Genomic DNA, 57,877 nt, shown 5'->3' with positions numbered 1-57,877 from the left:
TATATGGGTGTATTAAAACACACGAAGAAACGGTAGCACACACTTAACGGAGTCCTTGTTGTGAAATGTGGCCACGTGTTGTTTTAAAATATTTTTACCTAGAATGAGCTTTTAAATGAAAGAAATCGTTTCGATCCATTCAAATATATTTGGTACCAAACTCCCTTAATGAGCAGGTCTGTAATGACAATAAAAAAAACTGGGGAGTGGTTTTGAAGTTGCGTTCAAGTACAAGATTAAAGAAGGGAGACATTTTATTAAAGACAGATACGATTAATAAATGTATCTCGTTTACTAAAGCAGCCTAAAGAAAAAGGAAAACTATAGAGTAGATTAATTTAAAACCAGTTATTTCTTTGAGTAGGCCTACATTTGTGGTAGCCAAGTGTGAAAAATTACGTCGTATAACTGTTTTGAACTGATTTGTTCAATTTACCTGAAAGCATGCAGCATCACGTCGTTTGTGGTCACCAATCCGGAAAGGATTTTCTTTCGCGTCTCGACCAATGGGAAGCGGTGTTGGGAAGCTGTCATTTATGGCTGCCGTTCACAGGTGATCCACGGCCAACAAACAAAACGTCGAGTAGACAAAATTTATGAATAGGTGCTGAAAACACGAAAAATATAAGAGTGTTATGAGTAAAGGTAAAATAGTAATAATAAATAGTTGACGGAAGTGCAACTACTTTTGAATAGTATTGATGTGTTCATATACAATGTTGAAAAGTAGGATAAATCGTGGATTAAGATCGATACAGTTGATAAAACTATAATTTATTAAAATGTAGTTGAGCCATAGGCTATGTTTGCAAAATAAAAAGTAAAAATGTAGCCTAATATAGAGCGGAATAACTGAAAACATATATTTGATATAAAACGTGTGGTAGCTAACTGAGTATCCTGAAAGCAGCGTGACGTTGTTGACGGCCGCCAATCCGGAAGTGGTTTGCCCTCGGCTCTCGACCAATGGGGAGGTGGCGCTGGGAGGCTGTCAGTCACAGGTAAGCCATGGCAACAAAAAAAAGAAAAAAAGTTGTCTGAAAAGGGCCGGAGTTCGGAGACAGCCCGCGCTGATGGCTCAGCTATGCGGAGGGACAGCATCGCGCCCGCGGATTTAGCAGCGACTTGTTCCCGCGGGGATGCGAGCGAGAACGCGGCACTCAAGCGGAGCTCAAAGTTCATCCACGGATGATCTAACCCACACTTTCCCCAACCGACCCGCCTAATCTCACGCCACTTTTGTTGAAACTTTCGCAATCTGAACATGGCCGTCCGTGGCAACGCGCTCATGCCCTTCTCCATCCAGGCCATCCTGAACAAGAAGGACGACGGCAGACACTTGCCCGATTTGGACGTGTGCTTCTCCAAGACGACGTGCTGGAAAATATTCGGGGACGTGCGCGCAGCCTCCGGGGAGCCGCCCGAGAAAAGCTACGACTCGGACTCTGGGCTCAGCGAGGACAACGACGCCAAGGCGCCGGGGGTCGCGCAGGGTCTGCAGACGGAGAAGGACGCCGGGAACGCGTCGGATGTGCGGGAGGAAAGTCCCCAGGAGGAGACGGACCACGAATCGGCAGCCGTGGACAACACCAAGAGTGACAGTGAGCTCAATAACGCCGCGGGTAAGAGCGCGAATCCTTCAAGTGCACCGAAGCGAACTTCATCATTTTTTTTTTAAGTCTAGACTTATCTTATTAATAAAACCTAAATAGGTGTTGAAGCTGCACAATGACAACCATGACGAGACTACTAGTGTTGCTTAGGCTATGGTTACATTTTTGTTTTTCATTAAAAAAAAAAAAATAGTAACGTTAGTTACGTATAGGTCTACAGATTTTACGCATGGCATTATTACATTAAGGTCCTGCTTAAACTCCTCCAAATTTATAGCCTATACATTATTGGCCTATACAATAAATAAATAAATGCCGTTAAAAATGTACTATATGACTATTTGGATGTCCAGCAAATAGACTCCAGCCTATGCATTAATAACGTTCTGATCGACGTCGTGCGTATTTATTTACAAAAACGTGTCCACCTTTAAGGTCTACGTAAAGAATAGCTATACTACGTGAAGTTATCTTTACACCGATGGCAAATGTAAGTGTTGCGGCAGTACAGAGTAAAACGCTTACTGGCTGGCTGCTCCCCAAAAGTGTTATTTTCAACGACTTTTTGATAATAATAAAAAAAAAAAGAGAGAGAGAGGAAGGTGACAGTGTGACGAAGAATTTTCGTACAGAGTCTATATGGATGTAAGGGTTATGTTAAGAGATTCAGGGACACCTATATGCATTCAAAACGCCCCCAACTATATATACATTCAAACCACCCCTATCATTACCCAAAAAAAAAAGATTAATGGATATTGGTTATATGTGTGTACTACTACGTCAGGTTTTACGCATGAAGCCTGTATTGAAGAGGTTCAGAGTTCCCTATGGGCTACATCCAAAACAATCAGATGCGTTTTTGTGTATAAATCACTCAAACCCATTTATTGTTTTTTTCTCTCTTTCAAATTTTGGTGGATTATTTGGTAAACCTTACATCGTGTGTCCTACAGGCGTCAGGAGTTTTAATAGTCCTGCTATGTTATGCTACGTATGTTAATCAAGTTAACAATTTGATTTGAAAGTTAATTGAATAACAATTACGTCCGTTAACTCATTTCAAGATGTAAACTTATAGCGTGTATGTCAGTGCCACGTTTGGAGTAGCCTAGCCTATATGACCATTTATCTGATTTAAATATAAAACAACAACAAAACCCTTATATTTTTTTGGGAGGTATTCTATTATTTAAGACCACAAGAATATTATTTAAAATTCAGTTCAGCGTATGAGGGATTTCTCCCAACCAGTGGGCTAATCCAAAATATAATAACAGTAGATTAATCATAGAAAATACACTTCTCGTAAAATGATTCATGTTTCTTTAACTCATTCACTGCCATTGACAGCTATAGACGTCAAAAATTCATTTGAACTATTTCTATTAGTTTGACTTTTTTTTTCCACTTTTGTTAACAAGAGTATGAAAACCTAGAAAAAAATGTATTGAACATTTAGAACAGATATAAAATTTGTGATTAATCATGACTATTAAAGTCATGTGATCAATTACAATTACAAAATTTAATCGTCTGACGCCCCTATTTTTTTTTATAATATTTTCTTTTTTGTTTAATTACTTAATTATTTAAACTCAAGGTTAATCACAAATTTTATATCTGTTCTATATGTACAAAACATTTTTTTCTAGGTTTTCATACTCTTGTTAACAGAAGTGTGGAAAAAAATGTGAAACTAATAGAAATAGTTCAAATGAATTTTTGACGTCTATAGCCGTCAATGGCAGTGAATGAGTTAAGTATGAAACAAATTCTGATGTATACAAGTAGCCTATTCTTGTAGCCATGGATATACATCATACATTTTTTAGAATAGCCTGATTGTAAAAATGTTATTGATCATCACTATTGGCAAATGACTTTCAGATGTATTTTCTTTTACATGTAGCTACTTTCAGCTGATTTATTTATTTTTTGGGGGGAAACCCTGAAAAACGTGAGACACTAAATAGAATAGAATAGAATTTGTGCCTTTAAGGTTGGGATTCCCAAACTGCAACACTCGCGTTAACTAGACCAAATAAAGTACTTAAATGCTAGAGAATAAAAAATGCACATGGAAATTAGCATAAATAAGTAATCGCATTGAGCTTCAGGGTCATAGAGGAAAGGTAGCATGCACTTCTCAAAAGTGCATTGGTTTTCACCTATACAAAAAAAAAGTGGGTAGTGTTGAAATATATTTCAATGACATATTACAAATTCTTTTGTCTACCACTCGAGCACAGCCTGGTGTCACTTTTTGTGTCTCACTAAAGTAAATAAGGCGTGTCTTCTTCCTGTTTCTTGAATGCATTTTAGTTTGCACTGCATTTTGTCAGAAAATCCACAGAAATTGGAGTTTATGTCACATTTAATACCCCCCCCCCCATACACCACATGCCTTCTTAACAGTTAGCTTTATCCTTAAATACGACGGTGCCTTGAGTTGAGTTACCTGACGTTAGTTTTTCAAGATTCAAGCTGCTGTTCTGCTGATTCTTTTGCTTTGACTTGGGAGCAAAATTTTTAAACACAAGCGCCGTTGTGGTCTTGAACTCAACTTTTTTAATGCCACTACCTGCAGGTGAAGTTTTGTGTCAAACTAAACATAAACAAAAAGCAACCGCATACTGTAGCTTTGCATTATTTAAGTCTTTGGCTTAATCCTAAAAACAATGCAAAAATGCCATAAACTGGTTTGAAGCCTCCAAGCAACATTTATTTGACAAAAAACAATAAAGCAACATATAGACAGGTAACATATATTCTTTACCCTCTGTGAAGAACGACTAATATCACTGCTTACTGAGGAGATGTGATCGTGCACTCGGTCTCCAGATTCTAAAAAACAGTATATACATAATTTGGGTAATTTTTTTGTCATTTTGTATAAAACAACCCGAAAAATTGGGTTATGTCCCAAAAAAAAAAGAGAGGCCAGATTGACCTAAATAATTGGATTATTTTTGTCCCAATTTTTTGGGGAGTGATTCTCATGTTCACACATATGGACGATTTTAAGTCGTCAAATAAACTACACTCCAAAACAATTGGGTCAAAAATAACCCAATTTCAGGTCAAAAGGGGACCACCCCCCAATTTGACTCAACTTTTTGGGTTATTGGGTTATTCATTTCACTCAAAAAGTTGGGTGAAGTGAAAAACCCATAAAACAACTAAAAGTTTATTAATTTTTGGTACACAATAACCCCCAAAATTGCATTGTTTCAGGTTATTAATTTGAAGCAATTTTATTGGGTCAAGTGAATAACCCAAAAAGTTGTGTCAAATTGACCCAAGTGGAAGTTGGTCCTTTATTTTATTTCTTTTTTTTACTTATAGGTTGTTTTGGACCCAAGTGTTTTTACAGTGCATGTACATCTGTACACTGGGCTGGACTGGCATAAAAGCAAAAACCGACCCTGGCATTTTGACTTAGGCCTACTTAGTTCTGCCACTGATGTTTATGATGATGTTTCAGTTTGCCGTCGATATTTGAAATAGATGAATGGACTGGACTAAATTGTGGGCCAGTCTCTTGGGGTAAAATGTAGGAAAAAAGCACTGCATCAACCCCAAAAGAGATTGGCCCACCGGGCATCTGCCCCATCACACCAGATGACTAGTCCAGCCCTGTCTGTACAGCATGTTTGTATCATACTGCCCCCTTGTGGCTATGGGGCGCACACCAGAAGGCGAAGCACAACGTCTATTGAGTTACAAAAAGGCGGGCAAAAAAAACGGATTGAAGTCTTATTTCAGCTGGAATGGAATGTCATTTTCATTTAATTCAAATGGGAAATATTTTTTCGCGGATGTGTTTTCAACGAAACCTTCCCTAAAGTATGACATCCGTGTGACATCTCGCAGACTGCGGCTGCACGGTGGACGAGAAGAGCGCCGAGCAGCAGCCCAAGGCAAGGAAGAAGCGCTCCCGGGCGGCCTTCTCGCACGCGCAGGTCTTCGAGCTGGAGCGCCGCTTCAACCACCAGCGGTACCTCTCCGGACCCGAGCGCGCCGACCTGGCCGCCTCCCTCAAGCTGACAGAGACTCAAGTCAAGATCTGGTTCCAGAACCGGCGCTACAAGACCAAGCGTCGCCAGATGGCCGCCGATCTGATGGCGTCCACGCCGGCCGCCAAGAAGGTGGCGGTGAAGGTTCTGGTGCGAGACGATCAGAGACAGTACGGCCCCGGGGAGGTGCTGCGGCCTCCGCTGCTCTCCCTGCAGCCTTCCTACTACTACCCGTACGCGTACTGCCTCCCCGCGTGGACACTGTCATGTACGGGGAACCCGTGAAAACACAGAGGACTCTATTTATTTGCGGACATTTTTTGGTGGGGGGGACATAAGGAACTGAACAGCCCCTTTTTTTTTTCTCCAAACCGAAGTGGAAGGTAATTACGGGACCTAATTGGACATTTGTTGGTTTATATTTACATCCTACCTCTGCAGTGATTGACAGTTTAAAAAAATATATTTTCATTAAGTTTACCCCCTACTCCTATTTCTGTCTTAATTTCTCGCTGTCTTTATTAAGGTAAGATATTTCAGCACTTTTTTGGGGGGAAGCATTTACATGGAGGACAAAAAAAATACGCAGCGAAAAGAAACGCCTCTTTAAAATGTAACGTGTGCTTTTTCTTGTGTTTTGAAAAAAATATTAAAACATATCAGTTTATTATCATTTGGGTGCATTTTCGTTTTGAGGCTTTATTTGGTGCCTGTTGGAATCGAATCTGAAGGAAATAAAAAAAAAAAAGTCAAAACAGGCATTGTATTACAATCTGGCATCCCGAAAATGAGAAAATGAGCACTGAATGAAAACAAAATACATACATAAAAAAAAAAAATTGACATTGCGAAGTGGCTGCCATTTTATTTTTAGATTAGGTTCACAAATTACTGGTAGTTAAAAAGTGAATCTTGATCTGGATGCAAAAACAATCACTAAAATGTTGCCATGCAGTGCTTATTATAGGATTATTGAATAATAGTCACAATTTAGTTTAAAATCGAGTTGGAATAAAAAACTAAAAAAACTAATGATGTTTCATGCTACTTTATTTTAAGTGTTGTGTTGTCCTGTTGTGAGGTTTAAGATATCCCATATTATTGCTAATAAAAATCCAATGCCAACGTCATTGTAATGTTTTGCGTATACAAGTTTATGCGTAACGTTCTCCAACAAGTCCTCCAAAATTTCTCTCAATTATTAAATGTAACTCTTAAAAATACGTTTTTGCTATAACTATTTGGTCACTATTCACAATGGCGGTCTTTATAGCCTCGTTTTTAACTTTTCTTTGACAATTTCGGCAGGACCAGTTACATTTGTTCATCGCTCACGCAGCATAGAAATAAACAAAGGTTGTATTTCTGGAGGAAAATGTTGTTTAAAAGAATTCTCTTCAATTTGAAAGGCAGAAATCATGACCAAAGAAATTGTTCTTCTTCTTCCGCTTCTTCATCTTTTTCATCATCTTCTTCTTCTTTCTTCCTCTTCTTTTTCTTCTTGATCTTCATCTTCTTCATCTTCTCCATCTCTTCTCCATCTCATCTTCATCTTCTTCATCATCATCTTCTTCTTCTTCAATAAAAATGCACCCAATTCTCCAAATTAAAAACAGCATTTGTTCTTTTGCGAACCATCTGATTTTCTGTCATACAAAGTTCAACTCTATAAACACCGACAAGATGGACGTGTGTTGTGAGGATTAATGCAAGTGTTTGCTGTGGGATGTTGTGGTTTTGATTCGTCAAATATGACACAGCATCTAAAAATAAACCTCCATTTTGAACATTCAAACGAGTGACACTTACAATCAAAACAAACCTGGTCTGAAAATGATCTATTTCGACCCATTTCCTGATGATATTTAACAAGATTCGACTTTTTGTCATCTTGCTGAATCTTGTCATCAAGCACTTGTCATAAAGCAAATATAGGACAACAACACAGGCCTCATATTTGTCAGGTTAATTCATCCGTTTTGGGCCACAGAATGACAGTTATGCATGTTCTGTATTGAATATATACCCTATACTTTTTTTTAAATTTATTTTTTTTAAATACCTCATGGTTTTAAAAGGTTTGAATAACACCTATTATGCTCCACACATTCCACATATTCTCAATCTGTCAACTTTTATCCTTTTGAGATTTTGTAGAAAATCATTCTACAACCCGAGAGATGCAAGTTGCAGAATCATCCTCAAACTTCATCCTGATTGGAGAAGAAAAGTGCAGACACACACTCTTTTTTTTAATTTATGAATGGCCGCCAGCCAATCACAATGCACATATAGACAAAACAAACAAACATTCAAACTCAATTTTACACTTACAATTTAGAAGACAGTATTTGACTAACCTAACACACATTTTTGCAATGTAGGAGAGAAACCAACTCCAACCAACAAGGCTAGAGCGGTCGAGCCTATTGAACCCTGAACCGCAGAACTGTGAGGCAGATGTGTTGCCCTGTACAGTATATGATACAATAAAATCACGGTTGATGTAGATTGTTAAATGTTCATACACTTGTCTATTCTTGTAATTAGTAAGAGGTAGGTAAAAAGTTAACCATAAAATGAAAATACAACATAGAGCTCTACTGGACAGCAAGAAAAAGAGGCAGAGAAGGTCTCCAACGTTTGTTGACGACAGAGAGCCGAGAGAATTTATGCCTGTAAGTATTGTATGCTCTATTTATATGTGTTGCTGCTCCATATGTTCTAAACTAGAAGTTAAAAAAAAAGGGTTTTAATTAACGCAACATCTATGCTAATTTCCCTTTGTCTGTCTATTTTATATGATGCTAGCATAAATCCATAACACTTTTTCTTTTTTAGATTAAATGATATGGGTTGGTTGAACATTCTGGTATTTCAATATGCCATGTTTAATTTTCTTTTGCATTATGTGTCAGTTTTCTTCAACTGGGAGTGATAAATATCATTTCTTAGTAGCGAGCGACAACAGCGGCTAGGAAATACTCTAGAAAGTGTACTTTAATTAGTTTAAAAGTGTGTTTTAAGAAAGTGGAAAGCATTACTAATAAAAAAAAAACGTGATGGGTAACATTATTAACAGCTCTTATGGGCTCTCTATATCACGGAATTAAACCTATTACAGGTGGGTTTGGAACGTCACATCGCGATAAACTGGGTGCAGGAGCGTTTTACATAAAACAGCCAAAACGCTCAAAAACGTCGAAGGATACATCACAGTATATATTTGGCGTTCACAATAATATATAAAACGCGAAGAACGTCAGAAAATACTCTTCTTTTTCTATTTTCATGCAGCTTTTTTCGATTCAGGTTGGTCTTTGTTACCATAGTAACGTAGCACCGCGTCACACTGCGGACGCTACCATTCTGTAGAGTCGCTGCTGTGATTACGCTTCTCAAGCGCTTCCACGCGGTTCTGACGATAGCCATAGACACAACTCTCTATCTGAGCGCTCTTGTGTGCGTTTTAATACTCGGTGTTTGTATTTTTTGAATGGAAAAAATGTTTTTCATCAGTTTATGTGTTTGAGTGGACCGAGCCGAGCCTGGCGTCCAAGTTGGTACAGTCAAAATGGCGCCTGCTTGCTTATTCGACGCTGTGCTAATCCGTCAGTGATTATTAGCCGGCTAGTGTGGATTTTAATTCTCGTTTCGTGGTATCTCTTCGCTCGGAGGGGGGGTCTCGCTATCAGACACTGGCCGAGCACACGGCGGCGTCATGTCGGACTCGGAGGAGGACAGCCAGGACCGACAGCTTAAAATTGTGGTCATCGGCGACGGCGCTTGCGGGAAGGTGAGCGTCACTACACGAACACTTCACTGCACTTGACAATAATAACGTCAAATTTGTCTACACGCCATGGACGTGTTAATGTTGCCACGTAAGTGCACGAGTCTAATGTGTATCGCGCTCCTCGGGGCTCTGCGCCCGACTCTGCAGTGGCTCTTTTGGTCACCATGACGACAGACGCTAAATGAGCTGTTAGCTTGACAAGTAGAATGGGACGTGACGCAACGCAACGTTATTAACGAGGAAGCTGTTATTTACAGAGGACCCTTGAACTGTAACGCACTGTTTGTTAGGTTCGCACGTGCTATTCGGTGAAACTCCAATACTAGATGTTTACACAAATCTGCCTTTACAGCTGCAAGTTCCCCCATTCTGGGACTAATTAACGTTATCTCTTACTATTAAATTTCCACAAACGGTGTATAATGTATCGCTTTTGCCTGTGACTAGCATACAAACCAAGCAGACTGTTAGTCAAACGACATTTCATCACATTTTGAAATCAAAATAACCCTCACAAACAAAATTTCAACGATCCAAAGGCTAATGCTTTTCAATGAGGAAGACCGCCATTTTAACTCAATGTGATTTTATTTACAAAACATGTAAAGGCGACATACAACATTTAAAGGAATACTCCTATAAGATATACAGAAAACAGAATTTAAGACATTTAAAAGCATAGTGGAGAAATAAAAAGTTGTTTACTAATATTACTAATATAACATTCAGTGCAAGAATATGATTTTGGAAACATTGATTATAGAAATGCTCTAAAAGACCCAAATCATAGGTACAGTATGAAAAATGCTGGGTTTAAAACCATGTACGCTTCCGCCTAACTTGAGTTCTATTGGCAACTTATTCCATTTGCGTGCAGCATAGCAGCTAAATGCTGATGCACCATGTTTGCTTTGAACTCTGGGTTCCATTAATTGCCCTGAGCTTTACGTCCATGTCCTAGTATACTCTTTGTCTTCACTAGTGTTACTAGTGACGCAAAACTATGCAGCAGTTGACATCTGCGTGCTACTAGTACTATTAGTAAAGCGCTAGACGTTAACTAGTAGAATTTTATGTCACTACTAGTACTAGCTGAATAATAGGTCATGTACAGAAGGCTATTGCGCAAAAGTGTATGCAAATATCACTCTTAGGTTTGTTTTAGGACTGCCGTAATGATCATATATATTTAGGCACTAAGTTGAACAAAGGTTGCAACGATTAACCTAATATTCTTTTCTAATAATATATCTAATAATCATTTCATATTGATCAAAGACGATACATTTCATTGTGTACTATAACCATGTGTACTACTGATGTTAGCTAATTTTATGTAGCCTAGCATCACTAGTTAGAATTTATTGTAATGCAATCACTTTGTTAAACAAAAAAAGTAAGAAAACAAGCATAATAAGAACATACACAAGCCATACACATTTAAAGTTACAGGTATCAATACTAGTCTAGTGAGGATGCCCACCCCAAAGTGGAGAAAAATTATTCCTGTACCTACGTGTGGACGTTAATGCAGAAAAATAAATCATTATCGAATAGTGAATGAAGATCAGACTTGGTGACAATATGATTATGGGAGTTGGACATGGTTAAAAAATTAATTAAAAAAAGCATACTTTATCCAGATCATCGCCGAAATGGATTGATATATATATTCAATTACTTTTTGAAACATAATTGGTAGTTCCTTCATGTTTCATTCCTCTCTGAAGCTTTGTACTTGCTGTGTCATGTTAGTTAAAACAACTGCTGTGAAAAAAAGAAAGACGTTTTTATTTTATTTTATTTACAGTACTGTAAATGGGATTAATATCAATACTGGACAATTATACTTAAGTTCCAGCTCATTTTAGCAGAAGTGTCGTTTACATTGAGCTACTTCAGGCTGGCACGGCAACGTTGCATTTCATTGCTTTAGCGTGTCATCGACTCTTAAGTTACACTATATAAGCTCTTTTTCCTTGACGATAAATTACTGGTTATTGCAGAGTTTTAAACTCACCACATGTTGGGAAGCTAACATCACTATTAGCAACTTCATGCACAAGTCTGCCAATTACGGACGACCGCAAGCACGAGCTGCCCGTAACTCTTCCGTGTTGTATAATTATATCGTTTTTAATCTAATACGGGTTTCCCAAAGCCTTTGACCAACTTTATAGCATGCGACTTCGACTTTAAATCTATTTTATTTGCCCTGAATAATGTTCTCCGTTTCCAAAATATTGGACCACAGAGGTGTTTAAATTTGGAGGCTTTGCCCAAAACAAAAGAATGTTAACGTTCGACTCGAATGGTCGCAATTGTGGAAGAAAATGAATGGTCATCATTCTAAAAAGCCTCCATTTTTCTTGTTTTTCTTTTCGGGAGGGTACTGGAAGGGTGCGGTGTTAAGAACACACCGGCGTCAGTTCCCAGCAGATACGCTACATTAAGACCCCCACCCCCGCTGCCAGGTGTCAGCTCATCACTGACTTACCTGCTTGTGTGTCGGGCTCAGAAAACACCAACCCCGTTTGGATTCGGGACCGCTGACTGACATCTTGAACGCCCCCCCGCACCCCCCCTCCTCTTATTAATGTCAATTTTACCCTGCAAATTGCAATCGGATCGGTTTATTTTGGACGCCATTCTCCGGCGGTATTTTGCCTTGCGGTCGGATCGTCCATTCAGAAAACGAGCGAGATGTGGGAAGGCTTGTCCATCTAAGCGGGATGTTTTTGAACATTTGTGGACTCTCGCGTGGAGCCAGAGCCTTAATACGTCGGGCTTAACTTACACACAAGTCTATTTTTCCACCTGAGTGCTCAGGTTTTCTTCAATATTTGCTGTTCCCTTTAGAAAGGAGCCAGCTGTGGATGCGGGGTTAAACATGAGGGGTTCAAGTATTTAGAGTGGAACCTCCAGAGTCGCATGTCTCAAAGCTGGTCAAATATGGACTCAAATTTGGGGGAATTTTTTTTTGAAATACTACAAGAACAGTCATAATGTTGGTATTGATTATTTATTGATGAATCGGATCAAACTGTGTTTTCATTTTTTTCCCTTTATTAAGAAAACAGGACATTATTTCAAATTGGCAGTGAAGAAAATGCACAAATGTAAATGAATTAGGATTCAGTTCCGGGAAATTCTACGCTCGCATTCACCGACTCCCACATCACTCACCAGACCAGATCCCACCTTTTAAACATATTTATGCTCAAAAGTCACACATAATACAGCGTGGTCGTAAGGATTTACATTGTTGAGTAATGCAAAATCAATTTTGATCAGATTATTTGGTTAATCGATGGCGTGATCTGTAACATCGCAATGCAATTTTAAAATTGCAGTTTTTAGTCAGCTGGTGGACTTTTTTTTGAATTTATATATCTGTACTATATATGTATATTTATTAATATAGTGTCTAGATAAGTTCAGTGCAATACACATGGTTACAAATCAATGTTTCATGAAACATGGAAAGTTTGTTTGCAGCATAACAGCTAAATGCCGTCTCGCCTTGTTTGCTTTGAAACCTGCAATATTGTTGCAATCTGATTTATGATTTACTAAGTTATGTTTTACCGCCACACATGTTAAGTAGAATTTTGAGAAGTTGTTATAATTGAACGCTTAAAAGACTGCAAGTACTCTCATTTAAGTAGATGAACTCATTTTCATTTGCCTTTATTTTAGCTTTATTAAGTTTAACCAAAACATTTTTTACAAATCAGATTTTATTGTAAAATGCATTTATTGCTTATGTTTGAAGAGGAACTTGAAAAAAAATGGCAATTCAAACCTAATTCCCATTCCCTTCGCCCTTCCAGAACTCTCAGCCCGATCCAGCATTGACTTTTCAGAACAAATAAAACACATTTATTAACCACATTTGACGCCAATTTGTTTGCTGTTGTGTTCGACCTTTGCGGTATTCACAAAATATTCACACTTTTGCGTCTTCACAGTTGAGAGAGCATGAAGAGTTGCATCGCATGATTGTCTTTGCTGCGTTGTTTTTCTTTGCTCTGCAAGTTTCTTATTACAGTGGAACCTCCCCCCCATTTCCCGGCATTGGGATCACTGGTGACCCTGTGCTGGAGTGTCAGGATTACGCCAGCGTTCAAATTCTCTCTTCCAATTGTACGCTAGGAAAAAAAAAAAACAAACTACAAAGGGTCTCCGTTTAAAGGAGGAAAGCCAAGCTACTGGGACGCCAAGACAAATGTCCGAGCAGGCCAGCGCGAGCATGAGGGATTCATTTTTGCTGTCCGGGCTCGTTATTCCGGTGTTGCGGCTGATTGTTTGGGCTACCTAAATGAGCCGGAGTCTCTTTGTTGCTGTCATTATTCAGTCACTCTTGAGGCCGCGACAAGCTGAGAATGAAACAATCTGGAGGTCAATAAACGTCCGGAGGAATTAAGTTGGCGGCACGGTGGATGAGTGGTTAGCCCGTCAGCCTCACGGCTTTGAGGGTGGTGGTTCAAATCCGTGCTCCGGATTTCCTGTGTGGAGTTTTTCGCTGGATTATTCCAACATAAAAAAATATATATGCATAGTAGGTTCATTAACTCATTCACTGCCATTGATGGCTATAGATGTCAAAAATTCATTTAAACTATTTCTAGTACTTTAACATTTTTCCACTTTTGTTAACAAGAGTATGAAAATCTAGAAAAAAATATTGTACATTTAGAACAGATATACGATTTGTGATTAATTGTTAGTTAACTATTGTTAAGTCATGCGATTAATTACAATTAAAAATTTTAACCTCTTTTCGCGATTAAAAAAAGATTAAAAAAAAGATTTTAAAAATTTAGAGGCGTTAGGCGATTAACAGTTTTTTTCCCATTTAACACAGTTTTTTTTATACATAAAAACATTACAAAACTAGACTAAGTGCAATTTCATCAGAAATTGTGTGGGAATGCTGAAAACTGAAAGCTAAATGCTAATTGACGAATGCTAAGCTGAATGCTGAGATGCTAAGATAAATTATGGGAAAATTACGAAGTATTAATTGTAGTTGAAAGATAAATGAATAAAAAGAACACTTGAAGGGAGGCGTGAATTTTTTTAAGCAAGCTGAAATGTGAATGGTGTAAATCGGAAGTATTATGTGGGAGTTTTTTTTTCCGGAAAAAAAGTGAGGAGAATAAAAATCACAATAATATATGTGGGAATGCTTCCAGCACGATAAGATAAAGATAATAACATATTACTCTCACCCTCCCAAAAATATCAGCCAATTTTTTTTATTTTTGCAGATTTTTCTTTGCTGTAGTTAACCAAATACTATTGGACAAAATATAGAACATGAAATTGTTTTAATGTTTTACAACGGTCAAGTGTTCTCCTGTAATTTATATCTTTACTGTAAGCATTAAGGGACTAAAAATAATAAGTTAATTAATTCATTATACTTGTCTTTCAGCTAATTAATCGGTTATCAGATTTTTATTCTGCTAGATATCGGAACTCAATTATCCAGTATATTTAACATTGTTTATTGATTTTTTTTAAATTCAAGTTGACAGCTGACTGCATGTGCAACAACAAAAACACAGCAGAAGAAGGCATTTTTAATTTATTTTATTATTTTTTTTAATTATTATTAATTTTGGTATTATAGCATGGGCGTTTGCCAGAAGAATGGTTTCGGAGTTGTCGTCCTTTTACTTTATCACTGAGAATTTTGAGTGACAGTTTCTGAGAGGTATTGATTGAACAATATGTTATGACTGTGGTTGTAAAAGTGCACTGCATCCTACTGAGCGCGGCTTGTAATATTTTGAGTGTCACGTAGCTCAAATTCAATCTAGTCGCCAGAATATTAGAAACCCCCTCCCACGGCGCAGTTGAATTCCTTGAAAATGTATTTGCTGCCACATGAGTGCTCAGGTGCTGCGCTGACATTGAAGCAAGCTAATAGACATCCAATGCTTCCTGTTTTCATCCCGCCACACATCCATCAAGATGAATTCAAGTTGGCCGCGTCAACGCCGAGCCGTCTCCCCGGCCCGCAGACGTTCTATTTTCTTCCTCCCCCAACGGTGACAGTGATGGAGGTTTCCTAATTTGTGGCAATTATTTGGTTTGCCGTCCGGGGACATGACACACACGCACATATATAATATGCTTCGTACCCACACCTGTTTTTGTCGTTCCCACTTGACGGTTTCATCCGCTCGGCGTCCCCTCACTTGACGGCTTTTTAACAAGTCTGCGAAAAGGATTTAAAAATAAAGCGGACGTCACGCTTTGTTGCACTTTCTTAAGGCTTACGGCCGCATGGCAGATGCACGGAGGAAAATGACTTGATATGATGAATTTCATTAGACTAGTGGTTTATAAGGAAAATCAGAGGGGAATGCAAACATGGTTTTCCAATTTCAGGGTCAGGACCCAAAATTGGTTGCAAAGCAGGATTACACAAAAACGAGTTTTAGCAAACTTTTGGGATATTTGGACATGTTTTAATGGAAGAATACTTTAAATTCGACATATTTTTTTGATCTCACCTCTTTTGTTTACTTGTGCCAATGTTTCAATTACATTTGTGTGCAGCATAACAGCTAAATGTTGCTTCACCATGTTTGCTTTGAAACCTTGGCTCAACTAATTGACCCATATTGTTGTTGTTTTTTCTGTTAAAGGTGATAAGGTAGTTTGGGATTTTTTTGGGTCATGATTTTTGAGTGGGCCCACACCCCTCTATCCCACTAGAATAGATCTTCCCCTGCCCCTAAGCAGACCACATTTAAAACCAAAGCAAAAGTAATCGGGAATAACATGACAATTTTGAAAACAGTGTTGCTGTTTATTTGAGGATCTTCGTTAATCAATAATGTGATATGTTCACAAATCACACCTGGACATAGACAGCAGAAATGGAGGATTATTATTTTTTGCTTCTTAGACTAAAATATCTTAATTAATAAAACATTAAAAAGAGAAGCGTTGTTCCTGTTTTAGTTAATAATAATAATAATAATAATAATAATAATGATCCTGAACATTATTATTATTATTATTATTATTATTATTATTATTATTATTATTACAATAATAATAGTAAAATTGAAAAAAATTAAATAATAATAATAATTATTATTATTATTTTTATCCCAAACATTATTAGTTATTATTATTATTATTATTAGTAGTAGTAGTAGTAGTAGTATTTGTAAGTAGTTTGTTTGCGTATCAAGAAAAGCTCTATAAATCAAATTTAGTATTTGTCAGTTGTGTCACCCCCATGGGTGATGTGGTTGTCCCATTACCCCGACTTTTTTAACACCCAATAGGGTTGCAGGTCGGGTCAAAAGTTATTATCTATGATGAGGGCCACTAGAAAGTGGCCATAGTTTGATTTCAGTAAAATGTTTTTGTTTTGACTTACAATAATATTGCATGTAATATTACTATTATATATATTAACAGACCTCTTATATTACATTATATAAATTTTTTTGAGGTGGTGTAAAAAGTGTGCCAACCACTGAGATAAACCATTGAAAAATTTATCCCCATCAAGATGCTTTGAGTTGGCCTCACAGACCGTCGCCATGTGCTACTCTGTTTCCAATTTTGCCGTCTTCTTAATGAGAACATTACGTTACTTTGGGGGGGGATTCATTACTTTCCGACGCAATTGACGCATGGAAGTATCATGGCAGCGACGTTTACACCGTTTCAAAAACCCAAAAATCAATTTTCATTCATATCAGGAGCATAACGGATTTTTAATGTTTTTTGCGCAAGCAATGAGAGTTTCTCCGAATTCGAAAAAGAAACGTGATGTCTTCCAGTGACATGTTGTTGCTCCCTGCTGACTGCGGCGTGTCTCCTTTTTGCCGCTGTGTTCCAGACTTCACTCGCCACCAGATTTGCTCAGGAGGCCTTTGGGAAGCAGTACAAACAAACCATCGGCCTGGATTTCTTTCTGAAGAGAATAAGCCTTCCAGGTGAGACACCTAACAACAATCATCTGGGAGTGCTCGGAGTCGCACCCTCGCTCGGGGACCGAGTGGGCACATGTGTTGCGCACACGTTGGGTACATTTATCACTGTGATAATTTTTAAGCTGGTGCTAAAAAAAACAAACTCCCAAGTTGCAGCCAAAGAATTACTATCACCAGAGGTGCTAAATCCAAGTCTAGACAGTAAAAACCCTGCCACAGTTTAGCTTTAGCCCCACGTCCTAGCTAGCTAGGTCCCTAGCTAGCTCCCATGGTGCTCAATTACCTGCTAGCGAGCTAGCTAGCTAGGTAGCATCAGGGGTTAAAGCCAAACCGTGGCAGGGTTTTTACTTTCAGGTGCTAGCTAGCTCCTTAGCTAACACCTATGGTGCTCGTTTACCTGCTAGGGAACTAGCTAGCTAGCACCTGAAAGTAAAAACCCTGCAACAGTTTGACTTTAACCCCTGATGCTATCTAGCTAGCTAGCTAGCTCCCTAGCAGGTAAACGAGCACCAGTATGAGTCAACTCTTGAGTAGTCAACGATACCAAGTACCGATACTACAATTACTTTTAATACATTTAATTCCAAACCCCCCCAAAAAAGACAAATCATTTTAAAGAGAAACCTATATATCCCAATATAATTCAATAATATAGGATTTTTCCTTAAAATTGAATAAAATTAATGGAAATGTTCTATTCTTCGAATTTTGAACTTCAAGTTCCTGATCGTAAATTGGCCACGAGGGGATATCAGTATTGGACGTTGTCGTGAGGCCTGATATTGTCCCGATATGATACCTGATATTGGTACTAATACTTACCCATCCATAATCAAAAGTATCAGTATTATCGGTACTTTGTATCGGTGACTACTCAAGAGATGAGTACTCGTACTGGTATCAGTCTGAAAAAAAAGTGGTATTGAACATTCCTATCAGAAAGAAAGGTTTTGGTTCACAGTTTTTTTTGTCATTGTGTTAAAGGAAATTTTATATATCAAAAGCGCTCCAGGTATCGGTATTTGGTATCGGTGCATAGTCAAAGAGTTGAGCACTTGTGCTGGTATCGGTCTGATAAAAAAGTGGTTTAGAAAATCATTATCGAAAAAAAAAATGTAAAAAGAGAGACAGAAACTGGGGGTTAAGTGAGGATCTTTTTTTTAAACCTGACTGATTGTCACCAGACAGAAGATATTATGCTGTAATTGTTGATCCTTGGAGTATTTTGACCAAAGTCACATTTTAGTAAGATACCTGGAAACTGTTTTCATTTGTGGATAAATTGCGCAGTGTCTCCTTTAAAAAAAAAAAAAAAAAAAAAAATCGAGCAAATCAAGAGGAAGACCAGCACCCTGGAACGGATTGCGTTTGACCTTAGAGGTTCCACTGTATTTCATATTTATATTTCCCATCATTTCTTTGGACCGCTCCGTATTTTCGTGTCCCAGCGTTTCTGGCCAGAACTTGGGCTTAATTCTTCCCATCAAGCCATCCCGAGCTGAATGTGTCTTTTCTGGTGGCGCCTCATTGTAGCGCGTCTGCCACTTCTCAGACTTATTCGCTGTGAAAGCTCTTCCCTCCAGAGCAAACAGTCCACAAGGCCGGCGGACAGCTCACATCCCGGCCCGGGCCAGCCTCACTCATAATCCTGCGGGCACGGCGCAGAGTAAATACGCCAACAGTTTTATGTTCCTATCGTGGATCCCCAAGTTCAACCGATCTTCGCGCCGTGCCATGTAAAACAGTCGCGTTCCTATTTGTTTATGCCGAGCCTGCTGAATACAACTGCGCTCTGTGGGCTCATTAGATCTTTAAAGTAAAACCTTTATTGACCCGTTCTATATTTAGACATTTTAACATGACTTGCAGCCATGTGAAAGCGCTTTTTTTTTTTTTGCGTCTAAAATGTCACTTTTTAGCCAAGCCTGCAAAGTGTCTGTATTCTTTCATTACTAATAAAACATGAAGTAAAGTCGTGCGCACAAAAGTAGAGTTTTATGCTGATTTGCGAGTTGGACGAAGGATTGTGTTTTGATTGTGTGTCAGTTTCGGCTTATGAGACTTTGGAGAACCGAACCCCCAAAAATGCTGCGGTAGAACCCGAATGAAAAGAGCCGACTAAACACCATTTTGGCTCAGCTGGACTTAATATGAACTCCGACGTAATCCCCCCGGCAACCCTTGTTGTGCGCGTCTTATTGAACCGGCAACTTCATGTCAACGCCGCGCACATTTATCCGTATCAATGGAGCAGCAACAACACTGGCTCAACACTCGAGTCGTTAAAGGGCCCATTTTCTGGGGAATTGGGTGTTGATGAGCTGAGGAAGAGGAGGAGGGCGGCTCGGCGAGCTGGGTGGTCCCGGACTTCGTTAGGACCATCGGCCGGCCTTTTGGTTGGAGCGCTCGTCCGGGTCTCGGCGGAGCCGTAACCATCTTTTTGCCGCAGTGTTTGTGTGCGTGCGTGCGGGTGGGAGGGTCGAGGGTTAGCCTTTAAGCCCCCTCGCCATGAAGGCCCAGCTTGTCAAATTTAATGTACATTTTCCGAGGCAAGGGAAGGTGAGGTGAGTCGAGGCCGACTGGCACATAACAGTCTCCCCTGTGAGGGGATTTTAGAACAATACTTTCAAGACCAGATGTGAAAGAAGGGGAATGAGGCTGGAATTTTAAAAGCCTCTTTTACATGCTAATCTGGTGAAAAAGGACATTACAGTAGATACAGCCATTATCCGTATCCGGGACTTTTTATATCGAACCAAGTTGAGTATTGCTGTAAAGGTATGACATCATGCAATCAGTTAATTAGATGACGCTACGTGTGACGTACTCGTCGGACATCAACGCAACATGACGAAAAACTTTGCTTTTGAGCAAACATTTGGAAACAAGTCTCAAAGTGGACCTTTTTTGAAATGGCTTTAAATTTTTGCCCTAATCATACTCGAAATCTCTCAAATGTGTGAGACTTAAAAAAAAAAAGAAAAAGTTTTATGATTGATTGAAATGTTTGCTAAAAACAATGGCTGATCGATTCGAGAAAGTAATCTAATTGCGATTTCTTTCCCCTCCTCCTAGTTTATTTTATTTTATTTATTTACATTATCTATCTATCTATCTATCTATCTATCTATCTATCTATCTATCTATCTATCTATCTATCTATCTATCTATCTATCTATCTATCTATCTATCTATCTATCTATCTATCTATCTATCTATCTATCTATCTATCTTATAGCTAGCTAGCTAGCTATCTTTTAATCTGCATTTGGTGCACATTTGTTTAGTAAGTTCTATCACCGGGTTCGAGTGCTTTCAGTGTTTATTCAGGATCGTCCGTAAAGAATCCTTTCTGTTTTTACTGGATTTGTTGTCTCGAAAACCTCCAAAAAGTGGTGACGATTTCCTCATCCGTGCGCATTTTTCTACGACCTTTTTGGAGGTTTATCTGCGGGCCCTGCGAGGTTTCATAAGCAGAAAAAAATGCCAGCGGCGTTGAGTCAGTGTGAACCTTTTGGAAGACAAATAAAGCGAGTGTCCGAGCGCGGGCGGCGGATTGGGCGGGGATGGTGCGCGCCCCGCCGCCAAAGAGCAGTTATTCATCGCCCTCCTCAATGTAGCTTTACATTGACACTGTATAGTCTAGATGTAGTGACTGTGAACCTCAACGTTTCCTCTCTTCGCCTTCAAAATAAGGAGGGGGGTGGGAGGGGGGAGTCGCCCAGCCGTGTCCGCAGCTCCACTCGGACCCGGCACCCAGGCCCCTTAACACCAGTATAAACTCTTCGCTGTCTGGTCCTCTCATCCGCCTTCTTCTGACCACCCCTTTCATTTTCCAGAGGAAGAAAATATTTATTTGGTTTTTGGCTTTTTTGTGCCCGTCCTTCTCTCTTTCATTCAGCCTGTCTTTCCCTTTCCACTGACATGAGGACAAGAGTCCTCTTTTCCTTCTATTTTCTGTTTAATTATTGCCATTTTCCTTAACAGCACATAATTCTCTTCACCTTCCTGACTTGGCAGCAGCGGAATATGACACACATGGCACAATGCAAACAGCTCTTTTTACAGCTGAAGAATTCTGGGATGTCTTTGCAAGAGCTCTCCGCTTAAATGACAAACCCTTGGTTTATTTCCCCCCGTCATTTCTGTCAAGAAAATGAACTTTCAGCACTCATCCAAACCCAGCAGCCATCTATTTTGAGCTTTCTTACACCAGTACACCTCCACACCACTAGCTGTCAAAAGTAATCGATTAATCGACAAGTAATCGATTATCAAATTCAACGGCAACTATTTTAATAATCGCGCAAACGTTTGGAGCCAATAAGAAATTGTCCTTATCCTCTGATTACAGCATATCAACAGTAATTGTTCACTGATTTCTGAAGTCCTTCATGAAAGAAGACTAATTATGTTTTATAATTAATCAAAATAAGACATTTGCACAAATCTGTTTTTACTTTGGAAAACACTGACCGAACAACCGATCGCTATTTTTTAATCACTATAACAAATATGGAGTACGAATTAAACACTAATCACTGGTTGATAAACAGTAATCACGGGAAAAATGCATTTGTATTTTGTAATACAATTTAATGCAAAATTAACTCATTCACTCCCAGCCAGTTTCACTGAAGCAACCACCTTCGCTCCCGGCTGTTTTACTGGATAATGACTGATTTTGCAATGACCACAGAATATTGTGTTCTATTGCTCTAAAACATGAAACCTACCAAAATAAAGATTATAGTCTCTTCTTTCATTAGGAAAAAAAGTACATTTGTATATTTTCCGTTTCACAGCAATTAGCATTAGAATATAGCCAATTTTCATCATTATTTACAAACTTGTTGAAAACACTGGCAAAAAGAGCTTGTTGCAACATGGCCCTGGGTGATCTCTTATACTCTGCTGCCACCTGTTGGCCGTTTTTTGTAATAACTACCGTTGCTTTACGCAACCTCTTCAGGTCAGTTTTTGGGAGTGAAGGACAAAGTATTAAAAAACGTATTTATGCGTTTTTGGGTTTGAATGAGTTCATATGAATCAGATCAGTCGATTAATCGAATGAATAATTGATAATCGGTTCTAAAAATATTTGATATAATATACTGTATGTTATGTCATGCTATATTTCTCTTCTAGGCAATCTGAATGTGACCCTGCAGGTGTGGGACATCGGAGGTCAGACGTTAGGAGGGAAAATGCTGGATAAATACGTGTACGGAGCTCACGTAAGTCACCCTACCACACACGTGCAACTATGCCAACACTTTTTATACCGCTAAGTCGGGATGGGCGAGTACAGATACCAGGTATCGTATCAAGCCAATCGAATCCATAATCGAATCCAATCGGCCACATCTTCTGGTTTAAAGGCTGCATCGTCTTTCCCCAATGTAATAGCCAATTTCGGGGAATAAGCTAAGCACTCGTCACTGCGGTGGGACAGTAATAGGAAGAACAGGAAGGATTAGTTTTGATCCGCGTCGGTGACTCCGCTGGCGCTTATTATTACAGTCTCGTCAGACCTCCTGGCTGGAGCCATATGATAATAAACTCAAGCCATCCACTGACATATGAACTGATGGTGAATGCAGCCGGCCGCTAGAAGCTCACAATTTGTGTCAAAGTGATGAGGCCATGGAGGAATTGGGGCTCTTCTGGTTGCAATTCTCAACTAATATTTCAGGTTTTTTTGTTCTGTTGAAGAATTAAACAGATAATGACACATGTGCTTGACGTCGCTAAGGGGCATGCTCCTTGTCAGTTATTCCACTGGGCCGACAATTTTCAACTGATACTTCCCCTCAATTACAAATATAACAACTCAATTGTTTTTTATTTCAATCAAATTCAATAAATTTGAGGTATCTTACATCCATGATTTACATCATCACGTGTACTGGAGAACAATTTGAAAAAAAATCTGTTGGGTAAAAATATTATGCTGATTAAACCAAAATTGGCATGCTGATTTCAAAATTGCATTTTTTTCCCCCCAGCACATCTTTTTTTCTTCTTCAGATAAGCAAAATTCCACTGATTAGCTGTAGTAAGACTGTAGTAAGAGGAGTAGATTACGATTAGACTCACTCATCTACAGCTGAGTGCTCCGGCAACGACCAATCACAGATCACCTGTTTTCTGAAGCCGCGTTGTGATTGGTTGTTACCTGAGCGACATCGATGTCATCTTCAGTCAACAGCAAGTAGCAAAATGGCCGCCCCCGGAGATGGATGAAAACGGCTACTAACACAATATCAACCAAAATACTATATTTAGACGAGTGGGGCTGCATAGAATATATTGCCACAATTTTTTTTTTGGGGGGTGGGGGGGGGTTGTCTTTCCTTTTAAGACCCTAAAAAATAAAAAGCGCTCCACTGGTGTGTACATTATATACTTGTTGTGCATTAGTGCATCATCACAAGTTGTCATGCTGGTTTAATGCCAGCGCTGCGTGGAACTTTCCCTCCTATTGTTCCGCCCTGCGCATCCTGTAATCAATCATGTTGCGTCTGGAAGGACGTCGTGAGCTGTCGACAGCGACCACGCAGATTGCGACAGTGCGTGTCTGCCGAACAATCGCCCCTTCAGTCACGCTGCACAGTACGGTAATAGTAGAAACATTCGCCTTGCTCTGATGTGGAGATAACGTAACCTGCATTTCACCGGCCCCCTAATCAGCTTGCGAACGTCACATGACCAAACTCAGAAAACAGGTGATTGGTCATTACCTGAGCACTGAGCAACTGTGATGTTATTTCCAGTTGACAGCAAAGTGACAAAATGGCCGCCCTATTTTGCTGCTTAGTTCATATTCTGCAAAAGTAGAATTAATCGGGATGACGTGTTTAGACTAATGAGGCCGCATAGAACTTGTAAAAAAATATAAATTTTTTTAGGTTTGACTGCATACCACTTTTTCAATATATTTTGAGTGTATTTCACATGTTTCAAACCCAAAACATATACATGTATTTTTTAATACTTGGTCCTGCACTCCCCAAAACGTATTTTTTTCGTAGAATTAATCGGAATGCCATGTTTAGACTAGTGAGACAGCATAGAACTTGTAAAAAAATTTTTTTTTTAGGTTTGACTGCATACCACTTTTTCAATATATTTATAGTAGTAAATAGTTTAACTCATTCAAACCCAAAACATATAAATCGTTTTTTTTAATACTTTGTCCTGCACTCCCCAAAACATATATATATATATATTTTTTGGTGTTTTTTTTAATGCTAGAGCATACAGAAGGTTTTGATACAGCTTCTGACATGAAGAGGTCACTTACAGCAATGGTAGTTATTACAAAAAAAGGCCAGCAGGTAGCAGCAGAGTATAAGAGATCAGCCAAGGCCATGTTGCAACAAGCTCTTTTTTTCCAGTGGTTTCAACAGGTATGTGAATAATGATGAAACTTAGCTATATTTCATAGAATGAATGAAAACAATTATTTGATTCATTGGCAAATAAAAAATTCAACATGGTCAAAAAATTTTTTTTCCAGAAGCAAAAGCTTTTCTATTCGAATGCTAATTGCTGCAAAACAGAAACAGATACAAACGTACTTTTTTTTCCTGATGAGAGAAGAGACTCTAATCTTTCCTTTGGTAGGTTCCATGTTTTTATGGCAATAGAACGGAATATTACAAAATCAGTCAAAATCCAGTAAAACAGCCAAGCGAGCGATGGGGGTTGCTTCAGTGAAACTGGCTGGGAGTAATGAATATATATATATATATATATATATATATATATATATATATATATATATATATGTATATGTGTATATGTATATGTGTATATGTATATGTATGTATGTATATGTATATGTATGTATATATATATATATATATATATATATATATATATATATATATATATATATACTATACAATATATGTATATATATATATATATATATATATATATATATATATATATATACATTTAATTCAGTGATTCTTATGTGCACCGCTAGTAAGAGCCCATATACAACTAGTGGTACTCGACAGACCACACTTGTATGAGTTTGTATTCTGTTCTGCTCTTCTCCATCCAGGGGGTTCTCCTCGTGTATGACATCACTAATTACCAGAGCTTTGAGAATCTGGAGGATTGGTTCGGCATGGTGAAAAAGGCCAACGAGGAGTCCGACGTCCAGCCTGTTGTCTCTCTGGTTGGAAACAAAAGTGAGTGTCACGCATGCAGAATCACGCAAAAAAAATTCGGATGAGGGAGTGTTTGATGCTAGCAGACAGATCTCGCGTGATATGTCTGTCGATAAGAAGGTAGCTCGGGTTCGGAGCTATGGGAGTGTTGATATTTGTGAACTCTGGGGAGTCACCGACGATGATTTAGCATCCGCGGACCATCAGGACCATCTTGAGCGCTTATCTCTGTCACCCCCGTCTAACGGTCAGATGCCTCTTCACCAACCTTCCTCCCTCCCCGAGCCGTCCTGTTCTCGAATCCTCGATTCAGGCACGGTTGACGTTAACCAGACGGCCGGGCTGCTATCTCCGAAATAATGAGTAATAATGATGACATCCCATTGGACGGATGCGTTGCCTTGGGTAGCGCCTGTGTTATTGTCAAGTGTCAGCGTGTGCGTGAGCGTCCACCTTGTTGGAGCGTGATGAACAGTTAGCAGGCTAGCGTCTGCGCACCGGGAGCTCTCTAATGTTAACGTATGGAGGTCGCAGGTCACATTTTAAGTCTCCTCCACAGAACACATTCTCGTCTTCACTTGACTTTCCTAAAAGCGGCTTTGGAAGCGGGCGCCGCTTGTATTTAGACTGTAATATTGAAGTACGTACACGCCCCCCTTCTAATGGCTCTCTTGCTTGGAATACCCCCTTGTGTGTTTTCTGACCAAAAAAAGAAAACTGCAATCCCACACAGATTGCCCCACTAGGAGCCATCAATCACCTTGTGGATCTCCCAGCACTTTTTCCAGATTCATTTTTAAGACAAGAATTCCTCTCACACGTTTCTCGTTCAATTTCTCCACTTCGCTTGCACATCGGTCATATTTTGTGTTTTTCCAAGTCGGATTTTTGGTTTGCAACAACAATGAACATGTGATTACGTAGCATTCTTTTCGGAGTTGAGACGTCTTTGAGAGCGGTTCCCATGATGTCGGACGAGTTGGGCAACATGTTTGCAACAAACCGAAATAGACGAGCAGACATAACAAGGAGCTTGTGAAAACATGACATTTTTGTGTCTGTGAGGACCCGACTTGCGGGAGATCTTTGTTTTGACACCCCGGGACTTTTCCACTTGAGGGGAATGCGTAGCAATAGTGACCTTCCCTTTAATAAACATCATGCCCCAATTAGTCACTCATGTCCACTTATAACAAATAAATGCCTTCCTTTTCCTAGCAGAAAGAAAATAATTAAATTAGGGCCATTATTTGGCTTTTTTTTTCTTTGACTTGTGAGTAAAAATTTGAGATACGAGGGCTCTTTGAGACTTATTTCTTCTACTCATTCTATCTTGGTTCTTACCAAGATAGGTCTGCATTTTATTTTTTTTGCAAGAATCATTTTTATTTTGCTTGTTGAGAAAAGTTTTTACTACTTAAAGGGATATTTGACTCATTGAGCCATCTTAGAGCAGTAAAAAGTTAATATTTTGTCCGGAATTAATTTGATAACTTCATTATTTTTCATGTACAATTAATGGCTTTAAAAACTAATTTTTACACTCGCTGTCGACTGAAGATGACATCACCTGTGCTGAGGAAGTAGGTAACGACCAATCATGACTCAACTGTTGTCTGGCTTTGGTCAGCAAACTGAGCCATGATTGGTCGTTACCAACATTCCTTAGCACAGGTGATGTCATCTTTAGTGGACAACAAAGTACCAAAAATATATTTTTTAAAGGTGTTAATTGTACATGAAAAATAATGAAGTTATCAAATTAATTCTGGACAAAATATTACGTTTTTTCTTGCTGAAAATGACTCAATGAGTCAAGAAGTATCCCTTTAGGTCATCTTCCTAAACTCTATTTCAAAGTGTAGTAAAGTAAGCAAAAAATTATTAGCATGCAAACTTAGATTTGTGGTTGACGTGCTTCCTTCATCAACTAAGCATTCCATAAAAATATAGATTTTTAACAAAATAGGTCAACTAAAATATTTCTTACTAAAAAGACTTTCAGTCTTGAGGAGACATAACGCTGCAAGACTCCCACGGAGTCAGGTGGAGTTATACTATACTTTATACCAGGGTTCACTAATTCCGGTCCTCGAGATCCAGAGTCCTGCAGGTTTGAAATGTTTCCGCCCACTAGCACACCTGATTCATATAATCAGCTCATCTGCATGCCTGATAACGATGTTGGTAGGCGGAAACATCTAAAACCTGCACTACTCCGGACCTTGAGGACCGGAATTGGTGAACTCTGCTTTATACTATATTTTTATACTATACTATACTTCCCAGACTAGAAGTTTCTAAGGTGTTACTAGATTTGAGAACTTTTTTGACACTTTGGTTGATAATTTGTAAAAATGACAGACCACGAGGGGACTGACCATTAGTATGGATTTTATGGAAAAATAAAAATTAATTAAAAAAAAAATATATATTTAAAAAAAAAGAGCAATGATGATGACATGTGAAATTGGTAAAATTACCGAATTGAACAATACTGAGCTCTCCAGAAAAAAAAGTATGGATTTGTGGAAAAAATATGAAATTGATTATTTCTCTATTATAGCATGACCTTTAAATTCATTAAAATGTGTTAAAATTAAGGTGCAACTTGGCCAAAACTTTCATTTATTTTTAAATGACCAGTAATTTGATCCATACAGTTCATATAGCCTACAGTATCGACAAACATTCCCTTTCGGCTGGTTGGCTTATTCACTCTCATTTCTTCTCAAGGCAATTTATAATAATCAAGCACATGGGAGCAAACAGATTTCTCCATGACGTTAGCCCTTTTCTTCTTACTTTGGCCCGACTGCCCTCTTGTGCCATGTCAGTCCTGTGGAACAACCTTGCCATTCTTTTTCAACTAAAGCATGGATGCGTGCCGTGTGCTTTTGGAGACACCGGCATGCGTCACGCTCCTGGCCCAGATCCTCGTGGTGAAGAACGCCACCACTTGAAACAATTCAGAGAGGAAGCCAGTGTAGTATTTTGATGAGGCTTCCCAGGCATACAACCATTTCTTCCTAAATGTAACTGTTTGTTAAGAGTGTAGTGTCATACAAGAAGCTAGTTGCTAACTTTAGCAGCCCTTCTACTGCATTGATATCACCACCTCATCAGCTGTCTTCACTCTCTGCTCCTGTGTGGCTTTTCGTTCACTCTTCTTTTAACACACCTTGTTGAGGCTGATCTCACTTTTGTAAGTCACAAAACAACCACCAAATCTATCAAATAAGTAACACGTGATCAGAGATAATGCTTTGCTACCGAGTGAGATCTGCTCAATGGAGGCCGTGGTTCTCAAACTTTATTGGGTCCAGGGAGATTTTTTTAACGACCCATGATAATCCTTAATGCCAGTTATAACATAACTCTCAACTGTAAAACATGTTGCAACATGCTATCATTAATGGGACCTAATATAAATGTCCTTTCTGCTTATGTTAGTACTTCTGTAGACATTCAGTCTGCGTCATTTATCAAACCAATTTGTTTTTATGAAGTAGGGTTTGCAGGGCCGTGTTCGCTCTCTACCCGTCCGTCGCCCTTCCCATCGCCAGTGCTCTCTCCCCCAGGAACTCCAGGACCATCCATCACCGGCTCGCACAGCCCTTATTTGGGGTGACTTAAATGGGTTCAGTTCTCTTAACCCCTCCTCATCACTCACGGGGTTTCTTCACGGTCGATCCGCTCAGGCCCGCCATGGGAAACTCTGTCATCTCAGTAAAGTCTTACCTGCTCTCGTTCTTTTTTTTTTTTTTGTTGCCTTGTTGCGTTACGTTACTTTTTCCAAGAAAGTAATCCGACTACAGTCACTCTTCAAATCCCACTGCTACTTGCTGTAGAATGCATTTTCTACAACTACAAGCAGTAGCAATTGGCCGCCTGCGGGTTGCAGCAGTGAGCAAGAATTATCAAGACTTAAATAAACACAAACTTCTCATGCGCGTATTTTATTGAAAACTAATGACTAATGACAAATAAGATACTGGAAGACACCTGATTTCTAACAATATAGTACTCACTAAAGTCACTAAACAACTATATAGCATAGAATATGTAAGAAAGGGATACTCTGGTATTGTGAGTATTCAAATTAATATTGATGTCTGAGGGAGTGACATCATTGTTTTCAGTGCAATGAGACTCGCGTACACGCGGTCGTGTTATCTAAGCAGCTTCAATAACACTGTAAAAAAAAAAAAAAAAAAAAACGGATCGCAGGGGAGTGTCCCCAAATTTAACCGTTATATTTATAAACAATGTGCATTATAAATGTTGAGTTTTTCCATTGCAACATTAATAGTTAAACACTTCAAGTAAAGACTGCTTTTATTTTAGAAATTATTTTCATTAGTTTTTTTATGTGAAGTATATAAAGTAGCACATTTGTGGAATCCTGAAAAGACACATGATTAAAAAATTTTTTTTATATTAAAATTAAATTTAAATTAAATTATAATAATTAAGTTAAAAAGGTTGTTGTCTTTATTTTATTTTTAATAAAAACAAATGTTAAGGTTAAAAATACATTTCCAAGTAAATAGCAAAACCCGTGTAATTTTTATGTTAAGCAAGGTTGTCTGTTTCTGCTAAATGTAACTACTAAAGTAATTTGTAATCTAACTTAATTTTTAAAAGTATCAGAATCAGTAACATAACTACGATTTTAAAGAAAGTAATCAGCAAAGTAACTAAGATTTTAAAGCAAGTAATCAGTAAAGTAACTAATTTACTTTTTAAAGCAAGTTATCAGTAAAGTCACAAAATTATCTTTTAAACAAGTAATTAGTAAAGTAACTAGTTACTTTTTCAAGGTAACTGTGGCAACACTTGTCCTATCTTGCGCCATCACATTCCTACTCAAACACAAACTCGTTCACTGACACACTTTTAGGCTTATCTCACTCTCTTATGTGTGGACTTTCGCCGTAGCCAACCTTACTCACAGTAATGTCTTTTCATTGGCTCGGTCTCGCTGTTGTGTCAAACAACACGCACGTGTTTGCCTTGCGCACGCCGCGGCGGATCTCTCCGCATGTCGTTACCCATCACACTTCTCCCTCCGTAGTTTTCCACCCAGCCATGTGAGAGTCTCGAGTCAAAACATGGATCTCCTCATGAAGCGTGTCCTCGCCACCAACATTGTCGGGCTTCATTTGTTTGTACGTTTCGCGACGCCTCAGGTGAAGTCAAAGCCGACGCCCGTGAACCCTTCCTCTCCCCCGCCCGTCACCTTCATGCCCCCGTAAAGCTGCTACAGTTCCTGTCTGTTCAGGGTCGGCCTGCATATTTCTCAATAGAGAGATGCTCAGAAGTCCAGGGGTGCAGAGGCGCTCAATGCGCTTCTGTTTTTGGTTTAGCTGAAAAATGTTTTTCCTGGCTCAACCCACTCCTACTTAGGTCCTCTTACAACAAACTAAAAGGTCCTAATTGCCCCCGAGGGAAAGGTTTAGCCACAATAGACATGTGGCGGGACAAAAGCCCAGTACTCTTGTGCCCTCGCCCCTCCCCAGATTGAAGGGATGAACACGCCAGCAGTGTCTGTGTCGCACGGTAGGTTGCGCAACCGCAGCTTTGACGCTGTATATACAGTATATAGATCTAGTTAAGGCCTGGTTTACGGATGGATAAAAACCTGGAATGTCTGCCGTTTGCAGCAAATCCAGCGTTTCCTTTTTCTCTTCACTTTTTATTCGCACTAAAAGGGTCAGCGCAGACGTATCGTGTTGTCGGGGTTACTGCGCCCCGGCTGTTTCGGAACGTCTGGTAGTGATGGAAAATGTAGAATCGCGTTACAAGTGGACTCAACTGGGATGAATGAAGAAGTCCAGCTGCATTACATTGCGACAGATAAGTGGTGTGTAACGATCCCCGCCGCCAACTCTGAGCTGTGTGACCAGCGCTGATTAAGAAATACTTGCCGGGGTTTGTTTAAGCTGATTTGTGGCACTTCCAACGCAGAGCGCCGCTGCTAGAACCCATCCAGCAACTTTAAGCAAATTGAACTAAGCACTATGATTTAATTGTGACAACTCAATGACTCTGCTATGGTCCCCCCGACCCACCCCCAAACACACACAGCACTCCTCTCCCCATCTCTTTTGACTCTGGTGCCTGTTAAAACATGGAAAGTCCTCATTCATTCTAGCCATCCATAAAGCAAATATTGTTGCACATGCAGCTGATGATCAGTCTTCCAATACCGTCTTGTGTGGTCAGTCACGGGCCATTTGAGTTGCACAGCACAGCTTAGCCACCTGACCTGAATGCATCCTGGAACCCTCATTCCTTCTCAGGCTCGACTTTATTTCCTCACTTCTCCACAACATTGATATGGAGGAATTTGTGGACGGGGCTGCGTTGACGCATCTTTTCATCTGTAATTTCCAAAGCCCGCTTTGAACCTTGACATCGCTGGCTCTTTTTACTGCATTTTTTACTCTTTTCTGTTGAAACACCACCAGCAAGGAATGACCCAGCAGTTTTTCCCGTGTTCTGAGGTAGTTGCTAAGCCAATTCAGAGGCACCTGAAACTGGCTTCTCCTGCCCTATTGTGTTGAAAGCAATAGTACGTCACACTAGATGCTTAAGCACAGGCAAATAAATTCTTCATCTTCTGTTATTGCTTGCTTAAAAGTAGTCTGTATCTCTGTGTAAGAAATGATACTGATGCACTGGCAGATTAATAGATTAAATCATTTTTTTTTTCCTCAGAGAACTCAGTATTTTTCATTCGGTAATTTTACCGATTCGACGTCATCATCTTTGCCCTTTCTCTCTCTTTTTTTTTTGTTTTGCGTGTGTGTGGGCATGTGTGCGTGTGTACTCATTAATTCACCTAAAACCTATTAAAAATCCCATACCGTTCACCTAAACCGAATACTTCAGAATCCAGCTAGAGTCGTGAGGTTGTCAGGGGACCCGAGGAAGGATCAAAGAAAAGAAAGGAAAGTGAAATCCAGCACCGACCAGACGTCACCTACTACCCACCGGGTTACCAACCAGAGTCTTTCACCAACCCCAGAAACATCTAAATTCCAACAAATTAGGGAGACCTCAAGAGACCGAAGCTTCCACCGATTCAACGACCAGAGGAAGAAGCAGATTGTGTTTGAATTTCGATAGATGCTGGTGTGGTGGATCTGGCATGCATGAAAACCTCCACCAAAGAGGGGAGCCGTCGATTAAATCATTCATTCAAATGATTCGTGTCATTAAAAAAAAAAACCACAATGAAACCAAACCCAAGCAGAACTTGTGTTCCATGTTCAGGGTTAAGATTGTAGGCGGTAATGTTTCACTTGCTGTACGTGACATCAAAAGCCCCCGTGAACGTAATAATTATGAATAGACTCAACGGGATGTGACGCGTCCAATCATGAAGGCTTCCCTGTGCTCAGCAGAAAGATTATAGCGCATAGCTGCGTGCTGCAGGCTCACCGAGACACGCATTACTGCTTGGCCATAAAAGTCCACTTAGTTTAACAGCAGCAGGAGAGCTCGGAGGACACTGCCAGCGAAAACCCGGGCAGCGTCTTGTGCGGTCAGCTCAGCACTGGGCCTTTTGTTCACATTTCATGAGTCCTGAGGGCTCGCTAACACAGCCTGCAAGGCCCTTGGACCCGTGTTTTACTGGAGCTCCGACGGCCACGCACCGCGGCTACCGCCAGACTTTACATTCCCCGACTCGGGCGGGAGGAAGACCACATTGTAGCGAGGCCACCCTCGAGGAGCGTGCGATTGCGAACCCGCGAGGTGTGAAAGCAACGTGTGCGCGACACGCACGTGTGCGTCCGTGCGGGCTTTCATGAAAAACGATCGAATGACAAGATGAGCTGTGATCAATGAGCTGTCGACAGAACACTTCTGACCTGGTGGAAAGCAAGTCCCCCGACGTTCCCGGCCGGTTTCAGGCCACCGGGGCGGGGGGCGCCGCCGCACAAAGAACGCTCTGTCTCTGTCAGGATTCCCTGGAGGAGGCTCGCGCGGGCCTCGCTCACCTTCCGCAACACCAGCCTACTAACAGCACTTCATCTGTCTGTATTCGCTTGAACCCGTCGTGATTATGTTATTACCCGAGCTTTAATATGCTGCTGATTGCTTCTCATTATTCTGTCACCAGTTATATTCGCGTCGATCCACTGGTACAAGGATTTAATTGATAGCGCAGAATTGCGACCTTGTTGTGGACTACACCGCTCTGGCTGAACGAACACAACAGTTAGGTTATAATCCAAGCACTTGCGTATTAAATTGATATCATTAAAATAATATTTTTTTAGTCTGGAGAAAATAAAAAGTGCTGACTCAATGTAAACAATACTGCCACTGTTACAAGTTGAGAATAACACTTGACAAAATAACACTTTTTTTTCTCAAACCCGTCGGTGGCATTGTAGTTTCCCGCATGCAAGTATTCACAGAATGATTTATTATACACTAGAGAGACTTTTGTAGGTTGTAAAGTATAACTGGCCAGCTTGTACTACAAAACGCAAGTGTAAATTGAATGTCAATTACTTTTATAGATTTTCCCACCACTCTATGTAAAAATGGCGTTAGTTTAGCTTCGTCGCAATGTCTAAATGTATCCTGATGTTTAGCTTTTTAGTTTAATTAAGACATTTCCTAGATACTTCACATTATTTATTATGGGAAAAATTTGGATGTCAACCTACGTTACTGACAGGGTTTCCCGGGCGGGATTAATGCACACCGAATCATATTTGTCAACTCTTGAAATTCAAGAAGGCCAACCTTCGGTCGGCAGCCCACCATGTTTTTGTAACAAAAAAACCTTAAAAGTTGACAGTAATGTTGGAAATTATGTAGTCATGTTATGTTATTAGAACCCATTTCTTAACAATGCGTAAAAACGTAGAGTCTTATAAAAATGCAAAATCTTGAAATACTTGAAATACAATTCAAATAAAAATGATGAACTGTTTTCCCAGTAGTAAAGAACGCAATTCTGTTCAGTTTTATTAGTCAGATCTGAAACGTCAAAATTAAGAATCCGCACTGAAAATACCAAATAACGTTTTGATTTTTGAATTGGGTAGTTAATGCACTGACAATACAGTGTTCCCTGGTTTTCTGCTGGGTTTGGGTTCCCAAAAATACCTGCAATAAATGAAATCCGCGAAGTAGTTAGCTTTATGATTTACATTTATTCTAAATGTTTTAAGGCTCTAAAAGCCCCCACCACACAATTTATCAATTCATCGAGGTATTTACATTTTCTCACATTTCTTTCTTGTTTAAACATTGTCATTGTTCAAACATTCAATTTTTTCATAAAATAGGTACATTACTGTAAAAAAACAAACAATGCATGCAAAATTGCACCAAAAAAGTGAACCACGTTCTAGCAAGGGAACACTGTAAACAAGTTTCTATTTTATTTAAATCACTTCTTGTACATTGTTCTTATTGATGCATGATATGAACATTTTCAACCGATACAGATAACCAGTAATTTCCTGCTTTGTATGGCCAATATGCTAAACGATAAGTTCATATTTTTATATTTAGTAGGGTGTTTTATATATATATTTAATATTGATTTTTCAAAGAATAAATCACTCACAAAGCACCATATTACCTCCCATGTCATGCAATGAAGGCTTGTACTTTTAAAGTGACAGTAACCAAACCAATGTTAGTGTCATGTAAAAGTGTTGTAAACAAGGGACCCTGGAGGGAGGGGTGGGGTTAGGAAAAGCCTGGCAGCCCGCCATGTTTACAAAGCACTTGGGGAAACCCTGACTACAGAACGGATTACGTTCCACATTGGAGGTTTTTGTGTATTATAACGCAACAAAACTGCCACAAACTTCAATATTTATCTCCTGAGCCCATTTCCCCCCCGACTGGCTGTTGGTATTTCATCACAATGCAAGTGAACAAGACAACTTTTAATAGCCATTTAATCTAAAAAGGCTTGCCAGATCATGTAGTCGATGAAAGCCCGCGTGGAACCCATCCAACCACCACACGGCTGATTTACTTTGTGCAGACGTTTTCTTGAGCGGTTTGTTTGATAACCTTCATGTCGCCATATGCATTCTGCATTGGCTCACTTTTGTCAATGAGTGGGAAACTGAAGAAAACCCAAAGGGGTCTTAAAGGCCTGCTGTTAGGTAATGTTGGAAGTGATAGGTTCTCCCTTGGGGTTGATTAGTCTCGACCGTGTAACTTTCTTTTAATAGGATATGACCCCTTAGCGCCCCCTGACAACAAGCGGCCCACCATTTCTATCACATTCCACCCTCAGTCCGCAGACTCGGCCGAGCTGCTGTTTAGTTTAAAATGCCAGCAATTAACTGTGTTATGTCAAGCATATTCTCATGTCCATTGCTGGGAAACTTGTTGCAATTGGTCCCCAGTAGCCTACTTGCAGGACCAGTAAGTAGGTGTGTATGTTATCGCAGCATGCTTTTAAATAGCCCACTGATGATTACGACAGAGCTATTAGCCGATTGTTTGGCCTTGGAAGTATGTAAATACAGTGCAAGACACTTTGTATTGTAGTTTAACAAAATAAAATGTGAAGATGCTACCAAATATTAAGTCATTTGTAAGAATTCTTTTGTATGGGAATTTTTTTTTATTACTATTATTATTGTTATTATTATTAATTCATTAATTTAATTAAAAAAAAGATTTTGGCTGTTTTATCCCTTTTGTACACGTATTAGACTTTGCCTATATATAACTTTGCCATATGAAGTGTCATTAGCTGAATGCTAACGACACAATGCAAGTGCTATAGAGAAACTAAAAACCTAGGATCTGTTTGCGGTAGTTACAACTGGGCCATGACCAATTGTATTAATTATAATATTAGCTTTTGAAATTGTCCATCCATCCATTATTTGATGCTTATCTGATGATTGTTTTTATTTATTTAATAATTTTTTACACATTAATGCTTTACAACATAATCAATTATTTATTGCAGACACAAATAGGGTCCATAAACATAAGAGAAAAAGGGACAAGAAATTTAAAACAATCAGATCATCGAGTTAAAAGTATTTCCATCCAATGTTTCCTCAAAGCAGAAGTGTACTTTACAATTGCACAATAGAGGATTTGTCAAAGTCCGTAAAATTTTGTTATCCGACTCATCCAGCCGCTGCATAAATTTGAACACCAATTGTCTTTGCATTAAGAATTTCCCCCCCAAAATCAGCAAAAAATCTACAGCTATTTCTGTCTGTTGTAAAGTTAAGTACTAAAGGCAAATTCATTTATTCATATCTTTGTTGTAAGCAAAAAAAAGTTATTTTGTTCATCACATATATATTTTTTAATTTATTGGCAAATTAATTGGGAATTTGAATTTTGTTCTGCCAAATATCGGAATCGGCATTGGTCTAAAAAAAAACACGTCCATAGTTATAATCCTTTAAGTAAATTATATTTAAACACAATGCATGAAATCAAACGCGAACTGTTTAAATTTTTTTTCGTGCCTTTTAATTAAGTTCTTACTGTATGTTTTTTAACAGTACGATACCATAGAGTGCTACTTTCCTTATCGAAACAACACGTTTCAAAAGTTGTTTCTGTAACAAATGAATGGCATTTCTATTCATTTCAATGGGGAAAAAGGAATTGTGATACAAGTGTGGTCCTGGAATGAGGCGCCACTGTGTTAAAGCTACAGTATATAAATGCACTCATTTTCCCGTAGATTACATAATCTGTAAATTGTCTTTACTCTCTATTCTTCAACTTCTATTGAACTTGTGAATGCCATATTTTTTAGTCAGAATATTTTTTTCCCGTCTATAAAGGGGGACACCAACAAACCGCATCACCTCGCTACTTGTGGTAAAAGCCTCATATCTCCATCAGATATTCATCTCAAAATTCACCGCATTGGCATGTAGATATTTTAAATAAACAGTGACGGTGACCAGAACGAGGGAGAGCCATCGCTCTTGACGAGTGATGATCCCCTCCGCTATCTCGTTTGCGTTGGGACGCCTAAACAGTTGAAGGTCGTGTTTGCAGTCACTTCCTCTGGGTTGTTAAGATGATGTACAGTTTTGACAGACGTGGAAGGAAACCAGAACATGGCGGGAAGATTGTTTTGGCCTGATAAGTAGAGATGGGTACATTAGGAAGACAAATGGACCGAAACACAAAAACGCTAGGATTAGTTCTTCAGACTAGAAAGACAGATGCCACATGCTACTAAATTCTCCCGAAAGAAAATGAGGACCTATCTTCATAGGGTTCGGGTTATATTGTTAACACAGGTAGCATGGCATCCATAATCTGACTTTGTTTACGTCTGCAATACTTGACATTCTTCTCAACCTCATATTTCTTTGTCTCTTATCTTATGGACTCCTTTTAGTATTCTGACCGAGACACCACATAACTGAAATACCTTCTGTTACAGACGACATGCTATTTGGAAAGTACAACCACAAAATATGGTCCATAATGTCCGTTTTTTGTCTTACAATCTCAAACCACTATCAATGCTACCTTGTCTTTTTATACGATTTAACGTGCAACCGTTGACGTAAATGTTGCCTAATGTGACGCTGACACATGATTGACCTCCCCCAAGTGTTCAGGATCCAAAGGATTAGCAGTGTTTACCCCTGGTAGCATGTAGGTACCTTCACATGTTAATGACGGGAATTAATAACCTGCTGACGCCCGTGAGATAGCTGTGTTTACTCCCAGAGCCGAGACATGACAGTCTGCCCTTCCCCTGAAAGGTTTGTGTTTATGTGTCTCTTATGACCGTGATAATCTGCTTCTAGTGGAACATTATTCCCCCCCCCCCCCAAGTATTTGTTTGGTTTCTATGGCTTGGCTGCTGGCATTTTTGGGGTCATGTGACTTGTTGAGATATTAATATTACTCAATAAATGCAGTATTTATGTTCTCCCAGACTATATATCTGTCTTTCTGGGCGCAGCTCTCCCTCACATGCGCTCTCGGGGCATGAGAACACAGTAAATCTTTGACAACCTCACACAAAGAATACAAGTCTTCGACAGGGGTAGAGAGTAATGCAACACCGTACAGTAGCCCGACCTCCTCCAGGTGCCATAGACCTGCATGCACTAGATACCGGGTGTGGCCGCCGTAATGCACAAAGCCAGAAATAAAGAGTGGGGCTATTGCTTTTCAGCAGCGAGACTCCCGGGTGACCTTCCTCATTGACCTCAGCGTGACCCCTCATGGCGGAAAATGGAGAAGCAGAGCCGTTGGTATCGCTCCGAAGGAGTCAAATGCACAGAGACAAAAGCTAAAAAGGAAGGTGTTGTCATCGTAGCCTCTGTAAATCAACAGCGAGGTGACAGTTCCATTTCTTGGACCGATGTGCCCACCTTAGCCCCTCATAAGTCAAAGCGCTTTCTGCATTAGCGCGCTCGCTGTGACTTTAGCCCCGAGTCCTGGTCCTTCTCTGCTCCTGGTTTGTCTGCGTCAGGTCAAATAAAGGTTCTTGGCTTCAGGGTGGAATGCATCCCAATGGGTTTGAATGACAGTTTAGGGGTACTGAATTGATCACATCTAAGGAAAAGAAGTCATATTTGCAACAAGTGGTTCAGTTCACTTCATCTGGCCGCTGTATGGAATGGAATGGTTAGAAACCATGAACTGGGCAACGTCTCAATCCCGACAATTTTACCTGCCAATGAACAAAAATAAAAGTGAGCTTAGTTTATGGGACTTGATTCTTTGTCGATCATTCAATGGAATGATAGCTAGCTAGCTAGCTAGCTAGCTAGACAGATATAAAAATAAATACTAGAGCTTGGAGCCACATTCAAAATTTGGTGTGTCCAAATCGCTTTACAAAGCCACACCCATTCACTTATTTGAAGACATATCTATGTATTGAATCGTAGCGTACAACGGTGCATTGAGCAGCGTTAATTTACGTAAAGGTTTTCCTTTTTAGTTTAAAATAGCTTACTTCAATATCCAGGATTACTTGTTGTACCGTGGCCAACGGTAGAATCCAGGGTGTTTCTCTTGCTTTGGTCCAGTAAATCCATCTGTATCATGTCGTACCAGCTATCTAGCGCTAAGCTAACATGTTGTCTCTTGTGTGTTTTTCTTGTTTTGGTCCAGTAAATCCATCTGTGTTATGTCGTATCAGCTAGCTAGTGCTAAGCTAACGTGTCGTCTCCGTGTGTTTTTCTTGCTTTTGGTCCAGTAAATCCATCTGTATTATGTCGTACTATCTAGCTAGCGCTAAGCTAACGAGTTGTCTCTGTGTGGCCGAATTGCTATGATGGCGTGAGAAGCCAGCAGTGGCATAACAAAGACAAAGGCATTGATATACTAACAGCTGACAGGGGGAATTGATCAAGTTAGCTTTGTAAACTTCACCAGTGACCACACCATTTATTTCAAGAGCAATTACACTGGTAATCACTTTGTGGAAAAGTGAGGATTTGAAACCATAAAACCTAGCGGTAGCTGTGTCCAGGTTTGACAGCAGCATAACTACTGAGTTACGTTTTGTTGTCAGCCTCCTTGTGTGTCTAGCTTATGTAAACAGTTATCTCTGCTCTTTATGTTGATATATACGCGGCAGTTAACCTGAAGTGAGAAACGTGAGCCCGCTCATGTGTCACGCTTATGTTTCGTCCCCAGTCGACCTGGAGCACACGAGGACGGTGAAGTCCGACAAGCACCAGCGCTTTTGCCAAGAGAACGGCCTCATCAGTCAGTTCGTGTCCGCCAAGACCGGGGACTCTGTGAGCGTCAGACGCCAACAAAAGCATGATCTGATCACACTTTGTAGGCTTCATGTTTCACGTTGTATTTCTCTCTCTTCAGGTATATCTTTGTTTCCAGAGGGTTGCAGCTGAGATTCTGGGCGTGAAGCTGAACAAAGCTGAGCTCGAACAGTCCCAGGTGAGTCATTCAGTCTTAGATTTCAACAAAATGTCTCTCCTAACAAGTTGTACTTTTCTCCGCCTTCCTGGATTAATTGACATGAGAAAAATGGCCGGTCACAGTATGTAACATTATGCTGTTTGTAATGGAGGTCACTCGGAGTGTGTTAGGTCAGCGGAGGTCACCACACACTGTAAATGACCTTTTGTTGCATAAACACTGGTTTGTTGCGTCTGCCTCAAGTGACGCTCTACCTGCCAGTGAGGCTGCCCATCTGTAAATAAGACCCACATTGGCCACATTAACGCGTGAAGTCAGAGGTTAAAGGTATGCATTTGTAGGGGTGAGAGGTGACTTTGGCTGCCTGATTTATTTGGTTTATCTCCCCAACGCGCTGTGTTGGCCTAAAAGAGACTCGGAGCCTGCCAGCGAGAGCAGGGTGCCCGAACGTGGCAGCTGTAGGATTTACAGGGTCACCTCCCCCAAAAGCATTAATCCTCGCTCCGATACCAGCGGTTGGAGCCACTATGGCTGGGTAGTGCTTGATGAGCTGGGGCCTGCAGGGAGGTCACGGCCCCGCGAGAGGAGGAGAGCATGTAAGGAGAGCGCTGGCCAGGTTCTCAAGCCCATCATCACCACTGCCACTACCGCTGCCTACTGACTAATGGAGCCGTCCATCTACTTTGCTTTTCCTCCCTGCCGTTACAAGAACAAAGTGCTTTAATCCGAGTTTATCAAACGGAGTGAGAGGCTGTGTGAAGAAAAACGGAGTGACGCACTGTGGTGGTCTTGTCGGTTTAATTAAGCAACACTACTTTTTATTAAAGTCCCTGTAAAGTGAAAATAAATGTATTTTTTACAGTAACTGAAACAATAATTGAACAAACTATTTATTGACTTGCCACTTTAAAACTAGCAAACCATTAATTTGCTGTGTTTATGTAATAATATGATGAGATGAGTTTGACACCCCTGTTTTAAAGCCACTCGTGGCTGGATTATTTTCCGCTGTTACGATGAGAGGAGCTAACCACTATTTAGCTCGCAAGCTAACAGGCTTGACCCGAGTGAAAAATACCTAAGTAACTCGCTGCTGTGATATGAAACACTAACACTAGCTAGTGTGTAAGCTAGCAGGCTTTGGTCTCGTGAATAATATTTAACGCGCTGCTGTGACAGTAAGGGCTAAAACCAACTAGCTTGCAAGCTAACAGGCTTGGGCCTAGTGAATAATAACTAAGTATCTTGCTGCTGCGATGAGAAGCGCTAACACTCTAGCGCGTAAGCTAACAGGCTTTGGTCTCATGAATAATAATCAACACACTGCTGTGACGGTTAGCTCTCAAGCTAACAGGCTTAGACCTAGTGAATAATAACTGAGTAACTCACTGCTGTGGCAAAAAGCGCTAAAACCAGCTAGCTTGCAAGCTAACAGGTTTGGGCCTAGTGAATTTATAACTAAGTAACTCGCCGTTGTGACGAGAAGTGCTAACACCAGCTAGCTTGCAAGCTAACAGGTTTGGGCCTAGTAAATTATAACTAAGTCACTGGCAATTGCTCCGGCTATCCATAATGCAAACGAAGGAGCTCAAGTTCTTATATGCGGTGGTTTGGGAGCTTAATGCGTCACTTGGTACCGTTTTAGACACATACATTTTTTTTTCTTCCTGGTGGGGGCATAACAAAAAATAGAGAAGCATTGAGCTAATGTAACTTACTTTTTAATCTTGGCACAAGAATGTAAAAAACACCAAAATATCAATTTAAATATATATATATATATATATATACATTTGTGAATCTGTGGATGTCTGCTTTAGATGCTTGTTTAGAGGTGAAGCCATTGGCGCAGTCAAGCCTCATTATCAGCTGTCAGCTGTAGCAAGCTGAACACAAAGGTCACGACCCATGACAGAATTATATCTGCCCAGGTGCCCCTTCCATCTTGCTCCTCTGTCTTTGAGATCAGATAGCAAGCCCTCAGATCCGTCACTGGCCTTGACACCTGGCCTCACCAGCTCATTCATCAGCCAGCCCCAACGTTTGCGCCTGCTAATGGGACATAGCCGCTGTTTTCCGCTTAACAGTGATGTCATCTGTTTCATATTTCTAGTTTTAGTCTGTATCACACCACAATTTTCTATCATCCCACTTTTTTATTCTTTATTCTTGCCATCACTATTTTATTTTTCTTTCCTTCGCTCATTTTCTTTTTTTTTTTTTTCCTCTTCACTCTCTCTGCTGCCTCGCTCGCATGCGTCGGGCCCGCTCAGAGGATCGTGAAGGCCGAGCTGGTCAACTACCCTCAGGATGAAGGCCCGATTAGACAAGAGAACCGCCAGCAAAGCAAAATATGCTTGGTTCAATAGTTGGAAGTACGTTTCCACAGTAGCGTACTGTAGATGAGTCTCACTAGATGATGTCGTTTCCCTGTTGTGTGTCGTGGAAGCATTTAGCTCTGAAAAAGCTCTTTTAGAAGCATGTGTTGTCTTAGTCCTTTTAGTCCAACAATATGTGCCGTGTTGTGCTAAACTGCCTACTACATTTTTATTAGCATCTTTAGCGCCAACATTTTTTTTTTAGTGCTTTCATACTGTATGTAAATGTTTTGGTGTTTTAAATACCACTACTTCCGCATTTGTATAATTTCTGTCTTTGACTGCTAAACAGCATTTCCACATACGTTGTTTCTAACCTTTGTTATTTCAGGTACTTATTATTCCGCTCACTTTTTTTGCCATGCAATATCTCCCTGATAATACTACAGATTTGCACCGTCCAAATTTCCACAAAAATCAACGCATCCCGGGGTGTATATCGTCTGATTCCACATTACTTCCAGTATTTGCACAATTTAACCTTAAATATAAACTTTTTTCAATTTTCCAAATCCCATTTTCCACGCCCACTTCCATACATACAACTTATTATCATTACCATCTGCTTAACTCTTTGACTGCCAAAAACGTTAAATCATGTTTAGTAAAATCCTATGGAGTGCCAAAGACGTTAAAAGACGTTTTTTTCAAAACAGAGGTGAAACTAACCATTTTCTATTGTTGATTACTGAAAAATGGAATAAGGTAGAAACAAACTTTTTTTTCTGATGAAAGATGAGAGTCCAATCTTTCATTTGGTAGTATGTGTGTTTCCATAGTCCAAACACATAATTTTCTGTGGTCCTTGAAAGATCAGTCAAAAATGCTTAAATCGGCTGGCACCCACGGCATCCCTTTTCTGAAAACGTCTGGCAGTCAAAGAGTTAACTCTTTGACTGCCAGACGTTTTCTGGTTTGTACCAGCAGTTTGTACTGCTCTGTGGCACAGCTAGTAAAGTTCATTGTTTAGTAACCAGGAGGTTGTGGGTTTGAATCCCACCTCTGACTTCATTGCAAATATATCCCTAGCCATTATACTAAGTGATATACCAACTGAGTATCATATTAGGAAATGCATAATAATTTTACTGAAATCATTAAATTCATGTTCGCTTTAAGCATCAGATGACACTTTCCAATATAAATACGCCCTTAGCCATGAATTTGAACAAGTCAAATTAGCTCAGTGCTTAGAGCAATTGGCTGCCCCCACGGAGAACCTCGGGTCGAATCCTGCTTGGACCACATTTTTGTACTTTCGATGGTTTGATGCCAACTGACTATCATATCAGGAAATGGATTATACTTTCTCTGAAATGATTCAATCCCACCTTAGACAGATTGAAGTTCACCTTTTTTTTCCCCTCCATTTATCATTCATCGACACCCAGCTCGCTGGAGTTGCCCACGGTGAGAGGCGCAGAGCAGGTGTGGGCATACTTACTGCAGTTCAGGTTTCCTTTTTATTCATTTATCATTTAACTACAATTAAAAATGGGTAATTTTCACATCATTTATCTTTCAATTTACTTCATAAGCACACGCATTCAAGCCTTTAGCATTCAACTAATAGCATTCAGCTTTTCAGCATTCCCACGCAATTTCTGCAGAAATTGCACTTTATCGAGTTATTACAGTGATCGCTGCTAAATAGCGGTTCAGTGTTCGTATCCCTGCTTTGCAGTAGAATGTATTAATCTGTTGCACAAATCGCAGCTGCATTTTAAACTTTTACACACAAAAAAAAAAACATATGGTGACGTTTCTCTTTTTGCGTTCTTTCAGCGTGTGGTCAAAGCGGACATCGTAAACTACAGTCAGGATACGGTGGCCCGGACGGTCAACAACCCTCGCAGCTCCATGTGTGCGGTGCAGTGAGTCCACGCAAAGTCACCACGATGCCGTCTTGTCAGTCAGTCAGTCAGTCAGTATTTTCCTCCCGGGCTGACTTGTTCAAAAAGTGTCATCCGTACTTTTGTGTGTGTCGCTCGTATGGCTGACGTGAAGAACGGTGGTTGTTTATTTAGCCAAGAAAACAACCAATCCGCTCCCGTTTTATTTCTGCGATTCATCCACCAATCAGAACGTAAGTGCGTCGCTGTCTCGTAACAGCGCAGTGCATTCTTGGTTCGAAGACCGAGGTGAAAACCAATAAGGCCTCATCACAGTTTTGAGACATTTGTGAATGTGGTGCTAAAATTAATTAGCGCTTTGTTTGTCACAGCACACTTAGGAGCACAATTTTGCAATCAAGAGACTTTTAAATCATGTATTTCTTTGATTCAAATTATTTTTTATTTTTTATTTTTTTTTAATTTAAATTTTTAATTTTTATTATTTTTATTTATTTTTATTTTTAATTTTTTTCTGGAGAGCTCAGTATTGTTCATTCGGTAATTTTACCGATTTGACATGTCATCATCATTGCTCTCTTTTAATTTTTTATTTTTATTTTTTATGATTCTAATTAAATCGTGCTCAGCTATTCAAAGTATTTCCTCTACATATTTATCTCGACGCACTTCCTCCAAAATTCAACGGTGACACAGTGTTGATAAAGCCTTAGAAGAGATGTTTACATGTATGTATTGTTAGCGAAGAGTGATACGTTAGTAGTTTATGCGCTCTACGTAAATGTTGACATTGAAGCATGTCATCCATCAAACGCTCTCCCGCACCATCGCAACAACACAAATCATTACATGTGCTTATTTAGATTCCCGCTATGTAAATAAAATGGACTCGTATTTGTACAGTTGATGATCATTTAGCTCAGGGGTGCTCAAGTTGGGTCCTCGCGAGCCCCTATCCAGCCTGTCTTCCGTGTTTCCCTCCACTAACGCACCTGATTCATGATCAGGATCGTTATCAGGCTTCTGCAAAGCTTGCTGATCATTAGATTCAGCTGTGCTGCAGGAGGGAAACATGGAAAACAGGCTGGATAGGGGCTCTCGAGGACCCAACTTGAGCACCCCTGATTTAGCTGGTTTCTGTTTTTAAATAAAAGTTTTATGTTGAAAATGACAATTGGTAAGTGACTATGGTTTCAATTAGTTTAGATGGCAAACTATTAGTTTCTTAGCTATTTTTTTCTCTTTTTTTTTTTTTTTTTTCTTGGAGAGCTCAGTATTGTTCATTCGGTAATTTTACCGATTTGACATGTCATCATCATTTCTCTCCCTTTTTTATTTTAATTTTTTTATTAATATTTTTTTTGTATGTGGGTGAGTATGTGTATGTGCCTGTGTGCGTGCGTGCGAGTGTGTGTGTATTCATTAGTTCACCTAAAATCTATTAAAAAATCCCATACCGTTCACCTAAACCGAACACTTCCAGCCAGAGTCGTGAGGCCGTCAGGAGACCCGAGGAAGGACCGAAGCAAAGAAAGGAAAGTTATTTTAGCAATTTTTCACTCTTCTAATCCATGTTAACAGCGAACTGATGATGATGTGTGCGCGATCAGGACAGTTTAGATTAAATATCCGCGTGTTGAAATTCGACCACCCTCCGTTCCCTCCCTATACAGCGCTAGCCAAGTTGCTGCTGGCTAATGATCCACCTGGTCTTTGTTCTGTAAATCTTCACTAAAATAGCCTCTAAATCCACTCCGGATAGATGATACAAACACCTTATAAAAGCTTGTAATTAATTACCAAATAGCCTCGCCTTTTGTTATAAGAGGAGTCTGCGTTCAACTCAACCCCCCCCCCCCCCCACTTTTTTTTTTGTCTCGTCAGTGTCACTGAAACCAGCAGTGGATTAAGTGCCTTTGAAACCGCACGGATAAACAAAACAAAAGACAGTACGTCTCCAACCAGGTGTCGGCCCCAGTGAAAACTACAAACAGGGCAGAAATGTTGGGCCCGGCTGGGGTCACAGCAGCCCCACGTGCATTGTTTCGCTCGAGTGGACGTCTTAGGAATTGTCCCGGCTGGATTTTTGGGAGTCGAGAGCTGTCACCAGTGTTGACAGGCGTGAGTTGCCCTTGGCTTTGCCGCTGTTTGGACAGGTGTTTTTGCAAAGAAAACAAGCGCCGCTCATTTCCAAGCTCAGACCCGCACGATATTGTCGCGTCTCTACGGACGGAAGCAAAAGAATATCAGCACAGGAATAATGCCGGAGAAAGGGGCGAGGCTTTTGCTACAATGGCGCACGTCAAGGTCGGATGCCTCAAAACACAACTTTTTCTTCCTACTTCGTCGTGTGAGGCGTTTTTGCTAATGAGCAAAGTTCCACAAATGGTTAGCATTCCTGACGTGAAAGGTAACTGACATAATGTTTCAAAATATATATTGAACAATTTCACATGTAGCAAAATATGTGTAGAAATATACCAGACAACTGGTGAAAAGAATGTAAGCACCAATGCTAATGCTAATGCTAATCATACCACAAAATGGATGAATTCATCCGTTTTATCATTAGGGCTGCGGGTGAGTCAAAAGTCACCCATCGGTTTTAGAGGCATGTTTTGCCAGGCGCTTTAGGCCTTTATGGGTTAATTCATTCCGTGACAAAGCTCTGATATGTGGAGTTTGCAGTGATTAAAAAAACTTAACATTTTTCCTTATATACATAGAAAAGCATCTCTTCCTCGCCCCATCATGTGCCTCTAATTTTATTTTTTAACTCTTTGACTGCCAAAAACGTTAAATAACGTTTAGTAAAATCCTATGGAGGAGTGCCAAAGACGTTAAAAGACGTTTTTTTTCAAAACAGAGGTGAAACTAACCATTTTCTATTGTTGATTACTGAAAAACGGAATAAGGTAGAAACAAACTATTTTTTCTGATGAAAGATGAGAGTCCAATCTTTCATTTGGTAGTATGTGTGTTTCCATAGTCCAAACACAACATTTTATGTGGACCTTGAAAGATCAGTCAAAAATGCTTAAATCGGCTGGCACCCACGGCATCCCTTTTCTGAAAACGTCTGGCAGTCAAAGAGTTATTATTTTTCTAGTTAAGGAAACTATTAGAGCTTCTTCGATGGTTATGTAACGCCGGTTAGTAATAAAAATAAAATAAAAGAATTGGAAAGGTCTCTTCTTAACGTCAAGGGATATCTTGTTGGTGTATTTGGACGGCTGCAACCACCAGCGCCAACGAGACCGTTGCCATCTGGCCATCAGGTAAGTTATTTTTTTATTGATTGTACATTCCAAAATATAACATTAAACCGTTTTTTGTCAATACTCCATCACGCATGAATAAGTCACGCTAGCAAGTTCTGGATGTGAATTTGTGCCTCATCACGTTAAGCGTCTTCTCTATACTCTTTGCGAGTGTTCTCATTTTGTATTTGACTTTTTCAATAAATTTCATTTTTTTCACTTCACTTACCTGACCTTCGCTCAACATGACGTGAAAAAAAACGGATCAAACGAATGCTCATAACTTGAAAACAAATTATTTGAGGCACTCTATGTTTTTTTTTTAGGCTGATGTCAATTTAAATATTTGGCAAGATAACATTCCGATAACTGATTAATCGGTCGAGTAATAAAAAATATATAGAATTAATAAAATAACTTTTTTAGTTAGTTGGCTGTTTTACAATACTTTGTCATTGTTCAACTTTATAGCTGATGGAAAAATCGGCACACAAAAAAATCTGCCTATTTTTAGCTGTATTTTCAAAATAGTTGGCCTGCATTATGCCTTATTACAAGCCATTATACTCACAATGACTGACACTGTTATTTTAAAGTTTTTTTTTTTTTTTTTACATACTTGCAGTCTCAGAATATGACAGCTTCGACCCTATTCCTGCTCTCTGACCTTGCCTTCTGCTTATCCTCATCACGCGGCTCCTTGCAGGGACTTTGCAATGACAAGTCTCTGAGTCCCAAAAAAAAAAACATGGTAAGTAATCTGGTAAGAGGCCCATAGTTGTGGGCTGTGCATTTTTCTTGTGTGGGCAGTGATGGGCCAACACCCTGGTGATTACCCACTCACCCCTCTTCCGTTCTGCACCTGTGCCAGAGTGCTGAAGGAGTAAGTAGGACATACGTCAACCCCTTTGATGAGCCGCAGTCATTTTTGCTGTCACGGCGAGCCAGGCGAGTGACGGGCCATTTTGGACGTTCGAAACCTGTCCAAGAGCGTCGTGAGGTGAGCCAGCAGCAGTCTCGAGTCTCGTTCCCAGGGAGCCTCACTGGGTGTCCCCCAGTTCCCGTTGGACCGGTCAACCCCGGGATCTCCGCTTGTCCCCTTTTGCTAGGTGCTGCCTGTCCGCTTGCAGCCGAGAAGCCCGTGATTTATTTTCGGGGCGAGGATGTGGGCATTCTGAAGGGTCGTATTTATAGTGCTCTTGGTCTGGTGGGAGGACCCTGCCAGTAAAAACAGGCAGATTCCAAAAAAAGGAGACTCGGGGACAGAAAAGTGAGTCTTTCTGGCGTGGATGGCCGCTATTTTCAGTGGGCTGATGAATGAATCGCACTTCAACTCAACAGCCTCTGGATGTGACTCAATGCGGGGGACGAGAACAAAGACGTATCTCCTGTAGTGGCTTGTCTGAAACCCTAAAATAATCAGGCAGTGTCATGAGCTAAGTGTGTTAGAAACGTTCCAATGAAAACCCTCCCAAAACCACAATTTAAACCTTAATTGCATGTATTTTATGTCAAAGAAAGAACCCTGTTAATTGTAATGGTTGTCAGACCATTTATTATTTTTTTAATGGGGACGAGAAAATCACTCCTGAACTCCTGTTTCAATGCTAGCGTTGTACATGGGAAAAAAAAAATGTTGCCCAGTGGAGTTGTGCTGTAGAACCCGTTTTCATGGATGCGGCTCAACTTTCCGCGTTGTACTTATTTAGACAGCAAAATAGTTGAATGACTCAACAGCTCTCAGCTAAGTTGCACAACATCGTCTGGAAACAAACTGATGTTAGCCATGCATGCTATCTGCCTTCGTACCGTGTCAATAGTGTTTGTTTCACTAATTGAAGACGCGCTAACTCATAGCTAGTTGCAAATATTCCTTTCAAGATAGCGTTATATATTAAAGCAACCTTGAATTTGTACAGCCCTGCGATTGGCTGGCAACCAGTTCAGGGTGTAACCCCGTCTACTGCCCGAAGCCGGCTGGGATAGGCTCCAGCACCCCCCCCCCGCGACACTTGTGAGGACAAGCGGTTAAGAAAATGGATGGATGAATTTGTACAAGAGTATATGTGACTCTCTCGTAAATGTGATATCGTATCGGAAAAAACCCGAATAAGACCCCTGGGTTACCCCCTTTTCTAACCCAAATGGGGTAGATGCTACGGACTTCCGGGTTTCACAGACCGGCGCTGTTTCCGCTGTTCCAACACTCGCAACCCCCATGCCCCCCCTGTCAGTGTTTATTCGCAAAACCTGTAGCCAAAATTAGCATTTTCCCTTTTTTTGATACGCTACAAAATCCACCCCCTCTAAGCATAAGATCTTTTTTTTCGAATTTTGGGCCCTTTTTCAAATTTCTAGCGTTTCCATTAAAATTTTTTTTTCGCATTTCTTCAAAAATGGAAACCCAACTATTGCGAGGACTCCAACGCAGCACAGAAACCACATTTTTAGAACAAAAAGGAAACCTACTTCTTTATTCGTGTAGTGAGTGACATGAAAATAATGTCTTTTATTGACCGTCAAAAATAAGACGCGGCATTTGCGTCATGACGTCCGTGCGTCGCCGTTTAGTTCGATTGAGGCACTACCGTCGTTACGTCGGACTCCCCCCACCTTTTTCGATGAGTGCTTCCCGCATTTCCGGCGAGTGCTTTATGACGCAAAGCGTGTGGGAAGGACCGTACTGATTTCCAAAACCGGTTTTCGACCTTGACCCAGATATTGACGACATGTAAACGTCGTCTAACAAGTGACAAGTTATCGTAGGGCTCACGGGCCGCTCGCTCCAAAAAGAGTCCACAGTCGTGGTTTTGAAATCTTTTTTTTTTTTTTTCTCTCTCTGGAGAGCTCAGTATTGTTCATTCGGTAATTTTACCGATTTGACATGTCATTATCATTGCTCGTTTTTTAAATTTTTTTTAAATTTATTTATTTATTATTATTATTTTTTGTATGTGGGTGAGTGCGTGCGTGTGAGTGTGTGTGTATTCATTAGTTCACCTAAAACCTATTAAAAAATCCCATACCGTTCACCTAAACCGAACACTTCCAGCCAGAGTCGTGAGGCCGTCAGGAGACCCGAGGAAGGACCAAAGAAAGGAAAGTGAAATCCATCAGAAATCATGACTTCTTAAAACCGCAGTATAACCTGAAACGTGTAACCTGCCCTTGCCAAATGAAGATATAGAAAATGGATAGCTGGACTTGTAACTGTACACTTCCAGTCATCGGTCTCTTTTCCATTATCGGTCGGCACGTCGCGGCACCGCGCCATGTTTAGAAACACCTCGAAACGCAAGCCTCTGAACCACAATGGCCGCGTAAAGCATCTCCCGCTTGCCTCTTCAGTGTAGTAATTAACCCGCCTCTCACCTCGCTGTCCGCCAGCATCCACAGAACAGCGCGGCAATCAGCAGGCACTTCCCCCAACAACCCACACACTGGAACCCGACCTGACTTCTATTGTCATTCTTTTCTGGCGGCCACTTCTCTCTCCAAACGCCGCCGCCCGGGCCGCGCCTCACTCGCACCAAGTGTCATCCAGCTCCGTAATGGTCCCATGACTTGACATATCACCGTCAAGCGCTACTTATGTGTGCTATTATATTAACCCTGGAGAACCCACGGGGTCAAATTTGGCCCCTATAAATTCTGCTACTCAAATAACAAAGACCTTTTTTTTTTTTTACAAATTTAACTTCAAAAGTCAAGAGTGCCACTTCTGACCCCTGCATGGGGCCATCTAGTGGATGAATATTGCACTTACATGAGCCAGAGTGGTGGTGACAAAATGGCTGGCAATATGCTGTTTTGTTGAGCTGGAAATCAATCCAAACAAAACCATCTTCTCAGCAAACCATCAGATGGTAAAATTTATTTATTTTTTGTTAATTTATTTCATATCATGTTGCAGAATGCCTAGGAGTATGTTTTATATATATATTTTGATAAATTAGCAACTCTGAGCTAGTAAAAAAAAAAAGGGTTAAAATTGAAAAAACATATAGCAGTCATTTAATGTATAATTCATAATTTTCCAAAGAAGAAAAGAGTTCTTGGGTTCTCCAGGGTTAAAAAAAAAAAAAAAACGCTGGGTGACTCAAGTGAGTTATTCAGAGGCTCCGTTCTGTTCACTGGAAAGTTTTGTTGTCTTTTAATACCGGTCAAGAAAAGGAAATTCGACCAAAAGCTCTTGGCGTGGGTCATGACAAAAGCAGCCCTTAAATCACATGTGAACAACTTCTCCTTGTTCAGACGGTCGAGAAACTTTTCATCCAAGCGAGCGCTGAGCTTGTGGGGCCGCCCTCTGCCTTCATTTCCACCAATAATTTCCTCTCCACTGCCGATGACCTCCGAGCCCTCGGACCAAGACTGGTTCTGATTAACTCCGAGTATGTCCTAGAAGTGAGAGCAACGGGGTTCGAGACGACCTTGTTGGATACTCCGAACCGTACGGCTATTCCACACTGGCCGCCTTGTGTTGACCGTAGAAAGGATTTCTTTTTTTTTTTTTTTTTTTCCTGGAGAAAGGATTTCTAACGTCACCTCGCGTTATGTCGATGCTTTCTCCACACTCAATATGAAGTTGCCGCTTCATCCAACACTCCATTTCTGTTCTGGCGCTCCAGTGTGACGAGATGGTGTGTTTACATCAAGAAATGTCTCGATACATTTCAAGAAAAGATCCTTGATTGAAACTTTTCGGCGTACCGTGCCAGGAGCGTATTTGACTTGATATTGTTGTTGGCTGGTCCAGCAGAGAGCGAGTTGATTGGTGTCACGGTCCTTCAGCTTCGAACTCAATTCCCCCTGACAGCCCGATTGCTCCCTGCTGGGATGCTGTTTAGCCAGATATGAAAGTACCAGCTAAAGGGGCGCAGATCCTGGTGAGGTTTTACCGTCGGGCTCGACTTCTCCGCTTCGAAATTCTTCTTTCAACTTACTTAGCCGTAATGATTTGGAGTTGCAACCATCGTGTCTACCAAATCAGCACGATTCTGTTACATAAACTGTCCCCCGCTAGATCACGTTTCATATTCTCAGCGGCACCCTAGGCAATAACATGAGCCGCCGTCAATGGGCTGCTGTTGGTCTGAACGCCAGCGTTGAGATCAGACTACATGATATCAGCTTGATAGCTTTCCAACATGGATTGTGAAATTGATGAAGGGTGGATTTGTCAATTTCGTCACTTTAGAAGAATCTGGCAGTACTTCGCCAAATTGGACTTGCTTTTCAGGTCGGATCACAGAAAATTATTTTTGTAACTCTCAGTGAAACTTGTGCACCACTTGGCAGGTATTGTGGCCTGCTCATGAACGATAAGCTTGAGTTCAGCAACTTTTACTGTCAAAGAGCAATTTTAGGCCAAATAAATACATTTGCATTGTTTTTCATATATTTTTTAGACTTTTTTGCTTTGCTGTCAAATTTCTGACATTTATGGAAAATTTTATGGACATATTCCGCTCATTTTCTGCCTCTTCTAACTTTTCTGGACAGTTTATGGCTACTTTTTGACATTTTTTCTGCCTTTTTTGCTAGCAATTTTCTGACATTTTTGGCCATTTGTGGACATGTTATGGCAATTTTTGGGATTTCTTCTTTTGTTTTTGGACATTTTAGGTTTACTTTTTGGGCATTTTATTTCCTGTCTTTTCCAAAATTTAATTTCAGACTTTTTGTTTTGCAATTTTGTGTACATTTTATGCTAATTTTCGGGATTTGTTCTCTTTTTTTTTGTATGGACATTTTATATTTTCTTTTCTGCCATCAACATTCAATCCTCTGACATTTTTGGGCAATTCTATGGACATAATACCGTCATTTTCTGCCTCTCATATATATTTTTTCTGCCTTTTTTGCTAGCAATTTTCAGATATTTTTGGCAATTTTGTGGACATTTTATGTTAATTTTCAGGATTTGTTCTTTTTCTTGGGACATTTTATATAGTTACTTTTTGAACGTTTTCTTTCCTACCTTTTCCTAAATCAATTTTATGACTTATTTTTGGGCAATTTTGCGTACATTTTATGTTAATTTTCGTAATTTCTTCTTTTGTTTTTGGACATCTTAGAGTTACTGTTTGAACGTTTTCTTTTCTGCCATTAACATTCAATTCTCTGACATTTTGGGCAATTTCATGGACATTTTATGGAAATGTTCTGCTTTTGCTCTTTTTGTACATTTTGAGGTAATTTTAAAAACTTTTTCATCTATCTTTCGTCTCTATTTTTCTTTTTTTCTAACTTTTCTTTAAGCTTAAAAAAAGTTGACGCTAACATTTTTTAAGTATTTAATTCTTTCTTTTTTTTTTTTAAATCTCATTCAATTCATTTAAATAATATTTTATCTAAAAAAATCCAATATGTCCAAAAATAATTTCTACATTAAAATTATTATTATTATTATAATTTTTTTAAAAGAGATCCACAGAGGTGAGCATTCCATCACTACTGACGTTTTTCTGACGAATAACGAGGACCTTAAAAAAATGTTGGACTAGCAAAGCAGCCCCAAAATATCACCGAGCCTGCTTCATGTTTCGCAACATTTTTAACATCTGTAAACAAAGCTGATTGCGACTCCAGTTTTTGCCTCACATGTCCGAACGACCCCCCCCCCCCCCTGAATATTTTGTGCCTTGTCAAAATGCATTTTGGCAAATTATGCAAGCTTGTCAGTTTGCAAGTTATTTCAGGGAGCTTTTTCTCCTGATTTCTATATTTACTTTCACCTTCTTTGAGAAATGCCACAATGGAGCATCTGTGTCCGCATGCAGACTTTTCAGTGAGTTTTAGTAACATCATTCCAGTCTTTCTTTCTTTTCATTTGCGCAATGAATAGCGCCTGTCATCTCATCTTTTTTGTATTGAGTCGTCAAGAGAAGACGCGTTGAGTAATGCCTCCTGCGCACAATATGGCCGTCCGTACTAACTTTTTTTTTTTTTGGAGGATATTTTTAAACTTCTAAGAGTGACACCCAACTCGTCTCTCTTTGTTGTGGTGTGAACATGATGATATCACTATCAAATATTTCTCATGTAAGATCTTCCAAGAAGAAATTTGAGCTGTGATTCAATGTATCGGAATTGTCTCATTTCTCGACCTCCACCAAGGAAAGTGAACACACTCCTGTGTGACCTCACAGGAGGTTTCACATGAGACTTCCCCTTTAAATCCATTTTCACACCAAAAGCTCTATCCGGAGCTGCTTCTCTTTCAATTTTTCTTGCTCTTCTTCCCACCACTTTTGATAAATGGTCATTTTCCGCGCGCTCATTTGTCAGCACATGCAGAAATATCATTAACGCAATCCCAGCGGTCGCTTGTGGAGATTTTTGCATGTATTTCGCATTCAAAAATGAACGTTTTGGCCAAAGTCCTAAATCCCTCGGCAGTTTTCCTTCTGTAGGCAAGAATGGACTACAACATCATTGTTTTTCAAATTGTGATCTTCACAATTTGTGATTAAGAAAATACAATTCTGCATGATCCTAAGGTGGCTTTCTGATTGGCTTTCGCTCCGTTTCAAGTCATAATCACGGAGTTTTGTGTTTCGACTGAATTTGGTGTTAAGAGTTGACCACGTGCAAGGATTTTCCAGTGTAAATATTGAATAGGTTTAACATTCACAATTGTCGAGCTTGACTTTTTTTTGAAAAATCACTCAACACAGGATAATCACTCAGGACAATCTTTTAGAGACATCTGAGAATTGGACCTTTGCCCACTGAGATCGGAATGGTGTGAAAAATGCTCAAATCTGTGACTGATTGAGCTCACCCACAAAAAAAAAAAGTTTGTAATTGCTTTCGAAGCCACAAAATTGTGACAAAGCACTACTTTTGTCCAACTCAAGCTCCTGAACTCAGTAGTTCCTTGACACCAAGATGACGTAACATGGCGTCAAAGCACTGATTTTGTCTAAATTAAGCTCATATAGTGTACTTCAGCATATGTAGTTGCCAGCAAAATTCCACAAGATGGCACCAAAGCACAACTTTTGCCCAATTGAAGCCCCTTCAACTCACTTAATTATAGTTCCTTGGCACCATGATACCGCAGGATGGTGGCAAAGCACTGCTTTTGTCTAAATGAAGCGCCTCAACTCACTTAAATGTAGTTCCTTGGCCTCAAGATGCCACAAAATGGTGGCAAAGCAGCCTAATCGAAGCTCCTCAACTCACCTCAATATTTGTTGTAGGCACCAAGATGCTACAAGGTGGTGCCAAAGCACTACTTTTGTCCAATTGAAGCTCCTTTACTCCGTTATAGGTAGCTCCTTGGCGCTAAGCTGTCTCAGCTTTTGATTAAATGAGGCGCCTCAACTCACTTCAACATGTCATTGGCACCAAAATGCCACAAGGTGGCATCAAAGCACTACTTTTGTCCAAATGAAGCTCTCAACTCTCTTAACTCATTCACTGCCAGCCATTTTCACTGAAGCAACCCCCTTCCCTCCCGGCTGTTTTACTGGATTTTGACTGATTTTGCAAGGCCCACAGAATATTGTGTTATTTTGCTATAAAACATGGAACCTACCAAAATAAATATTAGAGTTTATTTTTCATCAGGGAAAAAAAAGTATAATTATAGTTTCCGTTTTGCAGCAATTAGCATTAGAATATAGTTAAGTTTCATCATTATTCACAAATCAGTTTAAGACAGTGGGGAGAAAGAGCTTTTTGCAACATGGCCCTGGTTGATCTCTTGTACTCTGCTGCCACCTGCTGGCCGGTTGTGTAATAACTTCTGTATGCTTTAGCACAAACAACGCATAAATACGTCTTTGGGAGCATGGTAATATTTAAAATAAAATGTATTTATACGTTTTTGGGAGCAAATGAGTTAAATGTAGTTCCTTGGTAACAAGAAGTCGCATGGGTCAAAGCACTGCTTTTGTGTAAAGTGCCTCAACTCACCTAGATGTAGTTCTTTTGACACCAAGATGACACAAGATGGCGCCAAAGCAATACTTTTATTGCTCTGAATTGCCCCAAAGTGGCACAATTTGTAGCTGGAACGAAAATGCACTTTTGAAAAATGCCTCAAAAGTCAAACAAACAAAAGCTGGCGTTCCTCGTGCCCGATTATCAGGACGTGCGTACGCCACTTTAGCCGACGCCGTCTCACCTCAATAATTCACGGCAGTCGACGTACGAAAAAGAGAAACGATGTAGCGCTCGGACGTGTCAAAACCTGATCCGCTGGCGGACAAGCGGCGAGCGTGAATGGCACAAAGGCGTGGCATGTGACACCCAAACCCGCAAACGGCCATCTGTCATCATTATAAGTGGCACCTGATGTGCGCCACTTAAGTGGAACCTTGCATCTTTGATGCCGGCGCCAATTAAGCTGAGCCGATTAAGGTGTGAATTATTGAGTCGAATTTGGAAAAACAAATCACTTATTCATAAATAGCGGCCGGTTGGCTCACATGATGAGTGTTGCTCATTCATAATCTTCGCTTATTCATATTACCCAGCCGGGACAAAGGCAAACCTCTTCAAACTTCCAAAGCAGGTAATCCCCCCCCCCCGTCGTCAAAAGTCACGTCTCAGGTGTATCAAGGGAGAATGTCAGCTGAAACGTTATCGCCCGTCAAAATTTTCCCTCCTTTTTGTCTATTTGACAGCACCAAAGAAGCACTTACAGGCCTCGTGACAGCTTCGCAGCTTGTGTTTTCCTCCATGATGCATGTGCACATTAAATCATGCAACAGGGGATTAGATGACTTGTAATGTTCATTATAACAGCAGTCGTTAATATCAGCAGGATTTGGTGACTAATCCCGAAACTCAAGTGGTGGATGCTTAAAGGGCCGTCGCCTTTTAACACTTGTTTTTTTTCTACCACCCAATATGCAAACGTAATTAAGTTAGTGCCCTTGAATATACAATAAAA

The 57,877-nt window shown here is 40.0% G+C and overlaps 2 protein-coding genes across 3 annotated transcripts; both read left to right on the top strand.

The window, feature by feature from the left end:
• Positions 1–1,238: 1,238 nt before the first annotated feature.
• Positions 1,239–6,179, top strand: nkx3-2 (NK3 homeobox 2). Its single transcript, XM_077578240.1, has 2 exons — positions 1,239–1,622; positions 5,490–6,179. Exons 1-2 carry the CDS (start codon positions 1,265–1,267, stop codon positions 5,915–5,917), a joined length of 786 nt encoding a protein of 261 aa, XP_077434366.1. The 5' UTR covers positions 1,239–1,264; the 3' UTR covers positions 5,918–6,179.
• A 2,961-nt stretch (positions 6,180–9,140) lies between these two features.
• rab28 (RAB28, member RAS oncogene family) lies at positions 9,141–45,683 on the top strand. Of its 2 annotated transcripts, XM_077577999.1 has the most exons (8): positions 9,141–9,428; positions 17,305–17,401; positions 22,547–22,635; positions 25,476–25,605; positions 40,234–40,337; positions 40,420–40,497; positions 42,753–42,854; positions 44,643–45,683. In XM_077577999.1, the coding sequence occupies exons 1-7, from the start codon at positions 9,354–9,356 to the stop codon at positions 42,846–42,848; spliced, it is 669 nt and encodes a 222-aa protein (XP_077434125.1). In that variant the 5' UTR covers positions 9,141–9,353; the 3' UTR covers positions 42,849–42,854; positions 44,643–45,683. The 2 variants fall into 2 exon arrangements, with proteins under 2 accessions (XP_077434125.1, XP_077434127.1); XM_077578001.1 differs by lacking the exon at positions 42,753–42,854 and having other exon boundaries at positions 9,162–9,428.
• The last annotated feature ends 12,194 nt before the right edge of the window (positions 45,684–57,877 follow it).

This window comes from Vanacampus margaritifer, chromosome 10, assembly GCF_051991255.1.
Source record: "Vanacampus margaritifer isolate UIUO_Vmar chromosome 10, RoL_Vmar_1.0, whole genome shotgun sequence".
NCBI classification, from domain to species: Eukaryota; Metazoa; Chordata; class Actinopteri; order Syngnathiformes; family Syngnathidae; genus Vanacampus; species Vanacampus margaritifer.
The sequence above is the reverse complement of the archived record's forward strand: the minus strand, read 5'-3'. Positions and strand labels throughout refer to the sequence as shown.

Coding starts and splice junctions, on each gene's coding strand:
- rab28 (XM_077577999.1), top strand. CDS start 9,354: ATGTCGGACTCGGAGGAGGACAGCCAGGACCGACAGCTTAAAATTGTG. Junction 22,636..25,475: donor AATACGTGTACGGAGCTCAC/GTAAGTCACCCT, acceptor TTCTCCATCCAG/GGGGTTCTCCTCGTGTATGA. Junction 40,498..42,752: donor CTGAGCTCGAACAGTCCCAG/GTGAGTCATTCA, acceptor GGGCCCGCTCAG/AGGATCGTGAAGGCCGAGCT.
- nkx3-2 (XM_077578240.1), top strand. CDS start 1,265: ATGGCCGTCCGTGGCAACGCGCTCATGCCCTTCTCCATCCAGGCCATC. Junction 1,623..5,489: donor TGAGCTCAATAACGCCGCGG/GTAAGAGCGCGA, acceptor GACATCTCGCAG/ACTGCGGCTGCACGGTGGAC.